Genomic DNA, 72,089 nt, shown 5'->3' with positions numbered 1-72,089 from the left:
AAAGGGATTAATGAAAAAAAAAATACAAAGTATGCTGGCTTAGTAGCATCAAACCCAAAAGTATATTATAAAGCAGCTATGATCAAAACCATTTGGTATTGGCTAAGAAATAGAGTGGTGGATCAGTGGAATAATTTAGCTACATACAACACAGTAATCAAGACCTATAACAATCTAGTATTTGATAAATTCCCAAACTCAGCTTCTGGAATAAAAACTCACTATTTGACAAAAATTGCTGGAAAACTAGAAAATAATATGTCAGAAACTTGGCAAAGACCTATATCTCATGCCAAACCAAAATAATTTCAAAATGGTTATATGATCTGTGTATAAAATTGATACCATAAGCAAATTAAGAGAGTGAGGGATAAATTATATATATCAGATCTTTGGAGAAGGAAGATATTTAAGATTAAAGAACTAGAGAACATTATGAAAGGCAAAATGGACAACTTCGATTACACTAAATTAAAAAGATTTTGCACAAACAAACCAACAGAAACATCATTAAAAGGGAAGTACCAAGCTGGGTAAACATTTTATAACCAGTGTTTCTCATAAAGATCTAATTCCAAAAATATATAAAGAACTGTTTCAAATTTATAAAAATACAAGTCATTCCCCAATTGATAAATGATCAAAGGATATGAATAAACAACTTTCAAATGATGAAATTAACTAATTAATTTAAAAAATGCTAGAAATTAAAGTCATGGATAGTCATTTGAAAAATGTTGCAGATCACTATTGATTAGAGAAATGCAAATTAATTTTGAGATACCACCTCACACCTCTTAGATTGGCTAAAATAACAGGAAAAGAAAATGATAAATGTTGGAGGGGATATGTAAAAATTGGGACACTAATGTATTGTTAGTGGAGTTATGAAATGATCCACCCATTCTGGAGAACAATTTGGAACTATGCCAAAAGGGCTATCAAACTGCGCATATTCTCTGACCCAGAAGAACCACTTCTGTGTCTTTATCCCAAGGAAATTGGAAAGGAGGGAAAAGGATGACATGTTCAAAAATATTTGTTGCTGTTCTTTTGGTGCAAAGAATTAGAAAATGAGTAGATGCCCATGAATTGGAGAATGGCTGAACAAGATATGGTATATGAAGGTAATGGAATATTATTGTTCTATAAAAAAATGATGAACAAGCTGATTTTAGAAAGGCTTGGAAAGATTTAGATGAACTGGTGCTGACCAAAACAAGCAGAACCAGCAATAAATTGTACACAATAACAGCAAGAATATGTTATAATCAAGGAGGAAAGACTTGCTTTTTCTCAATGGTTCAGTAAAAGGCAATCCCAACAAACTTTGGAGAGATAATTCTATCTGAATTCAGCAAAAGAAGTATGGAGACTGAATTTAAATCAACACCTGCTATGTTCACTTCTTTTTTCTGTTTTTTTCCCCCCTCTCCTATGGTTTTTCCCCTTTGTTCTAATTTTTTTTCTCTGAATATGATTCATAAAGCAATAAGCATTAATTAATTAATTTAAAAAAAACATAATACAGAGATTCTCAAATATCTGTTGCCTACTGTTTGCTATACTTTTCCTGTACCTTACTAGCCTATTTTAGAACTATGTTGGCATTTTCATTGACTTCAATTCAATTCAAGGTGTCTTTAATTATAAAATGTTTTGCTGGATTAGAAATATCAGAATGAAACAGCAACAAAAACAAACTAGAATAAATTAGAATTTAACAAGATAGAGTTTCTGAACAGAAGAAACTTATTGCCTAATTAGGAAATGTTGTATGGAGACCCATTATTATGATTCAAAGTAGAATTTGACAATGCAAAGGGAGATAGCTTTGAGCTCTGACAACTGGGAAAAGTTTCATGGAGCTTACACTTTAACTGGGCCTTAAAGGGAGATAAGAATCTTAAACTTTAGAGAGATGAATGGTGTGCATTATAAGACACATTATAACACATAAGATTATGATTTTGATGATCTTTAGCAAAAACATCCTCCTGGAGATAACTGCACAGCTTTCAGGTAACAATGGTGTCTTTTATAAAAGAGGTAGAATATTTGTCACATGATATTGATTATATCTGGACAGGAAATAATGGATTTCTAATGATAAATTTATTCCCAAATCAGTTATACATGTGTGATTACAGCATTTAGTAACAAACAAACAAAGAAAAACAAGCCAAAATAAATGTCAGCTGGGGTATGAGGGATAATAGATTTTGAGAAGACAATACTGATGAAAAGAAAACAATTACAACAATTCAGATTCAACAAGCTCTTAATTTTGAAAAACTAAGACCTCTTCAAAGTAACATTGATTTTGATGAATTCTCAAGGAAGTGCATATATGTCAAAGAATCCTGATAATGAGAATTGATAAGCCACAGAAACTTCCTTAGCATACAAGTACTTAATCTCATTGTCACATGGTGAAGTAAGAAAATACAATTTTATAAGACAAAATTATTTTTAACAATTATAGAGAAAGATAGAAAGAAATGGTTAATAACGCCAATTTATAAATCTTGAAAAAAGAATGATTACAAATCTTGATTTGAGAGCAATCAAAGTTTGATCTTCGTAAAATGTTTTATAGCTAAATTAGAAGGACATGGAGATACTAGATGGAGCAGATTTGCAAGCATTTCCACAGCTATCTTTCCTTAACATTGATAACAACTGGAAATATTATATGTGAACCCCAATATCTTAGGTTCTAATATGATAAGAGAGTAAGGAAAACACCTTAAATTCAAGTTCGTTGCTATTATGGACTTAAGTTCATTTACAGAAAAGGTGCTATCAGTTTTTAGTAAATGCAAAGGTCTTAGAATTATGGATATATGTCTCCAAGACAGAAATCTGAGTTGAGTTCAAGAAATACTTCTGATACATACTGGTTGACTTGCCTAGAGTCAGATATAATGGCTGTATGACCCTGAAAGTCAGTTATCTTCTCAATACTTTAGTCAATTTTAATGTTATACCTTACAAAGGCATTGCTGATCTACATTAGTAGAGAAGTTTCCTCATTTGGGTGTTCTCCATATCAAGAAAATCACAGTTCCTATGCCTATGTTTTAATTTCTAAGTCTTGCATTTCATGTAACATGTGGGTAGTTGACATTTTTACTTTTTCATAATTCTCTTCAAAGGTTAAGACATACTTGAATAATTATTTAATATTAATGGAAACAAATAATTGAGTAATTTCCTAAATGTTTAACTTATGTACATTAGTGTTATGATTCTTAGAAGGTACTAAGACAGTGGAATTGATAGAGACAATAATTATCTAATTTAGCAGGGTTCGCTATGATTGATCTGATCCTACAAGGAGATGTTATGGGCCAGAACTTGAAACAAGGTACTAAGTGGAATTGAAGAGATAATGGTTAAATCTAATTTAGCATTTATTTAATCCTACAACAGGATTTTTTGGTTTCCTAGTGATGTAATGATTGGAGTATACTCAGTGCACAGAATATAAACAAGAAGCTCTCAGGGCCAGACACAGAAGCCCGCAAGCCCACTATCAGAGGCAGAGTCAGATTCAATTCCATATTCCACCTTTGTGCTGGCTGGAGATTCAAAGGGAGATAGAGGCTGAAGCTGGCAGAGGCAAAGGACTAGCAGCAAGAACCAAGGAGAGAGATAGACCTCTAAGAAAGCTAAACTGGCCCAAGGAAGGAGACAAGACTTAAAAGGAAAAAAAAATAAAGGATTTGGGCTTTAACTCCTGGCTGAATTTGAGGTGATTATTATACTGAACTGACACTAAGGCTGCTTCCAGAAGCCCCCTAAGAAGCACCCAGAGAACATTATATTTTAGAGAAGAACATTACATTTTGATGCCCAAATGTGGGACAGACACAATCCTGATTTCAGTGGAAAAGCCTCTGATCCTGATTTCAGTGGAAAAATCTCCTCGACCCAGAAATTAGGGTGAGTACAAAAATAAACAAGGAAACTTTGTTAAAGGGCTAAAATAGTATTTCAGCTAAAATGGGACAGATGTTTAGAAGACAGTCTTCTTTTCCAGTTCAAGGAAAATGTTTAGAGAGCATTGTCAAACTTATGAAAACCCAAGGTTTGATTACAGTTTGGGAAGAGATCATTGAACTTTTAGAAACTGTACAGTATACATCTCCTTAGTTCTGTAAGGGAAAAAAATTGAATCCAGATGAGTGGAAAGTAGTAGGAGAGCAACTAGGTGAATACTATAATTCCAATCCAAACTCAATTTCCAAAAATACTCTTTATACATACAATTTAATACAACTGGCTTTAAGAAATTATATGTGTTAGAATAAGGAAAAAGAAGAAAGAGCAGAAGGGGGAGGTGCTAAATAAAATAGGTGAAAAGGATGAAGAATCAGATAAGAATGGAGTTAAGTACAATTCTGATTGTGGCACTTCACAACAGGATCATTTCCCATCCCCTGACTTACTTCCCTCAATTAACCCTTCATGGATGGAGGAAGAAAGAGGAAGGGAAGGAGCAGTGACACAGTCAACGTCACCTATGAAGCAGCCTATGACAAGATTACAAAAGGCATTTGTTAAGGCAAAAAAATGAAGGACAGGATATATCTGATTTAAAACCCTATGATTGAAGAGCTTGGCTCTTTGGATCAAAAAAGGAGAAGATACACTCCTTTTGATTTGGAAAAAATTAAGAATCTGAAAAAAAAGGTTGCACTCTTTATGGGGCTATATCATCTTATGTTAAGATGTTACTAGATAGTATGGCTTATGAAAACCTAACCCCCAGTGATTGGAAATGCATAGCAAGGACATGTTTAGAACTTGGACAAAACTTGTTGTGGCTTTCAGAGTATCATGAATCATGTAGGATTCAAGCCCAATGAAATAACAAACTGGAATTAACATACAAATCACTTTTGACCAACTAGCAGGTGAAGGTCAGTATGGAGAGAATTCAGCACAGATTAATTATCCCATAACAGTGTATGAGCAAATTTCTAAGGCTGCAATAAAAGCTTGGGGTTCTCTCCCAGAAAAAGATGAAGGTAAAGAAAGCCTTCACAAAAATAGAGTAAGGTCCCAATGAACCCTTTGCAGATTTTGTGGGATGTTTGCAAACAGCTGTCACAAGAACCATTGGAGAAAATGCAGCTACAGAAATAATGACCAGATATCAGGCTAAGGAAAATGCTAATGAGATTTGCAGAAGAATTGGGGGCTATACAAAGATGCTCCTTTAGAGGATGATCATAAGACGCTGTGCCATAGTGGCCACAAATGCTTATTATACCCAGACTGTGATGAATATGGGAAGACAGGGTTCCTCTTGGCAAGGGACTTTTAGAGAAAATTGTCAATGTTTTCAGTGTGGAAAACTAGGACATATGAGAGTCCAGTATAGATATAGAGATAGAGTGAGAGGACAGGCTGAGAGGACCTAAAACCCCATGTCCAAAATGCCACAAGGGCTTCCACTGGACCTTAGAATGTAAGTTGATTCAGAAAAAAATAAGAGGCAGGGCCCAACTCCAAGATATGATACAAAATACAGGTGGGGCATGATGGCAGCTGAGTTTACATCCAGAGAGTCTTTAGAAGGTCAGGATTCTGATGTGATCTATCAGCCAAAAAGCATTCACATGGCAGAAAGAGATTACATGATCAGTCATCTAAAAAACAATCACATAGCAGAAAGGGATTATAACTTGGGAGAATACAGGCTTTTTAAACCAACAGGGCAGTGTGCAGTGCAAACAGCTCCAATGTAACTGCCAGGTGATGAAGAGAGATTTAGAAAGTGGTAAATAGAAGGGACTAGATAGTTAACTGCTTGGGAGGAAGGGTTTGCTTATATTCCTACAGTTGAAGAAGGAAACAGATGGGTGGCAAGGAGCATCTGGAGAAAGACAGAAAAAAGAGAAAAATCTGGAAACAAAGGAGAAAGAATCATTGGATTCCCTAACACAAAATAAGACTATTGCAGGACTTAAAAACCATCAGGAATCATTGGATTCCCTAACATAGGATGAGACTATTGCAGGACTTCAAAACTTGCAGGAATTATTGGATTCCTGGCACATGAACTAATGGACTTTTGGACTTTTGGATTATTTCTAGGACTTATGGACATGTATAATTCCTCATTTTGATTCATGTTATTTGTTACATCACTACTAACCTGTATGTAATTATGTATAATACCTCCCATATTGAGGGATTTATGTATACCTGTTTCGAGTGAGCCCCTTTAGAAACCCACTAATCTGATTTGATTTTCCATTTCGTTTTGTGTTTTCATCTCCCTTCCTGAGATGTCAGGGAGGGTATGATCAACTCCTTTTTATGGTGTGTTCACTCCTTTTTTGAGCAGTGAAGGAAGGTGTGATCTTCTTTTGGGGAGTTCTCACCTCCTTGAGAAGTCAGGGAGGTCATGACCACCTATGTTCTAAATCAAAAGAAAGCAGGAGATGTTATGATTCTTACAACGTACTAAGACAGTGGAATTTATATAATTTAGCATGGTTCAATAATGATTCCAAGGAATCATACTGAACCAAGGAAGGAGACAAGACTTAAAAGGAAACAATAAAGGATTTGGACTCTAAATCCTGGCTGAATTTGAGGCGATTATTACACTGAACTGAAACTAAGGCTGCTTCTAGAAGCCCCCTGAGAAACACACAGAGAACATATTTTAGAGAAGAACATTACACATTAGCAATCACATGTTACTGTGTGTTAAAGATCTCTACCTGAAATTTTTTCTGAAAATAAAACAAGCTAAGGGGCAGTCATTTTCTGAATTGATTAAAAAAAATCATTTAGTCATTCTATAACTGTAGAAAGTGTTTATTTAGGAGCTTCTTTAAAAATAGGATTGACAAATTCTTAGAAATATTGATGCTAGTAATATTAAATAAATTACTAAGGAGAAGGAGAAATCAAAATTAGACTCATGACTTTTTATAAGGTAAATTTTTGAGCATTCATGAGATATATGTGTTATTCAAGTATATAGATATCTAGGGAAACAATATTTCTTAAAAGCAAAGTAGCCTGAAAAATGCTTAATTATCACGGAAATTATGCTCAGAACATGACAGCAGAGAAAGTGGGTTGAGACAGCCTATTTTAAATTTTATTGATAATATAATCACAGGTGCATTTTTAATCATCCTTCTTATATTGCTTTCCCCATTGACTGTCACTAGTAATTTCATATGACAACCATGTTACCCTTATGACATTACAAATACAATCTGGAGTTATTTAAAATGCTCCTTGACATATAAGTACCCCTATATTTTCTAAGTATATAACTAAAGACGTCAATGAGCCTAGTAAACCATATGCCAATCATTGGACTGATTTGGAGCCTGTTAAAGGCATGGATAACATAATCCAGGACCATAGAAGTTTTCAGACTTAGGAGAACTGCTATTCCCACCAGTATTAATCAAGATTTAAAAGGTGAATTTAGACTTGACTTGGTCAAGGAAAATATCTTGATTTTATGGGAGCATCATACCTTATGAACTTTGCTATAAAGGAAAAGCCACTTCACCTTTTTGAGCTTGATTTTCCCCATCTGTAAAAATAGTAATAATTATAATTGCACTACTGATCATATTGGATTCTTTTTGGGGCAGTAGTACTTTGCAATATTTAAGGTTCTGCCTGAATGCCAATCATCATTTCTTTAATCATGCCTTATACAAAAGTTTGTAAATCTCAGAAATCCAGTGGGGAAGGGAGGGGATGTGTGTGTGTATGTGTGTGTGTGTGTGTGTGTGTGTGTGTGTGTGTGTGTAGTGACTAGATGTATTTATTTTTAGCTTCTGAAACTTAAGTTTTTGAAGGTAAATCTATACTGGAAAGAGTTTGAGTAGATTTCCAGCTTTCTAAGGAAAGTTAAATATCAATTGATTTATCATTAGGCTAATTATTTGATGATAGATTTTTCTGGATATAAAGAATTAATAGCATCTACATTATAATTATCATTATTAAACACCTATACTCTTAGTTGAATCTGTCAGAGGACATATATTAGATATGTGTAAATGTAACCTTTTCCCCTTTTCAATTCACCAAATATTGGGTCTATTTATTTATTGCCTAGTTACTATGGGAATTACAAAGATAAATAAGTTACCATTCCTCTGCCTTCAGACAATTTAGTATGTGTTTTGGATATATAGAATAAAGGAGAAAACCACAAATTCACAAATAAGTTAAAGATTAACTATGTTAGAAATCCTTGAAAAGGTACACTACGTAACAGTACAGAGGTAGAAGAGACTACATCCATGAAGATTCCAGGAAAGGCTCCAAATTAAAGTCAATAAAATATATATCACTAAAAGATAAATAGCTTTCCAATAGGTAGAGCTAGATGTAGAAAGGATTAAATAAAGAAGGAAACCATAAAGCATAGGTTCACAAATACAGTTAGAAGTAATGTATCATGAAACCCATCTTTCCAAGGACTTTATGATAAACCTCTATGAACAACCCATTTTCCTCCTCTTTCTCCAATAAAGCTTCAGAACAACTAATTTATTTGATATCGGTGGTTAATTATAAGAATACAAAGTTCAGAGAAAATAAGTTCTTTATAACAGGACTTTAAAAAATGAATTATAGACTCCTTCAGATATCTCAGGAAGCCTATAGAATCTTTCTCATAATATTTTAAAAAATTATATCTGGAGGAAATATAAGATTTAAATTAGAGATTAGTATTAATTAAAAAATAAAAATATAATTTTTTCCAACCAATATTAATGACCCCATTAAATCTAGTTATATATTTCTAGTTAAGATAAAATAAGTTGGAATGTTATGAACAGAAACATCATTTAACTAAAAATGACAAAAATGTAGTACAGAGACAAAAAAACAAGCTGTTAGTCATCAAAGTAATAGAAAATGAAAGCAAAAATATTAAAGTTACTGTGCTTTAAATGTTTTTCTGTTTATGAATCATATGTATGGATATATAATGCTTTCAAGTGTGAGAATCTTCTTATTCCTTAAAGTGCATTTCACATTCCTTAAAGTGCATTTTCACATAAGCCTTTTACACTTTGAAGATTTTAGAAGATCAAGAGATGTCAAAATGTGTCAAACATTGATCATTTCTGGACTTTCTTGCTTCCACACACACACAGAGCACCTCGAGTCAATGTGATACACTACATAATCAAAACATTTTTGAAGCTACTGAAAACAAATATTGTAAGCAAAACATAAACAGTGTACTATCCATAATCTTATCCTTAAATCTCAAAGCAAGATCAATTAGATGTTAAATGATGCCATGCGACACCCAGAGCACCAAATATAAACAAACACATGCCGTTACACATTCATTTTTAAGCATCAGAAAAGCTTATTTGAAGAGAATCAACAATGTTGAGATATCCTCATGACTGCTGATTGAGCGATTATGGAATTATCATCCATGAGTTTATTTCTACTTTTCTTCAGCATATTCAAACATTTAATGCATACTAACTCTTAAAGTAATAAGTTCCCTTAGGGTATTATAATTGGTGGACTGGGCTACTAATTGGGGATGGAGGGGATCTTAGAGAAAGGACATAAGAATTTGACTATTTAATTGGTTGCCAAGTAGATAGTGAGTTGGATCAGAAAGAACTGGAATAGAACTGCAATTTTTCAATGTTCTACTATATTCTGTCTTTAAAATAGGAGCCTTTCAATGGTAGTCATATAACCTCATTGTTAAAGCCTCTTAATGGAAAGAAATATAAAATTTAGGAGGTTAGAGTAAATATGCATAAGTTGTCCTGAGTATGTTGACAATTCTGGAATAAAATTTTACTAAGATTTACAAGTTCTAAAATAAATGAATATCCTAAAAATTAAACAAGGTTATTTTGTATTTTGCAAGCCATAATATGTTATGCCTCCTTCAACATATTGCAATTCTCTTTTACAGAGTAAATCATAATACTCACATGTAAGTCTGTGTGTGTGTATATATGAATATGTATATATTTCAAATACACACATATTTTGGTGCAATCTGGAAGAGAATATAGATTTAGAAAGTAGAGGCAATAGAAGTGGATTCAATCCCTTTGGGTTAGGCTTTTTTCTAATTTTTTGGTAGGGAAATAGAGGAAAATCACTGCTCTAATATTTTTGCCTAATTTGTAATTTGACTAAATTCCATTTTTTTTTTGTTCCAAAATCATTCAGTACAGCATAAAGGTAGTATTTTCCTAATCTTTTCTTTCTTTCAGGGGGCACTTTCCCAGCCATGTCTGTCAGTGATTGTGGCTGTGCACTAGCTCTATCTTCTTTATATGAGAGTATTATGCATGCTCATAGTTTATGCCTCTTTTTATTCATTAAAGATAAATATTGAAAAATGAAAAGTAGTTTTGTTATTCTGTGCAAGTCTCTTAAACTTTATAAGCTTCCATTTCCTAATATTTTGTCATTATAAGTTAGACAATATGCTTTCTTATTCCAGTTTTTCTTCCCTATGTTGATGTCTTAGCTGATTATGTGACTATTGTTCTCAATAACTGAAGAACAGCAGATGAAGAGCAGAAGAATTTCACTGGTATCAATATATTACAAGAAAAAAAGTTTAAAAAAGGAAGCCTGCAATGTATATGGAGAATTTATGGAATTATATTGGCAAATATTGGTGAAAGAGTATGGAGGCTCTGAGACCCACACTGGTAGAAGGAATATATACACGTATACACATACATATATATGGTTTATGCCTCTTTTTATTTATTAAAGTTAAGTACTGAAAAATAAAAAGTAGTTGTGTTATTCTGTGCAAGTCTCTTAAATTTTATTGGCTTCTGTTTCCCGATATCTTGTCATTATAAGCTAGATAATATGACTTCTTATTCCAGTTTTTCTTCCCTTTGTGGATGTCTTAGGTGATTATATATATTCCTTCTACCAGTGTTGGTAAAAAATATAAATTACATATTATATATACTATATAAATATATATACATTAGATTATAATTTTTTGAAATACTTATGAATTATATTTGCAGCATAGCAACAATAAGAATTTTGCTAATATCAACTAAGATAAGGTTTAGACTTTTGTAAATGATAGAACATAATACAAATATTAGTCATTATTAATGCTAGCTTAAAAGGAAATCAATTTTTATGAATAATAATTGGTTATCATTGATTAAAAATTTCCCTAAGAATAATAATTTTATAATTTGAATCTAAATAAGCAATAAGGAGCCATTGCTAATTGCAAGTTAGCATGACTGAATTTAATGAGATCTGTCAAACTACACTGCTATTTAAATCAAAAGACCCTAAATTTCACAAGACTCTTGAAACTCTTAAAATAAAAGCATATGACCATAAAAAGATTCAGTGTAAATAGCTACATTTTCACTGTTTAAAAGAGGTAATTTCCTGTTCTAATATTGGTTTTTTGCTTGATATAGTCTGCTATATTCCTTTCATTATTTTCTTATGTCATTGCATCATTGAACATTTCTACTCTTCCAAAAGGAAACATTTTTTCCCTTCATCTGAACATGAACGTTTTCTATCCTCATCCAATATTTTAGTTGCTTGTTTCTGGATCTTTCCAAGTTCTACAGCTATTTTGTATCCTGATCATTTTATGCAGTATTTGGGGTATTTATCATAGACATGTTTACAATAAAAGGTTATTTTAAGTTTTGATTCTTGAACCTTTCCTGATAATACCTGATAATACTCTTAAATAACAGTAACATAAGGTGCTGATCTCATCATGGATCAATTTATGATGAATTTATTCATGATCCAAAAAATATAATTCAGACTTTTATCGAACTTGAACCTGTTGTTGAACAACAACAAATATAATGACCTGGCTTCAAATTTAGTTCTGGTTGACTGTGTGTTGATTTGTAACTAAATCTTCTGTATAGAACATAAATTGTAATAGAAACATGGAATTACTACCTTGTGGATGTATATAAAATGCATTATCTATATGTGATGGCCTCAGAACTCTGCCTACCAAATCACATAGGCTTAGACATCTTCTGCAGTATACCCCTATCAACTTTTTATTTCACTGCTCAGAAGAGTTTACTGTCATTTGCAAGCTTGGAGATTGAATTGTAAAATCCCTCACCTAGATCATTTCTAAAAAAACAAAGTGCCAACTATTGCTTTAGATTAATGGACCTTTTTGGTTCCCTCCTTCTCCTCATTATATCTATCTGCACACTTTTCGTTTTATTGTTGTTGTTGAGTCATTTAAATAGAATCCAACTCTTTGTGACCCCATTTGGAACTTTCTTGGCAAAGATACTGGAGTGTTTTGTCATTTCCTTCACCAGCTCATTTTACAGAGGAGGAATCTGAGGAAAAAAAGGTTAAATTACTTGTCCAAGGTCACAAAACTAGTAAATGAGATTGGATTAAGATGAATCTTCCTGATTCTAAATCCAGAGCTTTATCCAATGTACTACCTAGCTACCCCTCTTTTTAAATTCTGTCTTCTCTAAGTTAATTTCCCCTTTGTTTTCATTTTTTAAAGTATATTTTGGTATATGGATATTTTAACATTTGATGTGTTTATTTTAATATCATTTTTATAATAAATACTCTTTGAAATCAGGTATTATATTGGAGCAAAGGATTCAAAGCCAGAAGTTATCTTTAAAATGATTTAATCCAATCCCCCATTTTACATATGAAGATACAGCTCCAGAAAGTTGAAGGGCCTTGTCCACTAACCCATACCACTGGTAAGATTTACAAAAAACTCTTTAAAGGAGTAGTTTAATTTTCCTTGTTCATCATGAAAATTAGGCTTAGCAATAAAAATAGTAAGTAAATAGCTCTTTTAATGCTATCATTTTAGGACTTTCATTTAAACATGAATGTAGACTCTGCAATGATAGGTCTATCAAATGAGAATTGATTGTTTAAGATTGCTTGCAAGATTGCATAATGCAGAGGCTAAATATGAATGTTGAAATAAATGATTTATTGTATAAGTTCTAGATTCCCAGATATAGTTATGATTTTTAAAGATCAGGAGAGATAATTGAATCAGTGGTAATATACTTGGGCTTCACCTGGGGTTTCGTGTAGGTTTGATAAATTATAATATTTCAACTCAGGGAATCTTCTCCAGAATCTTTCATTCTTACTTTCTTGACATTTCAGTAAATGATATTTAAGAAGTGAAATGAAATTCTCTTCCATGGGCTATTGATGGCATGTAGTTGTGTAGAAAGCTTTCAAATACCATATAGCAAATGAGTAGAAATATAGCTAAAGTGATCACATTTGAACTCTATTTTTGTTTGGGAATTTTTAATATTTTAGTTAGTTTTCATTCAGAAACATTAAAGAAGGATGCTTTTGCAAATATCATAATGTACAATGCCATACACTAAATTATGGTGATTGATCTCAAGCTGACAGCTTAATTTTTCAGAACATGAGGATATGCCTAACCTGAATAAGACACCTTGAAAAGTAAATTCAGAAATAACAATTATAAGAACCTATGGATTTTTTTTCCTAAGCTCTATCTTTATCTCTGTAATTCATTTATTCTCATTTTGTCATTGTGAGCTAAAAAGAGGTAAATGTCATTTGATAGATAATGGGGAAGATAACCAATTGATTTCTCCAAAACTACCTATTATAAGAGTTCGTTGCCTAGAGTACATGAACTTTTGGATTCTTCAAAGATGTTTTGATGACTTTTCCAATATAATTAGTCACTGTTGTTACCCTACATAATTTTTAGCCCATTTAAAATATTAATTTGAAGAATCTATAAGCACCAGACTCCCAAAGGAGTGCCTGACACACAAAAAAACATTAAAAGCTTCTGACCTAATGAATCAGTTGCAGTAGGAAGATTAGAATTCCAATCTTTGAATATCTGATATAGCCATAGCACTTACTTTATGTGCTATTAGAGGGAAAATAATTTCTGAATGAAGCTGATTTTCCCTAAATGGAAATCCATGCAAATTTTAAGAATTCAGACTTAAAAGGATTTTACATTTTTTTCAAAGACCTATCTGTTTTGGATACAAAAGAAAACCCATTCATCCTTAAATACCTGATAATGGGTACATCATCATTCATTGTCTGAATTAACATACTATAACAAAAAAATTGAGTAATTTTAAAGATACTAACCTATGTATCTTTTCTCTTTGCCTATCCCACAGAGTCTATCCTGAAGAATACATTCAATTTGGCATATAGTCCATACCTAGTAAATGCTATCTGACAAATTTTGTGTGTTGTGTATTGATGTTAAAAGAAGTTTCAGAATAATCCCAAAGTTCCCTGGTAGTATTAATCCACTGTAGGGTACAAAACTCTCACAATCAAAAACAATATATAATATGCTTCTTATATCTGACATGGGTTTGTAAATAAAAGATAAGAGGGTAATGAATTACAGTTTGTAAACATTAGAGCCAAATAATAACTACTGATTACTAATAAACTGCAATGAAAACAAATATATACAAACCACAAGTGATCCTGTAGCAATAAATATCTTTCAGGGGACTGTATATTAATAACAATTCTTATGCCATCCTTTGAATACCAATTCATGTTTGCATAGTTCTTGGCCAGGATGAAATAGAACAGTTTTTTAACATGTAGAAACAAATAAGCCTGTCAACACTTCACTTTTTTTCCATTTCTCATTTGCACAGCTTTCTTGATTAACTGTGATAAAAACATGCCCCTTTTCCTAGGGTTCTTTTCAAAGGGGGAAGGGAGTAAAAAATCAGAAGAGGACTGAACAGAATTGGTAGCCATTTTAAATTACAAATCAATCATGCTCCTGGTGTTTATTATTTTTGAAGGTTATTTCTTATTTTAAGCTAAGTATTTCAGAGATATTGGCATTAAATATGGCATAGACTGGCACAATATCTTGGCAGCTTTATAAAGTAGACCCTGTATATCGAATCCCATTATCTGAGCTGTTGAAGCAAGCTTCACACACACTACATAATTACCACAGATGATCCAACTTCTATAGTAATTATAGTATTAGAATAAATGGGAACATAGTAGCATGTGGCCTGAGAATCTTCTGGCAATGCAAAGATAAGTATGAGGATTGTATAGCTTTGTCTAAGCTTTTTAGGCCTTCTTGAAGACTCTGCTAAATAGCTGCACATTTTGGGGGATTTGGATTTTTGTTGGTGGTGATTGTTGATTATTATTACTGCTGTTCCATATAGTTTGAGATCTATTTTCATATCTATTATTAACATTTTGATATGCAGATCCTTCTATTGAAATGTTATATTTTAATATAAATAAGAATTGATAATATTGCATAGGCCATCTTCCTATAGGCAACACACCCCTCTTCCTGAAACTATGAGATATGACTCAAAAATCAGCAGATGACCCAAAATCTACTCACAAAAACCACAACATCCTTACTTCATCATTATATTGCCACCTCTCCCTCCATATGAATTTGCTTATTATCTTGGAGAGCAGGGAATGAAAGGAGAGAAGGAGAAAAAAATTGGAACACAAAATCTTCCAAAAATGAATGTTAAAAACCATTTTTAGTTATATTTGGAAAAAAATAATATACCACTAAAATTGTAGATGCCACTGAAGTAGGACAAGGCTACCAAATGGTAAAACTTATGACATAGTTAAACAAAATTCTTTCTTCATAGTTTAGCTTTTGCCATCAATAAAAGGAAAAGCCCTAACATGACATATATTTTTTTGAAAAGAGAAAATATTTTCTTTTAATTTTGCTCAACTGCATGAAAAATAATTTTAAAATTGTTTTTTGTTTATTTTTTGAATCCTAAACTCCTTTCTCCTCTTCCCCCTACCCCCTTGAGGAGGAACACATGAGAAGATATGTAATACATAGTTTCATATTAACCATATTGCAAAAGGACATGAAAAAAATAAGAAAAGAAAAGAAAAGAAAGAAAACTAGGGGAAAAAAACAAGAAAAACAAAAAGTAAAAAAAAAATGTTTAAATATTGTTTTAATTGGCATTCAGATGTAATCCATTATTTCATTGGAGTGGATAGCATTTTTCATTATAAGGTCTTTGGAATTATCTTGCATCATTGCATTGCTGAGAATAGCTAAATCATTCACAATGGATCATCATACAATATTGCTGTCTCTGTGTAAAAGGATCTAGTGATTGCTCATTTACTTTGCATCAGTTCTTATAAATCTTTCCAGGATTTCTGAAACAGTCTTATATATATATTATATCTTATGAAACAATAGAATTCCATCACAATCACATGCTTGTTCAACTATTCTCCAATTGGTGGGCATCCTTTTAAATTCTTTGCCATCACAGGAGGAGCTGCTATAAATATTTTTATACATATAGACCATTCCTTTTTCTTTCAATTCTTTGGGATACAACCCTAGTGGTAATCCTGGGTCAAAGGATATGCACAATTTTACAACTCTGTAGACAGAGTTCCAAGCTGCTCATCAAAATAGTTAGATCTATTCACAACTTCACCAACAATGCTCTAGTGTTCCAATTTTTCCACATCTCCTTCAATATTTTGTCATTTTCCTTTTCTGTCATATTAACTTTTCTAATAGGTGAGGTCCCACATAGAATGATCTAAGGGGAGCTGTGGTCACTAATTTCCTGGCCTATGCTCTGGTCTGCAAGTCTCTATAAGCACTACTCTATGCTGCAGAAATTTGACTAGGACTGTTGAATTCCTGTAGCTGCAATTATCTTGTACTTAACTGGTCTTTGAAACTTCTCTTTCTCCTGAACTTGAGACAAATAAAAAAGAATGAAATTCATTTCAAAAAATGTCTATTAGATACCAATTATCTGTTAGATAGAAAAGTCTTCCAAAATAATTTAGAGTATCTCTAAACTGGGAGAGAGAATTCACAGTAAGATGTGAACAACAGTCTCTGAGACAATTCCATATCTATTCCTGTCTTATAATTCCTCTCATTCTCTGATTTGCCATCAAGTTTTTTTTTTTTTTTTTACTTTAAAAAAATTGGAAATTTTAGCTAAATAGTGACTATGATGAGAAAATACCTGAATAGGATCATGAGATTAGGGTAACATCTGGACTATGATTTTAAATACTTCCTTTTCTCTTCTATTATCTTTCCTTGTCAATCTCATTGTTGCTTGGAAAGAAGTTGCCTGAGCCTGTGCTTTCAGAAGGTGCTGAGGTCAGAAATAATTTGAAAAAAAGAACTTTATTAAATTCTGTCCCTGGTTCCAACCTCTTATAGTAAACTAAGTCAGGGAGAACTGAATTTTTGGAAATAATAGAGACAGAGTAATAGGGGTCAGATAAGTCTAGACTTTTGTTGATGGGAAAACTATTAATCATGAGAACCAAGGAATAAAAATAAACTAAAGCTTTAAAAATATCAGCATTAAAGGATCTTTAGTGGAAAGAAGAATCAAAATGATGGCAAAGACTTTCCAAGAGCCATGACCTCTTAAGCTTTTCTTTCTTTTGAACACAACATCAGAATAGAGAAATGAGGCCACCACAGGGAGAACTCAAGTATGTTAAGGGACAGGTCAATTCTCCGAAAGCCTCCACAGCTGTGGATCATAACTTCTGAAGCAGTTGCAAGGCAACCTCTGCTGACAAAAGTGTTGCATATTGGGAATGAGATAAATTGGAAGCAGAAGGGAAAGGAGAGAGGTCAGACAACTCAATGGCCTCTCAATCAAAGAGGTCAGAGAACAGCAACTGCCTCTCAGTCATCTTGTATCATTTTCTCATTAAGAGGAGGTCCATTTTGGGTTGGATCTCCAGCAGCCACAGTTAGGTGGCTCCTGTGTATTCCAACAGCTCTTCCATGTATTTCAACACAAGTGAATCTTTAAAGAAATAAAGCTGGTAAGGAAAGTAATCCTCTCCTTCCCTCCCTTTTACTTGCATTGTAAACTTTCTGATGAGTCCTCAAAAGGTTTAAAGATATAAGATTATTTGCAAATCTACTTGAAGCACATAAATGCTTTCTAGTCTTTTTAGCACTGAATAATATGCAATAATTGATAACTATAACTACATTTATCTGTAGGAATATGCATATAATGCAATATATAATATTTGCATATACCTAATATACAAATTCATATAAATATGTGTATGAAATATATGTTCATGTGTGGATTTATATTTATAATTGCTATACATTAATATCTATATATTTATATTCATGTATGTATGTCTCTAGTTTAACATCAATTTAATATATACAAATATATGCATACTCAATTTATGTATGCATGTTATGTATATATATATATATTGAATATATATATATCCATATGAATACATGAATATATATATATATATATATATATATATATATATATAAGTTGTATTCCTATATACAAATATGTGATTATAGGAAATGAGTATACATTCATAAACTATGCATTTCTAATATATTTGTGTAAATGTATATGTGTAAATATAAATGTAAATGTGTGTAATGTAAATGTAAAACGTTATAAACATGTATACTCGGATTTCTAAATAATTATTTAAATATTTCCTGGATGATTTGAATATTAAACAAGTATAATCTAAAAAAATTTAGTTAAAATTTCAGCATAAAGGTCTTTGTTGACATTGTGTCTTCTTATCAAGGAGAACATCATACCCTTGAGCAAATCTTAAAAATAATTGATGGAAAAAAAAAAAACTTCTTTTACTTTTTGTTAACATATATTATACCTAATGTTTCTAATAGCTTATTACCATTTAACAGCATATTCCTTTAAAATTCACTTGAATTTTTTTTTAATTTTAGAATAAAGTATTAGCAAATTAAGCAATTGCTTAACTTATGCATTTACATAAACTTAGCAGGGGAGGGCATGTGATGGTGGTTGTGGTGCATCATATATTTCTGAATTCATATGTGTCCATAAAGAGTTTAAATCTTAAAAGAAGTGATTGATAATTTGTTATTTACATGTTTTATCATAAAATAGCATAGAAAAGGAATTCAGAAGATAATTGACTAAAAGAAAACAGGTTAAAGCTGTTTTAACTTTAAAATATTTTTTATTTAACATTCACTTGATAAAATGTGATCCACTTTTTGATCAAGAAACAGAAATTGCAGCTTATTTTGATCTTTTTGTGAGACATTTTAATCAAGACACAATAAGTTAGATTTTTAAATTTCTTGGATCTACATTTTTGTAGTTTTCAAATTATTTTATTTATATTAATTTTTTAACATTAGAAAATATCCATGAATAAAAATAAAATGCTTTACAGCTATTCTATAGTGTCAGATTCTAAAAGCAAAATTGCCATATTTTCCTCTGATGATTTTATCAATAGATTTTAAGTAGTCTGTTTCTACCCATCCATAAGCATTTTTCTCTTCATTTGATCTCACAATACCTCATATTACCCCATGCATTTCTATCTTAATATATATATATATATATATATATATATATATATGACATCTTATCTTCCTTTTCTATAATATAAACTTATTAAAGACAGGGATCATGATTGATTTATGCTTTCATCATTCACAGGACATAACCGTGACAGGCTGTATACTATAGGCATTTAATAAATGTTTTTGTATAATATCTGTTTAGGTATTATCAGGACTCCTTGATGAATTTCCTCACTTTAAAAAGAAAAATACTTATCTAATATTCAATTTTTGTAAGTCTGCATATGGACCCTAAAAAGTTCAAGCACTTCTTTCAATTGGCAAAAAAATCTATAAACAAGAAAATGAAGTTTTCCTCACTGATTGTTTTTTTTTTGTTTGTTTGTTTTTTGTTTTTAATTTTTCCCTTTTATTTTCCTAATTAAAGATGGAAGCCAACAGAGAAACATCTCCAGGGAATTACTGTGGAGAGCAGCATTCATGCCAATATTAATAAAGCAGAGCAAAATGTTCATCCTAAACAGGTTTCAGAATAATAGAGTCCATGCACAAAGGCCACAACAAATATTGTTCAAAAGATGAAAGTATGCATATATGTATTTTGAAATAGCTGCTTGTTTTGCTTCCTCTCCAATTCCAATGGGTTTTTATCAGATTACAATAATATTGCATATCTTGAAAAAAAATTCTCATAACTGAATAATAAAAGGGAATATTTTGTAAATAATCCCTCATCATGTATTGCTTTGAATGCTTGTATGGCTAATATGACCAACCTTGCCAAATTGCTGGTGTGCAATTTTAAATAGTCTGGTAGCAGAGACCCCATACAGCTGTTGGCTGAGAGCACCCATCTAATGCCAAAGCAAATGGATCTAGGCCAAATGTTTTAGGCTGCCAAATCCCAAGATCATTTGATAGCCATGAAAAATGAATGTCTAAAATGATGGACAATTATACTCCTTAGAGTTTACATACTAGAAAAAAAATGGGGTTTTAATTTTTTTTTTAAACATTCAGATGAAAGCCTTTCCTGTAGTCTAGTAAATATGAAAAACGAGTCTCATGGAGCAAGATAATAATTACAGACTAGAAAAAATTAGGTATATATCCCATATAATTTTGAATCTTTACCTATATTTAATTGAAGCTGTAAAAACTATTTATACTTTTCATATAGCCATACTTGTTGATTTATAAAATCCCGTCTGATCCCAAGGAATCATACAGAAGTTTATATTGCCACTTATACAATATGTATAAATATCCTTATTGTCATTCAACCAAGACAGATGAGGACAATATTTTGAAAAGACTGAAGGGATTCTTCTAATACATTGATGGAGAAAATTATTGCTAATATTCTACTTCAGGCTTTTGGATACTCCTTGACAACAGGAAATTTCTATTTTTTAGGGCTCTGCATATTTGTTGTTGTTATTTTTCCAGAGCTGGGCTTACTTTGCTATAGGAAATTTCTGGTGAAAAAAGTCCCTCTCACCAATGGATATCAGCAACTCTTCTGTAACTAATAATCAGAGAGTTGTTTTGGGAACTATGTGGTAAAATAACCAGAACAGGTTCAGTGATATGACATTGAAAATAAGGATTCTAGACTCTGAGGTCCTTTTGTTTCTGCCTTGAATATATTATATAATTAACAAATGTTGATTGAATTTGATTTTGTGCCATTCTCACCATGTAGACTATATACTCCATGTTTCATAGAATGTTTATAGATTACCAGCAAAGCTGATCTCTTTAAGATGCCCATCTAGAATAGCAGGTCATGGAAAGTCTATGAAGGACATTTTATTTTTCTCGTATTGAGCCAGATGCTTGTATTTCCTCCTATCGCACCTCACTAGAAGTTTAATAACAGAAATAACTGAAGCCTTATTGAACTCATGAACTCTCATTCAAATAGACCCAACAATGTCTAGGAAAGACATAATTACATGATTAGCTATTGAAAACATTAAAAAAAATCTCTTCAATTAGTATGCAACAGAATAAATGCAGAAATCAAAGTTAACTAAACAGATGATTATTTCTATTTTTCTGGTTACATGGAAGGGAGTGAAAAGAGTTCCTTTTTAAAGAGAAAAGAAAAACAACTCTAGTTGAGACATGAATTTCTATGATATTGAAGGGGGGAAAAAGGAGACTATTGCCTAGAAGCCTCAGTAACATATCCTTAATTCAATCAGTTACTTCCTGTCAGGACACAGGTATTTCTCTTAGTAACAAAGAATACTAAACCACTTTTTATGACTAAAATGCAATTTTTACATTCCAATTAAAAAATTAATAAGCCATTTGTCAACTCATTAAACTTCTTTGACTGAAAAATATATATATATATATAATATATATATACACATATATATGTATACACACACATAACACAATAAAAATATAAAGAACTATATTTTATACTTATATTCATAGGGGCTATTAGAAGATCATAAATTAAAAGTTAAAAGGTTAGTCTGTTAGTTAACAAGCATTTATTAAGTGTGTATGATGAGCTAAGAACTGTAGCAAGTGCTGAAAATACCAAGATAAATTAAAAAGAGATCTTACTTTCAAGAAGAGAAAGTATGAAAATTACTAAGTATATTTAAGCCACACATACATAGGTATGTAAATATGACTGTATGCTTATGTGCATTTATAAATATTTTGGTATGTGTCTAGGTGGAACAGAGATAAAGTGACCTCAAGTCTTAATGAAATTTTAAGCTTTATTGACTTCACAATCATAAATGCTGCAAACTTAAAAAACATTTAAAGGTCAATTAATTAAAAAATTTAAAATGTTTTTATCTTATTATAATTCAACATAAACTGCTTTGTGTTTTATACATCAACTGTTATTCACTGACTGAAAATACTGCATTTCCAGGAATGAAGATTTGATGCATACATAATAGCTTGACATGGATCCATAAGAAAAAAAAAAATCTAGTGAAGATCAGATTATTGAAGTGACCAAGCAAGAGCAACTGCTCTATCAGTTCAACTTTCCAAGAAAGCATCATTCAGAAATTTTCATATAAACACAAAATGCAATAATAGTGTGTCCTGTTTCATTGGGAAAAATGTATGCAGATATATGCAGATAGATATCCTTCAAATTTCACAAAAAATAATCATTGTAATATTTTAAATAACTATTTTAAAATGTTTAAAACGCTCATAATTTCTAATGTTATTAAAGTTAAAACCGCACTAAATTTTTTGGGACGTTCAGTATATATACACATAGATATGTTGTAGATGGAAAGCTATTTCAAAGGGAAAGGCACTAACATTTGGGAGAATGAGGAAAGACTTCTGCAAAAGAGGGGATTTTAGCTGTCTTAAAAAGACTTAGGGATTCTAAAATTATTACTTTTGCTCTAATGTTTTACTTTGCTGTAAAGGACCTCTCATGTTATTGGAGTAATCAGAAATATATTAATGCAAAGAGAAACAAAACAAAGAATCATTAAAACTGAAATAACAAATGAAAATAAGGAAGGAAAGCATTTTAGGCATATGAAACAGGCAGTAGAAAACAGAGACAAAGATTGATCATCATGTATAAATAAGTCCAGTTTAATTGATTTGTATAGTTCTTGGGGGGGAATAAAGTATCAGAGAATTGTAAGAAGACTATGGTTAGCTTGTGGAGCACTTTAAAAGCCAGAGGATATCTTTATATTTGATCTTGGAAATAACAGGGATTCTCTGGAATTTGAGCAAGATAATAATATTGTAGCACTTGTACTTTTGAAAAATTAGTTTGGCTGCTGAGTTAAGTAGGAATCAAAAGGGGGAAATAGTTCAGGCAGGGAGAACAAGAAGGTTATTGAAATAGCAAAGGCAAAAAGTGATGGTAGCTTGAATTAGGGTATATAAGTGGAGAGAAAGGATACATATAAAAGATACTGTAAAGTTGGAACTGAGATTTGGCAACAGCTTAGATATGTGGAACCACAGTAAGGTGATAAGAATAAAAGTGAAATTGTGAATCTGACTGAATAAAAACATGGTGATGTCCTTGACAGCAAGGAGGAAAGTAAAGAAGAAGGGACATTTTTTAGGGCAAAAATGTTTTTACTCTAATATACTGAGGTTGAGATATCCATTTCAAGATGTCCAAAAAGCAGTGGGTGATGTGGGGCTGGATGTGGGGCTGTAGTTTTAAAGAGAAAGACCAAAGAACCAAAGTTTGTGTGTGTGTGTGTGTGTGTGTGTGTGTGTGTGTGTGTGTGTATCTGGGAATCATCTCAATAAAAATGATAATTGAAATCATAGAACCTGATTAAATTTTCCAGTGAGATAATTCAGAAGCCTAAAAAGTAGAGGGTGCAAGACAAAGTTTTGGGAGATATACATAGAAGGCATGACATGGATTAAGACCCAGAAAAAGATAGAAACAAGCAGATAGGTTGGCCAAGAACCAGGAAAGATCAGTGCCATGCAGTCTTAAATCATCTTTTTTTTCCTCCCCATTTTAGAAATAAGTTAATGATGGCCTAAGAGGTTCATTATGTACTACTTTCTTTTAACTCTCCATATCTTCAAAGATTAGGCAATGTTATATTTGAAAATATGAGCAACTTAACTGACTCATTCAATAACACTAAATTGAGGCTCCGAACCCGGTCAGTCACCAGTTCCTCAGTTTGAAATGCTCTAACCACAATGCACTACCAAATCTCTTGCCTTTTAATGTAGGAAACATTTGGTTTAGTGAAATGAATTATTTCTATTACAGTGGAATCTTTTTATTAGTGATAAGAATTATTTGAGGTTTTCATTCAGGTTATACATTTCTTCAATGACAATAGCAATTCAAGTAAGAAATAGGTTGGCATTGTTAAAAAGAAAATTCTCTTGCTGATTAAGATTTGTTATAGCCTTATATATCTCCTGGTGACCTCCAATTAGCAATCTCATAAATTATAGGAGATGAGTTAACCCTAAAACACACTAAAATAACTATATACTATGTATCTGATTTATTTCCTATTAAACAATAACAATGATGAACAAAGCCTTTTCAAGATATATAGCAAGATATAAAATCTAACCAGGACTTCAAAACACGATAAAGCAAAGTGGGTGACATGTGCAGATAAAAAAAAAAAAGTATTGGAGTACCTTATAGAGTGTGACAAAATGAATGTTCATGTGCCAGTGCTAATGTGTTCACATCTCTTTTCCTTATCAACTCATAAACTAGAAGAGACTGTTTTCCTGTATTCTCCATTACTATATTGACAATATGTAGAAAATGTATTTTTGTTACCCCAAAATGCATGTCTAGAAAAAGAAATTATAATAACAAAAATAAGATATTGCTAAACATTTTCTCTTTTAAAAAAAGTATACATTTCTAACAATTACTAAAATTCTTATTTATATTTTCAAGAAAAATTCCATAGCATTTTCTCATTGTTTTAAGTTTGAGGGTTTTTTTTTATTATTCTAATTTTTAATTCTAATTAATTTTTTTTTTAATTCTAATCCTTTTGTCCTAGCCCAGGATTCAAAGATGCTGGTTTTCCAAGATGATAAACAAGGCAACGATGATAAAGAGAGCAAAATAATAAATAGATTTTCAAAGATAATTTTATATTACCATAAAGGCAAATGGGGACTTAAGTATACTCTCTACCATTAAGGTAGGATTCTTTGCTTAACTTACTCATAATCTCTTTAAAAAACCATTAGGAAAACCAGGTAGGCTGAAAACAGAGAAAGAAAATTATAGACCAATCTCCCTAATGAATATTGATGCTAAAATCTTAAATAAGATATTAGCAAAAAGACTACAGAAAATCATCTCCAAGATAATACACTATGATCAAGTAGGATTTATACCAGGAATGCAGGGCTGGTTCAATATTAGGAAAACTATCAATATAATTGGCCATGTCAATAACCAAATTAACAAAAACCATATGATCATCTCAATAGATGCAGAAAAAGCATTTGATAAAATCCAACATCCATTCCTATTAAAAACACTTGAGAGTATAGGAATAAATGGACTTTTCCTTAAAATAATCAGCAGCATCTATTTAAAACCATCAGTAAGCATCATATGTAATGGAGACAAACTGCAACCATTCCCAATAAGATCTGAGTGAAACAAGGTTGCCCACTATCACCGTTACTATTTAATATTGTATTAGAAACGCTAGCTATAGCAATAAGAGCTGAGAAAGAGATTAAAGGAATAAGAATAGGCAATGAGGAAGCCAAATTATCACTCTTTGCCGATGACATGATGGTATACTTAGAGAACCCCAGAGATTCTGCTAAAAGTTATTAGAAATAATCCACAACTTTAGCAAAGTTGCTAGGTTATAAAATAAACCCACATAAGTCATCGGCATTCTTATATATCACTAACAAAATCCAACAGTCAGAGTTACAAAGAGAAATTCCATTTAAAGTAACTACTGATAATATAAAATATTTAGGAATCTATCTGCCAAGGGAAAATCAGAAACTTTATGAGCAAAATTACAGACCACTTTTCACACAAATTAAGTCTGATCTAACCAATTGAAAAAATATTAAATGCTCTTGGATAGGGCGAGCAAATATAATAAAGATGACAATATTACCTAAACTAATCTATTTATTTAGCGCTATACCAATCAGACTCCCAAAAACTATTTTAATGACCTAGAAAAATAACAACAAAGTTCATATGGAAAACAAAAGGTCAAGAATTTCAAGGGAATTAATAAAAAAAATCAAATGATGGTGGGCTTAGCTGTACCAGATCTAAAACTATACTATAGAGCAGCAGTTACCAAAACTATTTGGTATTGGCTAAGGAATAGATTAGTTGATCAGTGGAATAGATTAGGTTCAAGAGATAAAACAGTCAACAAATATAGCAACCTAGTCTTTGACAAACCCAAAGATCCCAGCTTTGGGATAAGAACTTACTGTTTGATAAAATTGCTGGAAAATTGGAAACTAATATGGCAGAAACTAGGCATTGATCCATACTTAACGCCGTACACCAAGATAAGGTCAAAATGGGTTCATGACCTAGGCATAAAGAATGAAATTATTAATAAATTAGAGGAACATAGGATAGTTTACCTCTCAGACCTGTGGAAGGGGAAGGTTTTATGACCAAAGCAGAACTAGAGATCATTACTGATCACAAAATAGAAAATTTCGATTATACCAAACTGAAAAGTTTTTGTACAAACAAAACTAATGCAGACAAGATTAGAAGGGAAGCAATAAACTGGGAAAATATTTTTACAGTCAAAGGTTCTGATAAAGGCCTCATTTCCAAAATATATAGAGAATTAACTCTAATTTATAAAAAATCAAGCCATTCTCCAATTGAAAAATGGTCAAAGGATATGAACAGACAATTCTCAGATGAAGAAATTGAAACTATTTCTAGTCATATGAAAAGATGCTCCAAGTCATTATTAATCAGAGAAATGCAAATTAAGACAACTCTAAGATACTCACTACACACCTGTCAGATTGGCTAAGATGACAGGAAAAAATAATGATGATTGTTGGAGGGGATGTGGGAAAACTGGGACATTGATGCATTGTTGGTGGAGTTGTGAACAAATCCAACCATTTTGGAGAGTAGTTTGGAACTATGCTCAAAAGGTTATCAAACTGTGCATACCCTTTGATCCAGCAGTGTTACTACTGGGATTATATCCCAAAGAGATTATAAAGAAGGGAAAGGGACCTGTATGTGCACGAATGTTTGTGGCAGCCCTTTTTGTAGTGGCTAGAAACTGGAAACTGAATGGATGTCCATCAGTTGGAGAATGGCTGAATAAATTGTGGTATATGAAAATTATGGAATATTACTGTTCTGTAAGAAATGACCAACAGGATGATTTCAGAAAGGCCTGGAGAGACTTACACGAACTGATGCTAAGTGAAATGAGCAGGACCAGGAGATCATTATATACTTCAACAACAATACTAGATGATGACCAGTCCTGATGGATCAGGCCATCCTCAGCAACGAGATCAACCAAATCATTTCTAATGGAGCAGTAATGAACTGAACTAACTATACTCAGAAAAAGAACTCTGGGAGATGACTAAAAACCATTACATTGAATTCCCAGTCCCTATATTTATGCACACCTGCATCTTTGATTTCCTTCACAAGCTAATTGTACAATGGTTCAGAGTCTGATTCTTTTTGTACAGCAAAGTAACGTTTTGGTCATGTATACTTATTGTGTATCTAGGTTGTATTTTGGTATATTTAACATCTGCTGGTCATCCTGCCATTTGGGGGAGGGGGTGGGGGGGGTAAGAGGTGAAAAATTGGAACAAGAGGTTTGGCAATTGTTAATGCTGTAAAGTTACCCATGTATATATCCTGTAAATTAAAGGCTATTAAATAAAAAAAAAAAAAAAACCATTAGGAAAGGAAAATAATGAACATTAGTACCTAGAGAAAAGGATTTTCTGTTAGCAACATATTGATATAGATTAGAAGAAAACAAATTGACTTGGAACTGTGACTAGACTTTAGGGGCCAGTGTGTATGAAGAAAGTTCATTTCCTGATAAGCACAAGTGAACAAAAGCAATTTGACTTTCTGAAAAAAAATTCTCTGTATATGAGACTTAATAAGACAATGCTGATGTATTGTTGTTGTTTTGACATCTATGCCCTATCATGACTTTGCTAAGAGTTTTTCCCTTTCTATTCTAATTCTCTCTGGTGCTCTTGGTAACAGTAAGAACTGATATTTAGAATAATCGCTATCCATTCATTATATTTGGTTATTTTGTGTCTATCACACAAACCACACTTCCTTTTTCATCATTTAACTTATTTTTTTCTAATAGTAATTATAATTCTTAATGATAGGAGCTGAATGGGCCAAACCATTCCTATTTCTGCTCTAGACAATGATAAAGCATAGTTTAATCATGAAGCCAAAGGAAGGTGAGTCAATTAATGGTTCTCATTATTAAAGAATTAATTTAGTTTAGTACAAAGAATATTAGCCTCATAATGGAATCGTCTGATTTTAACTGCTGTGTTAGCCATTCTCTAGTTCTCTGTTAGTCTGGTTAATGGTTTTCATATTGGGATTTGAACTGGGGAAATTACTAATTGCAAGAACAAGAAAATCAGATTAGGTTGTTAATTAAGCCATTGATTTATTTTAAATTTATTAGACAAGAACAATTTTGGCATTCACCAAAGTAACTGCTTGAGCCTACATTTTTCTACATATTTACTTAGATCACCACAAATAAATATCCAAAAACCAAGGGATAGATTCTAATTTAGAGTTCACATTGAATGCTCTAAGATGTACCTACTGAAATGGCTTGGTGATTAGAGTACTGTATCTGGAATCAGAAAGTACTGAGTTTAAATATGATTTTAACTATTTACTTAATCTCTCTGTGACTCAGTTCTCACTTTTGAAAGTGTGTACAAATAGGTGGAATAGTGGATAGAATTCCAGCCTCAAATCAAGAAAACTCATCTTCTTAAGTTCAGATCTGTCCTCAGATACTTAGTAGCTGTGTAACTCTGGTCAAGTCACTTAATCATATTTACCTCAGTTTCCTCATCTGTAAGAAGAGCTAGACAAGGATGATAAAACATCCCAGTAGTCTTTGCCAAGAAAACCTCCATATGGGTCATAAAGAATCAGACATAATTGAAAAATAACTGCATTTTTCATAAATTCAAGTGATTCCCTTTTACTCCGGAATCAAATATAAAATCCTCTATCTGTTTGGTTTTTTAAATTCTATACAACCTGGCCCCTTCTTTCTACTGAATTCTTATACATTATTTCCAAATCCCCACCTGATATCTACAATCAGATGCTAGCTCTTCTTGCTATTCCTCACAAATGATATTCCATATTTTAGCTCTGAAACCTTTTCATTAGCTGTTCTCCATGCTTGGAATGCCCTCCCTGTTCACCTTCTCCTGTCTTTGCTGCTTTCCTTTACATTATTCTATATTACACAGATTATAGAAATCCTGTATGTACATAGTTGTTGGAATATTGTCTTCACCCATAGAATGTGAGTTCCTTGGAGGCAGGTGCTAGGGTGTTATTACTTAGTTTTGTTCTCCCCCTTTCTCTTTTCATCTTTTTGAATTTTCAGAACTTAACTGATATGTGTGTGTGTATAAAATATAAATATCAGTGCTTAATAAATATCTTTTGATGAACCATTATATATGATAGATTCATTATATACTCAAATAAAATAAAATACTTTATAAAAAAAATTGTCATTCAAATCTACTAATCTACTAATAGAAATTATTAGTAAAGTGCCATTCCAACATATTTTCCCAATAGTGGTTACAGCTTGATATGTATTTGAGAGGAGATCTGGAAGCATCCATTTGATAAATACATAGTGAAGTCCAGGTTATCTGGTAAACCAAGGATTGTGTCTTGGCAGAAACATGGGGCTAACAAGGAAAAATTTCATGGAGAGTCAATTCTGCTGTAGTAAATCTTTATCTCAAGGCAATTATTGAGATTTTCATCATTATTTTAAATATTCTATTCTTTATTATCATTACCATCATACATTTATATAGGGATTAATATTTGAAAAGCACATTACATATAGCCTCATTAAATCCTAAAAGCTAAATAGAAGTGGGGTAAGAAGGAACTAGATGGTACAGTGAATATAGCACTGATCCTGGAGTCAGGAGCACCAAAGTTCTAACACATCCTCAGACATAGATACTAGCTGTCTGATGCTAGTCAAATTACTTAACTTGAATTGCCTCTAAAAAAATCTGAACTAAAAGCTGAACAGGGAAAGAGCAGAATTCCCACCTGAAAAAAATTATTTTCATTTATTTTTAATTTTGAGAACAAAATGTTTTCATTTTTCTTAGTCTTCTGTTATGTATATCGGTCTATCTATATATTACATATATATTGAACAATAGAAATAAGTCACTTTTCAAGTGACCAAGAAATCATTTTATGAATTCCTTCACTAATACTATAAAATATGTAATATATGAATAATTATTATATTTTTATACACAGATACTGAGGCTCCAAAAGTTAAAATAACACCTGTCCATACTCCTGTAGCACATGAATGTCAAATACAGAATTTAAACCCAGAATTCTTACCTGATATTTAGTAAATATCTTCACTACCACATACTTCAATTTTAAAAGAAGAAAATGTTTCAGTCTGTTACCATATCCTTCAAGTGAAATACACATTAAAAATGATATTTATGATAAATGGTCAAAGGATATGAACAGACAATTTTCAGATGATGAAATTGAAACTATTTCCATTCATATGAAAGAGTGTTCCAAAAAAGCTCATTTTTATAGATGAGGCAACTAGGGTTAAGTGACTTGCCCAGGGTCATACAGTTCAAAAGTATTTGAGGCTGGTTTTGAATTTAGGAGGAGGAGTCTTCCTGACTCTAAGCCTAAAACTATAGAAATGCAAATTATGATTCCTCTATCATTGAAATCACACCAAACTCAGGAACTAATATGTTAGCTACTTTGCAATCATCCAGAGTCATCTTCAAACCTTACTTCTACTAGGAAGCCTTACTTATTTTTTTTTTCACAACAGGGTTTTGTGTAGAATTCAGAGTGCTGAGAAAGAAAGAATTTTTCTCTACCTTATCCTTGACTATATATGCAATTTTATCTATTTGTGTGAAACATAATATTAGGTTTATATAGACTTGCTACCTATTCTACTGTTTGAAAGTCTAAAGTTCCATTACGCCTATCCATACAACTTTAATGCAACACCCTAAACTTATGGACAACTAATGAATGATTTAAAATAATTATTAGTCCCCTCTGGTAGGGAAAAACAAAGAAATAGATATTTATATTCTTGTGTCAACTGTGTGTCTGCTTATCTTTCTATAGGACTGATTAAAATGCATTGTATGTTGAGGGTGGATTACTTAAATACCTAATACTTCCTGGAATGAGAAAGTTTACTTCCATTTATCTGGGAGGATGGAGATGGAAGCAGATTTTTACTCAACACTATACAAAATATCTGACACTGGAGAATAGAAGAATATGGTGACCATTTACAAGTATTCAAGTGTCACAGGGTAATTTAGTAATTTGGTCTTCTTTGTGAGATAATTTGAATAGGACAGAACCTCTAATTTTGAAAAATTGAAATCAATTTTTTTTAACTTAACATCTAAGGTAACATTCACACCCTTGTGTACACCCCCAGAAGGAAGATAGACACTGCAATACATGCAAATAGACATACATAGGTAAAAAATTAACTTGCATGTATACTTATTTAGGCAGAAAGGGCTTATGATAATTTGCCCATGAATATAGTTCTGCTTTTGTCCTTTGGTGAAAGCATGATCCATAACTCTCAAAAGAGAGATCGTTAGTTATGAAGGTCATTCCCATATGTAATACTGATCAAGAACTGATAGAGCCAAACTGCATACTAATGAGAACACCTGAGTTAAAAAAAGATTTCTTAAAAGTCTCTAATGGGAACAACCTTATATCATTCATACAATCATAAAATATTACAAGAACTATTTTTTACCCTGCTAAATGAAATTAACTTAATCCATTTAATGTACACTAATAAATAGGCATGAATGTATAAACAAAATTAAAAAGCAGCACAGTAACTTATCACCCCATCAGTTGACAAGATTTGTAAGGGGAAAAATAAAAAGACTAAAGGATGTAAATGTAATTAATGCGTACTAGTGGGAGAAATGAATTTCAAGGAAATTGACACCATGCTTAATGAACAGAAATTCATTTGATCAAAGTAGTTTCAAAGATCAAAGAAGCCTAGTTGAATAAAGAGATACAGACTTTATCAGCATCACTCATAAAGTGGGCAAGGTTCCTAGCCAAAGAAGCAGAATTGACTATGGAGTTAAACAATGACAGAAAATACAATAACAAATAGTTAGCTAAAGAAATAGAGAGTTGTGTTCAAATTTAATTTTAAAATATTTGAAATTCAATTATTCGTTGAATAATTGTAATACTTCTGAAAAAATGGAACATGTACTTTACTCATTTTGGAACAAGAAAACAGTGGAATAATCAAAATACATCAGTTTCATTAGCTACAAACATATAGGAAGAATTTCAAAATCTAAAAATTTCTCACCAAATAGCCTTTCAATAAATCATATTTAATATATATGTATCAATGAACAAACATATATGAAGTATAGTAGACAGAGCACTGGGCCTGGAGTCAGGAACATCTGAGTCATATCTGGTCTTAGATGCTTGTTGTGTGACCCTGAGAACTTAAGTCCTTTGCCTCAGTTTCTTCATCTGTAAAATGGTGATAATAGTAGCAACTATCTCTGGCTGATGTAAGGATCAAATGAAGTAATAATTGTAAAGTGCTTAACAAACTCAGAAAGTAAGCACTGTACAAAAATTAGCTATCACCATCATCATCATTTGCAATATTGTTGCAAGGGTTAAATGAGATAACATTCATAAAACAGCATAGTGACTGGCATATAATAGGCACTTAATAAATACTTGCAAACTCTTGACTCTTTCTCATTATTCTCTTACTACATATCTTGGGTTTGAATTTCCTTTTAGCTACTTGTGTTCTTTCCTTTCTAGTCCAAAATAGCCTGTGCCAGCAATCTCTTTGGCAGACAAAACAAGCTGAATAACAGCTCAGCACCTATGTTTTCTCTCACTTGCTGGTTCAGATGTATACTGAAAAGTAATCATATCTTCCTCTTTCTCCTAATACAGCTTCCTGTTTTTTAAAAAGTATACATAATATTCTTATCAATTTCAAGGTGTTTTGTCATTGCTCTGAATTTTAACAATTCTAATCCTACTTTTTATTTTGTCTTTACTATCATCTTCTTTACTCATTTAAAATTCTAAGTTGCTCAGTCTGTTTCCTCTATATTTACATTGGCTCTTTAGAAGGCTAACTATTGTGATTATTTAATTTTCTCTTTGTTTTCTAAGTTTCATTTCTGAGATGTTCTCATTTCTCTTTCATCAACTTTTCCTTTATATTTTTTTGTTCATGATGTCTTAGTTATGCTTTCTTTGAACCATCTAGGATTCAAGTCAGACTGCCTTCAATGTTTTTCTCCACTTCACAGAAGTGCTCAGTTGCAATAATCACTGTGTCTCATGACTATTATCATTTTTATACTAGTTCTTCCTGGTTGTTAAGAATCAGGTCTCCAAAAGCAGTTGTTCCTATGGTTTTTTCCTGACCTTTTAAATGATGACTTTTAAAAATTAATGCTAAGTTTGAACTGATATAAAAACCAAATATGCTTATAAAAATTCTTGTAAAAGTTGAAAATTATTATCCTTTACTCATGGTACATTGTAGGACACTGTAGAGAACATACCAATGGAATTTGAAGTTTATTCCCTCTGTATCTCACAACACACTTTATGTCAGGCAAATACACTTATGTATTACTGTCTACTATAGTTCTCTTTTTGTGTATTATGCCATTTATGAAATTCAAAAATAATTGAACACATACAACAACTAGGTTATATATGACTATGAAGTTTCAATTGGTAATGAAACTTTCTAGAAGAAAATAGAAATGTTAAGATAGTTACACAATTTGATGCATACTATTTGTTCATTTATCACCTAGTTACTGAGTAACAAAATTTTGAAGGTGTTCAATTATTTTTGAATCACCTTATTTATGAGGACAAGGATTCTGTTTTATTTGGTCCTTGTGTTGCCCTACCACTTTGAACACAATAACTAGAGACTGATAAAGGAGAAATAACACCAGGTACAAGCAAGTCAAGTATTTTCTCTGCCTTTCTGCTACTAATATATTAAAACCCATAAGCTTGATCTATAATGTTTCCTCTTCCTCTTTTTGAATAACCTGAATTTGTTTTTAACAAGTTGAATTCTTAGACCTTTGAATGCAGTCCAATGCTCTCATTTTTAGGTGAGAAATAGGTCCATGAAAATTAGATGACTTAAACAAGATCCCACAGGAAGAAAAAAAGCTTCATATTCAATATATCTACTTTCCTGAGACAACTTGATCACTAAGTTCTGATTACTCTTATTCTCAATTGTAAAATGCTAAGATAGCACTATCAAAACAGCTCTGATCTCAAATCCTTTTTGTTAGAAAGCCTTAGGACAAAGATAGCTTGTGGGAAGCTGATTTGTCACATTCATTTTCCATCTTTTACAAATCTGCATCTGAACTCTTCTTTATGACACAACTTCAAAGAGGAAACAGGCCATTCTCTTCTCTGTTGTCCTGTTCCTAAAATTACAATTTTTTTTCCTTGAGAATTTAAAAAACATGACAGAGAAACCAAAAGAAGATAAAAGAAGAAAGAGTAGAGTCACAAATGTTAATGAGGTCTTATTATTTAATACTGGTCTTGTATATTTATACTAGGCATTGTTCTTTTAAAAAAAAAATTCTTCTCTTCATTTAACTAGCTCATTCAGACACTCCCTCTCCCCAACAAACACACACTTATTTTACATCTTATCATTCAAATCAATATAATTCTACTCCATGTGACCATATGTTCACAAAAAAACACATTTTCTAGCTGATGGATGTTGTTATCTAAGACAGGTATTCTAGTGTGTCTACTAATCAATCAATCAACATTCATTTATTTAGAGCCTACTATATAAAGAATCAGGCATTCTGGAATACTGGCATAAATACAAAAGCAAAGTAGGCCCTACATTTAAGACCTTATTCCTATTGTAACATCTATTTTCCTAAATCCCTGGGGCTTCAGTTGTTGTTTATTCTTTGTTCTTGAAGAGGACTATGATAATCAGGAAGGTGATACCATGTCATGCAAGTGAATTGGATTTAAGGCTTTCAGAAGTTACTACCTTTACATCCCTCTTTCCCCTTGGCCAAAGTGAATCTTTTATATCCTATAAAGAAGGTAGAATCATTTCCTTTATTTCAGTCCTAGAATCTGCAAATGGATTTAAGCAGGGATTTTTGGATTTCAATGGAAAGAAAACTACATTTCTCTCCCAACTTCACTCCTATATACATTAAACTCTAGTTGAACTTTATCAAGCCACAAATTTTATTCTGAGAAGGAACTATAGATTTTGTAAGCTTGCAAAAGAATCCATGACAAAATGAATGATTGAAAAATGGATTTTTGATTTTCTAGACATAGACATAGAGGTCCCACCTTTACTCCCAGACTCCTAGACCCTGTTATATAGCTTTTAGCACTTTCTTTCCCTTAACTTCACCTTTGCAGCATTGTCCTTGGAAATATATTGGTATGTGTTGAATAGGATTGATTGAAGTTTTCTCAATTTGAGACTGTCACATGATCCCTATTCCCAGAGCCAGAAGGTCTTGGACCTTGGCTTGTGGGGAGTATCATGGTCTCTAAAGGTCAGACCCCCAGTAAGTTACAGGAAGTGATGTGACCCATAAGAAGCAGACAACATCAGTCAAGGATGGTTGTGTCCTTTTAGTCTATCCAATGAAAAGGCTTGGATGTTTTCCTATTTAACCCAGTGTTCTACTTCCTGCTAGTCAAGTCAAGCACATTGTGAGAGCTGGGATGCCTCCTGGATGTGCTGGGCCTCTTCTTTCAGGGACTAAATAAATGCTTTCTCTTTGTACCTGAAGATGACTCTGATTAGCTAATTTGGGAAAGGGGGTCCAGCACCCATCCCACACAGCGTGATGGCTACTTTTCCCCTCATAGTTGTCCAAGTGAAATCAACCAGTTTTGTTTTTTTAATTCCTCACCCCCCATAACCAACCTCTTTGAAGATATGTTGTAACTACTGGTAGTGGCTATCTGAGATTTTTGAGTGCTTTCTTTCACCAAGTGTTTTCCATTCCCTTCATCTCTCTCTCTTCCCTTTGTCCCAAGTCTTCAGTTGCTCTTAGTATTAATCTTTTCAGCATTTCTGCCTTTGTTTCCTGGGTGATTTACTAGGAACCAATTATCTAGTTAGATCATAAAACAATATGAAAATCTAATCAAGAAAACCTATTACTCCTTTAGGCACAACATATCTACTATAAATGCAATTAGTGAGACACTGAGGTGGTGCATTAGATTTCTGGAATTGTAGTCGAAAAGACTTGAGTTAAATTCTACCTCAAACAATTTCAAGTGGTGTGACTCTGGGAAAGTCATTTAATCTTTATCAGGTTTTTTTTGTTTTTTTTTTTTAAATAAAATAGAGATAATATAGTATGTACTTACCAGGCTTCTAAGAATCAAGCAAAATAAAATATGTAAAGTGCTTTGCAAACAATAAAGCCTTGTATAAATGCTAGTTATTACTGTGCTACTGTTAGTATTAGTGTTAACTGGAAACTTTCCTGTAACTCCACTCTGACTAATAATATCATATGTCTCATAATAGAAATAGTGTTGAAATTTGAATAATGAATGCTACACTTATTAGTTATGAATCTCTGAACTATGTTTTTTGGGGGTTTTTTTGAGCCCTGAGTTCTAGATAATTTTTTTAAAAATGGGATGAATAATTTCACTATCTATATCTCACAGTATTGTTGCAAAAAAAAAAAGTATTCTGTAAATGCTAAAGTTCTATAGAAATGGAACTTTGTTATTTTTCTTGAAAGCATGTTTAGCTAGTTTCTAGGAAGTATAATTTTCATCTTTGAAAATTTATGTAGCAGGGACTTTTTATTATGAAGAAAAAAATTAAGTTTAAACATTAAACTTAGTTTAAAGCTTTAAATAATTTAATCACAACAATAAATAAATCACAGTGATAATACACATATTTTTGAAAATACTTTTATCATCATTACAAACAGCATACTTATGAGGTGAATTAGATATCTATTGCACATATAAGAAAATGGGAATTAGTTTGCTGTTGTTGTTTTAATAGCACAAAGGCATTAGTATTCACATTGAGAAAATCTCCAAGTCTTAGATGTTGTGACCAACAAAGTGTTATATGGCATTCTAATGAATGTACTATCATCCAAAATATACTATCAACAAATTCAGTTTATAGAATCATAATATTGTAGAGGTGGCATTTAATTTGGAGATTAACAACTATAATCTTTCATAATATGGATTGAGGAAACAAAGGCACACAAAAGTAAAGTGATTTTTGCTAAGGATCACATGGCTAATTATTGGCAAGTCAGAAGTAAAGGCCATTAGTGCTTACTCACAATCCAATTTTTTCCATATTAATTCAAAATTTTTTAAATAAATCTCATTATTAAATTGTGTTTTTTCCATCACCTGTACTTCTGAAAAAATTTTGTCTCCCATTTTCAGCAAACAATCTCACAATAAAGAATAAAAAGGATTGGAAAAATAGCCAGCATACTAAAAGCTTGTCATTCATTAGCTATTTATTGTCTACTGCATAACCAAAATCCTGAGAGATTTTTTTTTTAATAGAACATGTAGTTTTGTATAGTATATTTAAGGAAAAAATGAAATGTTTATTTAAGAAGATGACTTAGAAATAGTTCAAGGAAAGAATTTATCCTTTTGGTTAAATATAAAAAGTGAATGCTCTTTCCTGCAGAAATTAGAGTCAATTTAAATAATTAATTTAATTAGTTGAACCTATGCCAAGTGATTTTTGAATCAGATAGACTTTCTCATTTTGCTGGACTACCAAATATGACCAATATAAATTCTGGTAAAAAAAAAAAGAAATTAAGTACTTGAGTATAATTTTTTTTTCATTTTTAAAATTTAATTTTCATATTTTAAAATGTTTCTAAGATGATCACATTCAATATAAGATAAATTATGTTTTCTAAATTCATAAAATTAGCATCCATAAATAATGGATTTGAAATATATACATATATAAAGACATAAAGCATAAGATCATGTATCATTTCTCCAATTTGCTCTAGCACAGGACAAAGAACATTGAATTATATCTAAGAGATAATTCTCTAACAATATGTGGGAGACAAATTTCAAGTTAACATATAGCTGAAATGAATCATATTGCTATTGTATGTACTTGAGTGAAAGCAGAGGGACTGTTTTCTGTCTGGACTCGCCTGTCCAGAATTTTAATAGCAAGCACATTTGTTTAGCTGTGCCCCAATGAGGAATCTTCTTCAAATTTTGCGGATGTATCTTGTAGAAGAATCATAGCAAAAAGGTACTGAATTTATTTATTTATTTTTATTATAGCTTTTTATTTACAAGTTATATGCATGGGTAATTTTACAGCATTGACAATTGCCAAACCTTTTGTTCCAATTTTTCCCCTCCTTCCTGCCCCCCCCACCTCCCTAAGATGGCAGGTAGACCAATACATGTTAAATATGTTAAAGTATGAATTAAATACAAAATAAGTAACTCTTTATTATTGCTCTAATTTAATCTTCATTGGTGGAAAGTTTTCCCTTTTCATTTTTAAAACTGCTAATTTGATTTTCCTCTCTTCTTTTTCTAATCAGATTTACCAAAGGCTTATCTATTTTATTGGTTTTTTCATAAAACCAAATCTTAGTTTTATTTATTAGTTCAATAGTTTTTTTTAACTTTCAATATTATTAATTTCTCCTTTTAATTTTAGAATTTCAAGATTAGTATTTGATTGGGGGGTTTTAATTTGGTCTTTTTCTAGCTTTTTAAGTTGTAAGCCCAATTCATTGATCTTCTCTTTATTTTATTCAAGTAAGCCTCCCACAATATAAAATTTCCCCTTATTACCACTTTGGCTGCATCCCACAAATTTTGGTATGATGTCTCATCGTTGTCATTATCTTGAGTGAAATGATTAATTGTGTCTATAATTTGCTGTTTCACCCAATTATTCTTTAAGATGAGATTATTTATTTTCCAATTATTTTTTAGTCTATTTATCCCTAACTTTTTGTTGAATGTAGTTTTTATTGCATTGTGATCTGAAAAGAAAGCATTTACTATTTCTGCCTTTCTGCATTTAATTTTGAGTTCTTTATGTCCTAATATATGGTCAGTTTTTGTATAGGTTCCATGAACTGCGGAGAAGAAAGTATATTCCTTTCTGTCTCCATTCAGTTTTCTCCAAAGATCTATCATACCTAATTTTTCTAATATTCTATTTACCTCTTTAATTTCTTTCTTATTTGTTTTATGTTTTGATTTATCTAATTCTGAGAGTGCAATGTTGAGAGCTCCCACTATCACAGTTTTGCTGTGTATTTCTTCTTGCAACTCTCTTAACTTGTCTTTTAGGAAGTTAGATACTATACCACTTGGTGCATATATGTTTAGTATTAACATTGCTTCATTATCTATGCTACTCTTTAGCAAGATATAGTTTCATTCCTTATCTCTTTTAATTAGATCAATTTTTGCTTTTGTTCTGATATCTGAGATAAGGATGGCTACCCCTGTTATTTTTACTTCACTTGTGGCATAATAGATTATGCTCCAGTCTTTTACCTTTACTCTGTATGTATCCCCCTGCTTTAAATTTTTTTCCTGTAAATAATATATTGTAGGGTTCTGGCTTTTGATCCAGTCTATCTGCCTTTGCTTAATGGGAGAGTTCATCCATTTACATTTGCGGTTAAAATTACTAATTCTGTATTTCCTGTCATCTTATTATCCCCAGATTATGCTTTTCTTTTTCTTGCCCCCCCCAACCCTCTTTCCCAGTTTTAAACTTATAGGCTCCACTTGTATCATGCTGCTCACCCTCTTTAGCATTCTTCCCTTCCCTTTTGAATCTCTTCCCCTTTTCTTGTATCCTTCCCTTATTTCTCTTTTCCTTTTTCCCTTTTCATCTCCCCCTTTTTAATGAAGTGAAAGAAGATTCTCTGTAAAACAAGTATGTCAATTATTTTCTCTTTGAGCCAACTCTGATGAGAGTAAGAGTCACACAATGGTCCTCTCCCTCTCTAAATTCCCTCAGATATGATAGGTTTCCTTTGTCTCTTCATGGGATGTAGTTTCCCTCTTTTTATCCCCCCTTTCCCCCTTTTCTGACACTATCCCCTTTCCATTTCTACTTCCCTTTTTTATTTTATATCAGTAAAATCAAATTATACATCTAGTCTTTTTGTATATCCACAACAGAAATACAGTTCTCAAGAGTTCCTTTTACCTTTTTCTGCTTCTCTTGAGTCCTATGGTTGGAGATCAAATTTTTTGTTTAGTTCTGGTTTTTTCCTTAGAAACAAATGGAATTCATCTGTTTCATTAAATGTCCATCTTCTTCCTTGGAAGAAAATGCTCAACTTGGTTGGGTAGTTTATTCTTAGCTGCATTCCAAGTTCTTGTTCCTTTCAGAATATCAGATTCCAGGCCCTTTGATCATTTAATGTGGAGGCAGCCAGATCTTGGGTGATCCTTATTTTGGCACCTTGGTATTTGAATTGTTTTTTTTTTTTTTTTTTTTTTTTCTGGCTGCTTGTAATATTTTTTCCTTAATCTGATAGTTCTGAAATTTGGCCACAATATTCCTTGGAGTTTTTATTTTAGGGTCTTTTTCAGAAGGTGTTCAATGAATTCTTTCAATGCCTATTTTACCTTCTGATTCTATTACATTTGGACAGTTCTCTTTGATGATTTCCTGTAAAATAGTATCTAGGCTCTTTTTTTCATCATAATTTTCAGAAAGTCCAATAATCCTCAGATTATCTCTTCTAGATCTATTTTCCAGGTCTGTCATTTTTCCAAGTAGATTTTTAATGCTTTTTTCCCCTAATCTTTCATTTTTTTAGTCTTGCTTAACTGATTCTTGATGTCTCAATGAATCATTGATTTCTATTTGTTCAGTTCTGATTTTTAATGAGTTATTTTCTTCATTAGCTTTTTTTTTCACTTCTTTTTGTATATGTCCAATTGAGTTTTTAAATGAGTTGTTTTGCTCTATGGAATTTTTTTTCCATTTCACTATTTTTTTTTTTTTTTTTTTAGTGAATGGCTTTGATTTCTCTTCTGATCTGCTGTTTTGCAAGCAGAGCAGAGCAATCAATCTATGCCAGTGTTGTCTCTGTAATTTTTCTAACCACAGAGAGCACCCCCACTCGATCTGCACAATATGATAGCCTCTAGTTCTATCCCTGCTTGCACTGATCTGCTCCAGTCCCTCAGGACAAACCTTTTCTGATGAAATTCTAGATTATCTTCAGCTGGTAAGTTGTTGTACTTCTAATCTTTGTGGGTTTTACCAGTCAAGCATTATTTTTGAGGCTGGATTTAATTATTGGTCGTGAGAGTATTTGAGAGCTTAGAAAGTTGTGTGTGCCTTCTCCACCATCTGCCCTCAAAAAGCAACTAAATTTAGAAAGAAATTCATCAAGCCCAAAGGGCTATCAAATCATGTATACCCTTTGATCCAGCACTGAATCTACTGAGACTATATTCCAAAGGGAGTATAAAAAAGGGAAAGGATCTACATGTGCAAAACTGTTTGTAGTAGCCCTTTTGGAGTAAGAAGGAACTGGAAACTGATTGGATGCCCATCATTTGGAGAATGGCTGAATAAGTTATGGTATATGAATGTTATAGAATATTATTGTCCTTAGGGGATCAGCAGGATGATTTCAGAGAGGCCTAGAGAGACTTACATGAACTGATGCTAAGTGAATGAGTAGAACCAAGGTAACATTGTCCACATCAACAACAAGATTATGTGTTGATCAATTCTCATGTATCTGGCTCTTTCCAACAATGAGGTGATTCAGGGCTTTTCCAATAGACATGATGGAGAGAGATGTCTGCATTCAGAGGGAGGACTGTGGGGACTGAATGTGGATCACAACATAGTATTTTCACCTTTTTTGTTGTTGTTTGCTTGATTTTTTTATTTTATTCTCATTTTCTTTCCTTTTTGATCAGATTTTTCTTGGGCAGCATGATATTTGTGGCAATATGTATAGAAAAATTGGATATGTTTAACATATATTCGATTACTTGGTGTCTAAGTGGGGATGGGGAAAAGGGAGGGAGAAAAAATTTGGAACACAAGGTTTTGCAAGGGTGAATGTTGAAAACTAACTATGCATACATAAATTTTGAAAATAAAAAAATATATTTATCAATATGAGGGCTATGTCCTATAAATAGACAATGTCTGCATTCATTTATTTTTAGTTTTCACATTCATTTTATGTTATCTAACAAGGTTTTATCTAATGGCTTCTTGTTATTTTTCTTACATTAAGTTCCACTAGTAGCAAGGAATAGACAACCATGGAAAGGGAAATAAGATGTTTGCTTTATTAAATAACTGTTTTAAGACACATCATTATAGAATTCATAGCGGCTAAAGCAAGTACTGTTCTACTATTCTACTATTTTTCAGAAGGTGAATAATGAATGGAAGTAGGTAGGAGGGCCATGAAATTTTAGGTGATAAAATGACTTTCACCTAATTTTTATATAGAAGTATAATCAGACTTTCTTTACAGATGTTTTTCAACTGTTTTTTAACTTAACAAAAAAATCTCACATTATACTGCAGATTCTGTTAACACAATGCGTTAATTATGTAATAAACTTCTCTAACTTACATGAGAGAATAAGAAGATTGCTTCTTTTGAGATCACAGCTTTTTAGAGCTAGAAAGGAATAGAATATCTAATGCTAAGCCCCCATTTTATAGATAAGAAAGTGAGGTGCAGCAAAATCAATACATTTCAAATGTCACATAGGTACTCTATTGAAGAGCTGAGTTTCCAACAGAGATTTTCTGAGTTAAAATTCAATGCTCCTTTTTTTCTTTTTTTTTTTTTTTTTTTTACTATCATACATGGCACAGACTTCCTTCTGGCCTCAGTATCTGTTACATCTATACATGTGACCTGCCAAAGTCCACTTTTGGATACTAACTATTCTTTGACTTAGCAAGATAGAAAGAAAGATCATAGATTATGTCCGTTTTTCTGCTGTTGAGCCTCTTTTACTCTTGTTCTTTCTCCATTCCACTATTTCAGTTTTCCTTTCTTCCTTACTATCACTCATTTCAATTATCCTTCTTTCTTTACTATTCTCTTCTCAGCAAACTAATAAGGCTAAAGAGCTGAATAAATTTAAATAGATTCAAATGATCAATAATCAGCATAAATGTTATCCTTTAAAAACAAAAAACAATAGATTCCATTAGGCAGAAATCTCTGAGTCATTCATATCAAGATTAATCAATATTTGGTCTTTAATTATAATCGATTGTTAGATAGATAGATGAAAAATACAAAGATAGGGTGGATGTGGGTGTGGGTATAAATGTACACATATTTACTATATTTATTTAGGTTTTTATATAGTTCTTTGACAATTTCCTGAAGGAAGGAATATGGATGCAAAAATCTTTAAAAACAAAATATTAAAAAATAAACTGGAGTAGACAAGAAATAGCTTATATTTAACCAGAGTAAAATTTACTGTGACTAAGGATTCCCATACTAGAAAACATTTATCCAGATAAAGGGAGAAAAACAAAACAAGAAATTAGGTACAGTATGTTCAGCTGCCCTAAGTGCATGGGAAAATGCTACTTATTGTGTTGCCAAGCAACCCCTGTTAGATATTGAATCTCATTATCAAAAAAATAATAAATTCAGCATAGTAAGTATCTTTAAAAACAAAAGAAAGTAGATTTCATATTTTCTGAGGAAACATCAAGATGTGTGAGCTGTTTTGAGTTGGTACATCATGTCCAGAATCACATGGGATAAATCTATTAGGAGAAAAAATTGTAAATGAATCCAAATCACTGTCTAGTAAAGACTTTGTCAATAAAACAACTTGAGACTCAAGACTCTTTAGTTTGGGGAGACAAATAAATAGAATGAGCAACAACCATGCCTTTTATCACCTCTTTCTGCCACACTTTCCTGACGTCACAATGCAAAAGCTTTGACTCAGAAACCAAATATGTCAGTTTCTTCCCATCCATATACCAGAAAAATAGGAAATATATAGGAACTTGAGATATTTCACCATGAATTAGTTTCATTATTAACACATTGCTATCAAAGTAAGCAGTGAACCCCAGACTTATTTACTGTTTTAAAAATAAATATAAAAATAAAAATAAATATTTACTGTTTCTAAAAAATAAATCTTATTCTATAATACATATTTTCATGTTCAGGTTATAAATTTCACCTTCAATTCTTCTTCTAAAACAAGTTCCAAATTTATTTAAATAAGCATAATAATTATAGTAATCTAAAAAATATTTAAAAAAAATAAAAAGGCTTGTTGAAAGACTAGAGAAATAGTGGTATTATTGTCAAAAAAGAGTTAGCAAAAGTTGTTGTTGTTTTTCTTGCAGAGTAAGTTTGCCAAAATAAAAAGAAATAATTAGCTTTGTTATCATTATTATTATTTAAATCACTTAATGCTGTGTGGTATACTTTTGATTAAAGAGAAATAATACTGACTTTAGAATCAAGGAATCTTGTTCAGGTCCTGGCTTTATGCATACTAACCATGTGACCTTGTGCAGATAATTTAATTTCTCCAGATCTTAATTTCTTGACATACAAAAGGAGGATAATATAAATTCCTCTACCTATCTCAAAAGTTTTCAGTAAGGATCACATGAGATAAAGCACACTTTGAGTAAATATATTTCATTCTTTCTTGGCCGACCTTAGAAAAAATTTGAAGTATGTATGTATAATGTTATTGCTGCCATAATGCAAGTTGGACCATAGTGTTCCCCCCAAGTTTATGAATGTACCTCTCTTCCTATTGAAGAAAAGGGCATGTGCAGAAAAGATAGAGGACAGTTTCCGATTGGCTAATAAGGGACAGTTTGCCACAACACTTGTTTTGACTCAGGAAGATAGATTTTTGTTAAGGAAACCACTTTGTTGTGACATTTTTTTAAATATCTTGATATTAAACTCTTTTTAGACAAAAGGAGTTAATTAATCCTTCAAAACATCAAGGAATTGAAGTAGAATGGGCCTCCAAATTCCAACTTTGAACTGTTTTTATTAGGAAGGAGTAAAACAATTGGCATATTAGGGAAAGACAATTCTTATTAGTAGATCGTTCAATTTCCTCATGAATTTCTCCCAGCAAGTAGATAGCACCATAATGCATGGAGTACTGGGCTTGGAATCAAGAAAACTGATTTTTTGTATTCAGAGCTATCCTCATACCCTTACTACTTGTATCACCCTGGCTAAATCACTTAACCCTACTTACCCCATTTTTTTATAGGTATTTCATCTGAGCTGGATAAAAAAAAAAAAAAAAAAAAAAAAAAAATGGCAAAACACTTCAATAGCTTTGCTAAGAAAACCCCAAATGGGATCATTCAAGAGTGGGACCACATAGTGAAACAACTGAACAACAACAGCAAAGAGGCCAAATTAATTCTTTTTGTGTTCTTAATTCCATCCAGATCTTTAAGAGAGTGGATAAATGCTAGCCTCACCTTTCTAGGGAAGGTCAAAGAGAATAGGGTATGTATGTAGGAAAAAAAAAAAAAAAAAACAACTACTTATTAAAAAGACAAAGATGATTCAAAGGGCACTTTTTAGAATCCTGTGAACTTCAAAAGAAGGATGGTCAAGAAAGTTTATTAAGTGCAACCCTATTCTTCTAAGGGCTTTTTGAGTTGCCAAAAGCCTCATTGATAAGTACTGAATATTTATTTATTTGCTGTAGCAAATGGTCATATAGTTAGGAAGTGTTAAGTTTCTGAGGTCACATTTGAATTCAGGTCTTCCTGTCTTCAGGGCTGGTGCTCTATCCACTGAGTCAGCTAGCTGTCTCTTGAATCATCCTTTTTACACACACACACACACACACACACACATATACGCACACACACATATATGCACACACATATACGCACACACACATATACGCACACACACATATATGCACACACACATATACGCACTCACACACATGCATACATATATATGTGTATATCATATATACATGTAGATATGTTTCATACAAATATATATTTCATTTCCTCCCAATTATATGTTAAAACAAATTTATTTTTTTTTTTAGTTCCAAATTCAATCCCTCCATTCCTTACCTCCTTTTCCCTCCCTGAGATGGTAAGTAATAAGTTATACATGTGTAATGATGTAAAAAATTTCCATATTAATCATGCTATACAAAAAGACTCAAATAAAAGAAGAAAAAATAAAGTGGACAGTGAAAGATAGCATGTTTCAGTTTTTGTTCACAGAGTTGCAGTTCTTTTTCTGTAGATGGATAATAATATGCTTCATCCTTAGTCCTTTGGGATTGTCTTGGGTTATTATATTGGATCATTAATAGCTAAGTCATTCACAATTATTCATAGAACAATGTTACTATTATTGTATACAATGTTCTCCTGGTTCTGTTCACTTCATGTTGTACCACTTTATTAAGTCTTTCTAGCTTTTTCTGAAATCATCCTCATGGTGTTCTTGGTCCTTGGTATCTGGGTAGGACTTAGGGAGAGGGACATTAACAGGAAAAGGCTTGAATTACTATAAACAATTAGGGAACCAAGTTATTCCCAGAAGAAAGGAGGGAGAAGCACTGAGAAGATTATCTCATTCCTCAAGTGGCCCTTTGTTGCAATAAGCCCTTGTTGAATTCCTATCATTGATAACATTTTCATGTCCTCTCAGTTTTGGTATCCAACCAACAGGCCAAGTTATGATGTAAATGCCTCTAGGTTATTTCCCCCTATTAAAAACAAAACAACAACAACAAAAAAACTACTTTTACCCCACTTCTTTGTTAATTCCTTTTAGGAACTAACCTACTTACTAAACATCACAATGATTAGTCGATTATTTGTCTGTATTATGGCAATTTCCTCTTGTTAAAATCTGTTAGGGTACTTGGCCATGTCTTTCCCCTTGTTAATGCTAAAATTCTCTTTTGGAAATTAGCCTCACTGCCAGCAGCATAATAATTTCTTTATTTCTTGATTTGGAAATAGTCTAAGCCTACAAATTCTTTTGAGACACCTTAAAATACTAGCCCCAAAATCCAATATATTTTTTGGATTCAAATACCCCACTCCCTAGCAATCCTACTTATCATTTGTTATAGCACGATGATATTCTATTATACCTAATTTATATCACTACTTGTTTAACCATTCATTTCTCAATTGATATTTCAAATTCTTAGTCCCAGCAAAATAGCTGCTATAAATATTTTTGTACAAATAGATCCTAGAATATTTTAAGAATAGAGCATTGTCAGTCTAAAATTTTCACGAACATTTTTCTAAGAGTCTAAAACCTTTCCTTTCTCAGTAAAATCACTCCCTTTTCAAATCTTTTACTTTAGTCCATACCAATCATGTAAACTAACTTCACTTTACATTCATGATTCCTCATTTCTTTTTACTTTCATTGTCTTCTTCAACCTATCTCATCTTATTTCTCAATCATATTCTGTTGTGTCATAGTTCTCTTTTAATGTCCTGACCCAGCTTCCCTAATTGTCCTATTTAATTACTCTGCCTCAGGTTATAACCATTCCCTCTTAATGTATGATAGGATAAAGGTCTTGTATCTTAGACCTTATGCTATACTTATTCCCTCTTAATATTTGATGGGATAAAGGTCTTTATCCATTTTAGGCATCATTAGAATATCAGGAGCCTCTCCATTACCTCCCATTATGTCATCCTAGGTGCCTCCCCCCATTAGGTCATCCCCCTCCAGATACCTCCCCCATTATGCCATTGTTCTTGTTACCCTGTAAAAGAATCTTATATCTGACATTCACTACTGGATTCTTTGAGAGGATAGTCTCATTCATCCCTAGGACCAAACCATGGATCCATTGGGTTCCAGTAAATCTCTCCATTAAATAAATTATTAAATTGTTCTCTAATTTCTATCTTGCTCAGTTTCTACGGCATTACAATTCTAGTCTAATGTTCCACTGAATCTCTCCTATACACAGTTTCTTATATAATGCCACTTTTTATTTCTAGAGTGGCACAGCCTATTTCAATTTAACTGGTTTAGTTACTACTTTACTTAATTAAATTTAGTTAAATCTTTTTGAACTGGCTCCAGTTCTGCTTATTTTCTAGTAGTTCAAAATAACTTAAGTATCCCTATGATCCTCCAAGAAGAGGAGAAAGATGATTTATGTTTAACATGTAAATCTCTAAAATCCATTAAGGTGTTTTAGAAGTCAGCATAATTTGGAATTTTATGATAAAGATATAACATTTCAGTTGCAAATTTTAGTTTCTATAATGTTAAAATTTTCTGTAGACTAGTAAAAAGGTCCTTTTTCTTCTTATCTGAATCTATTGTCTTCTTCCTCAGCTTGGCCAGAATTTCCTTTGATTGATTAGGTCATAGGAAAAGTCAATTTGGATTATATTTACCTAGAAACCAAAACACAGAGTGCTAACATCATACTTGATATTGCACAGATAAAAGGCTTAATATTTCAAGTTCTAGACCTACATTTCAATAGCCAAATTTGCTTCCAAATACTAATTCCATCCAAAATGAACTCTCCTCTGTGTGTGTATGTGTGTTTATGTATTTAAGATTTTTGCTTGAATTGTCATGTTTCCCTTAGCCCCAATTTTTAACAGCCTAAGTAGAAGTTAGTACAAAGTTTACTCTGTGCTGATTACATATTGATGATAGTATTCTCTTCCTTGTGGCAACATAGTGTATCTTGTATTAAGCAAGATTATCTAGACTATTTTTGCTGCTTTTTCTTTTCAGTGCATTCCAATTCTTTTCTGTATGCACAAATGAGAAAGAATCAGATAAATACCACAGCCAGCATTTAGACTTTTATCTGGTCATGAGTTGGAGTGGACTGTTTCAGTAATTAGTCAACCAGGAAATGGTTGGCAAAGTAAACTTCTCAGATTCAGAAAGGATACAGAGAAATTAGTCTCAAACTCAAAACTGATTAAAGGAAACCTTGGGTTGTACCACAGTTCTCTTTTATTGTCCTGACTCAGTTTCCCCAATTGTCCTGACTCAGTTTCCCTAAATTGCCCAAATGTTCTGCTCAATACTGCAACAACACCCCCTCTCTTAATTATCAGAATGTTTGATAAGGATAAAAGATCTTATATTTTAGAATATCAGACTTCCTCTCCCCATCCCAATCTATGAGAATATCAGATACTGTTTTATCAAGATGCCTCTCCCCATCTCCGGTGCCTCCCCCCATTATGTCATCCCCATCTCCAGTGCTTCCCCCCAGCTGTCAGAGTCCCCTTCCCACTCTTAGCATTCTGACTCTGCCCCTGCCTCAGTCTACCCCCTGTATCTGAGCCAGGTGTGTATGTGTGTGTGTGTGTATATATATATATATATCATTAAGAACTCACATTACTTGCTGGATTCTTGGAGACGATAGTCTCATTCAGATCCAAACCATGGATCCATTTGGTCCCAGTAAATCTCTCCCTTTCTTTTTCTTTTTTTTTATTTAATAGCTTTTTATTTACAGGTTATATGTATGGGTAACTTTACAGCATTGACAATTGCCAAACCTCTTGTTCCAATTTTTCCCCAAATCTCTCCCTTTCAAATAAAATATTAAATATTCTCTAATTTCTATCTTGCCTCAGTTTCTCTAGCATTACAGGGTCAGGCATTGCCCTGGTTAATGAAAAGCAAACTAGGAAATAAGACAAAGAGAGTTTATTAGTACCCATGGCATTAAGCAGTTGTAGTGAAGACACTCCCTGACACTATTTTTGAAATGTAATTTATAATATCTAAAAATGTTAAAATGTAAACATATTACTTATTTGGAAGGGATTCTTTATTTTATTTTATTTTATTATAGCTTTTTATATACAAACCATATGCATGGGTAATTTTTCAATATTGACCCTTGCAAAAACTTCTGTTTCAACTTTTCCCCTCCTTCCCTCCATCCCCTCTCCTAAATGGCAGGTAGTTGGAAAGGATTCTTGATCTATTATCTGTATAGAGACTTCCCAAGGTGGAAACATCCTCCACTAATGATGTCAAGATTAAAATTTGTTAATAAATAATTTCCTATCAATGTTTCATTATTAGGTAATTCAGGCTTGAAAAAATGATAGATGGTTCTCAGAACTGTGTAACAAAAGTTGTCATATAATTGGATATGGCTTTAATGTCATGATAAATTAATAAAGATGTGTTGGTAGCTTCTTTCTCTCTTTGAGAAGGACTAGTGTTTGAATCCTATTGCTAAAAAGGGATTTAATGAAATACTTAGAGCATACCACAATCTTTTCATATAATACTTTCAAATGGGCTTAAATGAATAATTACTCAATATTATGAGGATAATTACTATGATCACTCACACCTATGTCTTCCGTCTATATATTCCCCTTCTAATAACCATAACAATGAGAAGGTTCTAATGAGTTGCAAGCATATCTTTCTATATGGAAATGTAAACATATAAATCTTGTTAAGTTCCTTATGATTTCCCTTTCCTGGTTATTTCCTTATGATTTCAATGAGTCCTGTATTTCAGAATCAAATTTTCTATTCAGCTCTAATCTTTTCATCATGAATGCTTGAAAATCCTCTATTTCATTGAATATCCACCTTTCCCCCTGATGCATTATCCTCAGTTTTGCCCAGTAGGTGATTCTTGGTTATAATCCTGGCTCTGTTGTTCTATATAATATCATATTCCAAGCCCTCTGATCCTTTCATTTAAAAATTGCCAAATTTTGTATTGTCATGGTTGTGATTTCACTATACTTGAATTGTTTCTTTCTGGATGCTTGTAATATTTTTTCCTTGATGTGGGAATTCCAGAATTTGACTGTAACATTCCTGGAAGTATGCATCTTTTGATCTCTTTCAGGAGGTTATCAGTGGCTTCTTTCAATTTCTATTTTATTCTCTGATTTTAGAATATCAGAACAGGTTTTCTTGATATTTTCTTGAAAGATGTTGTCTGAGCTCTTTTTTTGATTATGACTTTCAGGTAGTCCAGTAATTTTTAAATTATCTTTTCTGTATCTATTTTCCAGGTCATTTGTTTTTCCAATGAGATATCTGCCCCCTTCCCCTATTTTTCTTTCTTTCTTTCTTTCTTTTTTTTTTTTTTTTTTTGGATTTATTTTATCTTGATTTCTTATAAAGTCACTAGCTTCCATTTGCTCAATTCTAATTTTTAAGGAATTATTTTCCTCAGTATTTGTGTACCTTCTTTCCTATTTGTCCAGTTTTGCTTTTTAAGACATTCTTCGCCTTATTAATTTTTTTTTTTCCTGAGGCAAATGGGGTTAAATGACTTGCCCAGGGTCACACAGCTAGGAAGTGTTGAGTATCTGAGATCAGATTTGAACTCAGGTCCTCCTGACTTCACTGTGCCACCTAGCTGCCCCCTCCTCATTAACTTTTTATCTTTCCTTTTGCATCATCTCACTTCTCACAAATTTTTCTCTACCTTTCTTACTTGATTTTAAAAATGCCTTTGGAAATTCTTCCATAGCCTGAGCACAATTCTTATTTTTTCTTTTGATGTAGCAGCTTTGACTTTGTTATCATATAAGTAGATATTTTGATTTTCCTTGTCACAGTAGTAATTTCTCTGATCAGAATCAATTTTTGTTTACTCATTTCCCCAGCCTATTACTTGGCTTTTAACTCTTTGCTAAAGTAAAGCTTTGTTTCCAAGATAAAGGGTGCAATGTCTCAAGCTTTAGGGGTTTTGTAAAATTGTTTTCAGAGATATTTCCAGGTGCCTTTACTGTGAGCCAGCACTGCTACCTGCATCTGAGTATGGGAAAAGCAACAGAGTCCTGCCACTATGCCAGAAAAGAGGTGCCTGCAATAACCCTCTAACCAGTTGTCTGACATCCTCCTCTATCTTCTCACTTGTGGGCTGCCACTATTTCTGTCACTGTGGTCACTGCTTCTACCATGATGCTGTTGATTTGGTGGCTCTCAAAGCCTGATTTTGGGTGGGGCTCCTTTATACCCTTATACATCAAACTTTCCTTGATGAGTTTTCCTTGGCCTCTGTGGGCTTAGAGGTTTGGTTTCTTGGGACCTGAACTATTCAGGCAAGGCCGGCACACACCCTGATGCAACAAACCCTTTCCTGCTGTCTTTCCAACTCACCTTTGCTTGGAAAATTGTTCCACTCCATTTTTTAATAGGTTCCTATGCCCTACAATTTTTTAAGAGTCATTATTTAAAGGTATTTGGAGGGGTTTGGGGGAGAACTCAAGCAAGTCCCTACCTTCACTCACTTTTTTTATCTAAAAATTAGGGTTCTTGGACTAGGTGATCCATTCTGGCCTAAAATATTTAATCACATTTGTCTTTTCTTAAATTAACAAAGGAATTATGGAGGAACATAAACATTATAGAGGGAAATGAATACATTTGCTCTAATCACAATGTTGTCACTAACAAAATGCAAAGATTTATTATAGCCTCCAAATACTTGGGGTTTATTTAGAGTTAAGTAATCCAAAAATAAAGTGATAAATATCTTAGAAAGAAGAATATGAATAAGAGAAATCAACAAATGACGATAAATAGAGCTTCTGATAAAAGGCATTAAATGAATAATATCCTTTGAGTTTGGTGTTCTGTGGGTAGACTGGTTAATGAAAGAATGCATTGTGATAGATATGGATATGTGTATGTATATTTATGTGTATATAATACTCTATGCAAATATATATATATATACATAATATATATATAGTATGTACATATACAGACAGACCTACACATACATTTAAACAATTGTTATTGTTGTTCACAGAAGTTAAACAAAGGTACCTTAGAATAGTGATTAGAAAGACAGTCTCAAAATCATAAGAAATCTTATCTCACACTGACACTATGTGAACCTAATCAAGTCATTTACTTTATGTCAGTTTCTAGAGAACTCTCTAAGCATATAAGTTAGAAAGACAATGCCCACATATAGGTAGGACAAACTTCCTATATTATGTAAATCAAGGTAAAGTTCCTATTACCATCCCGTGTTTACACATACTAAGTAAATATATGATAGATTCATATGTTTTAACAATGTAAATAACATATTTACACATTTGATGAGTGCCTGGTATTTGTAAAGATGTCCAACATAGAATAGATGATATTATCTTCTAGAATCTTTTGTTTACTGACATCGGACTAAACAAAACTAGATCTCAATACTATGAAATCTCCTAAATAATATCCACAACCATTAAAAAGATTTTTGCCAAATAACATATACATGAAAAAAGCAAATGTATTCAAATTCAGTTTGCAATTGAATGAGCAGTTCATTGATCTGGTTCATCAGTATATATATTTTGAATAGACACTGTAGGTTAACAATATACAAGAGATCCAGAATTGAGCAGAAACAGAAGGATCCACATAATATTTTAGTAAACTGTACATCATTTTCAACAACTGAAGCTGCTTCCTAAAACAAAACAGAAAAATCTATTGTTTTAGTGCCAGTTAATATATTACTCTGAAGAAGAGTATCATAATCTTTGAAAAATTGAAATGTCATCTAATATAAATAATAACAGAACTATAACTGAAGAAATGGTGATTTTTTTTATATATTACTAACCAATTATTTAGTAGACATCCAGGCTTTTCTTTTTCTATTTCTTCATTCATGGATCAGCCTCTGTAGACCAGTCAGATTTTGAGGGATGTTAATGATAGATGAGATTGATTCAAATCCTTTGATTATGCTCTGCAATTTTTTGGGGTAGACTTGAACCAACTACAAGACCTTATTTCTGTCCAGAATATAAACAGAATCTAACATAAGTGAATTCTAACCCTCAAACATTAACTTTATGCCCTTCCATCTCTCCATTAGAGTTTAGGGTGATCAAACTCATGAAAGAGAAAATCAACCACAGTGGTCTGGATAAAGATTGATTCATTTGTTAGATTGTGGAAGATGTGAGTTTCATTGTCAAACCATGTTCTCAGCAGGAGTCAAATGTTTCAACCTACCCCCTCATTTAAAAATCTACCCCATCATTAATTGTTTAGCAATATGAGTTGATTATCACTTATCAGGAAAGGCTTTTTTTCCAAAGGTATTTAAAAATATTTAGTGTTTGCAAGGTTGTGTTTTTGATTGCACAAATCAGTTACCATCAATTTATTGATTATCACCTAGACTAATTAGTAAATCAATTATTAATCACCCAGAAACTCTCTCTTGGATTTTTCATTCATCTTAATATGGAGAGAATTAAAAGGGTGATCCATATTATGCATGGTGACATGGACACAAAGATTGGCATAAAACATAGACTGAGATCTGTATAATTATTAGCAAAAGGTTAAGATTATGAACAGATAAATGAGTGCTACAAAGGCATGTAGGACATATTAGAAGGCATAAAGTTATGTTATGTCAGTAATGTATTGGTTGAACAATCTATAGATGATTTAGAATTATAGAACTACAGACTCTGAAATGAAACACAAATTGTGTTTCAAATCCTTTGTTTTAAACATTTATTTTAAAAGAATCACAATGTATAAGATAAATATTCATAATACAAGAGTCACTATTTACATTAGTGACATTACAGATATATCTGAGTTACAAAGACGTCCTAATTGATACTGTAGGAGAGCAAAGAAGTAGGAAAAACAGTTTCTGTCCTCCACAAACTTGAAATTTGGATGAATAAAAAAAATGTGAAATTAAATAGGTTAATAATAAAACAATTCAGTTTCCATACAAAATCTCTCCATCTTCTTGGATGAATGGCCTATTGTCTATCACCCATTATAGAAACTCCTTGCTTATGCTATTTTAATATCTACCTAATTGGTCTAACCTTGCTTTCAATAAATCATATGCAAATCCTAACCTATTATTCTAGCATGACTCAACCAACACCTCATCATGGAGTCTGTCTTTATCCTGCAGGCAGAGGAGCTCTTTCACTAAGCTTTCAAAGCACTATGTAATTTTCCTATGTACTCATCATATTCATGCATAATCTATCATATTTGTAATGAAAACAATTTGTAAGAAATGAAGTAAAATAAAGTGTAAAAAGTATTATACATATTGGTATTTAAAATAATTTGTAAATTTGAACTGTGTATTCTAATAACCTATATATATAAAGGATGAAGATAGCCTTTTACTGAGTCACTCTACCCCAAATCATGCAGTAATGCTGAGATTTGAGGGAAAATTTAAAAACAAACAAACAAAAAATAGTCTAACTAGTCATAGAGAGAAGAAACAAAAGGACAAGTCACTTGAAGATTGTGAACTCGTATTCTTCCTTCTCTCCTTACCTGGGAATGCAAATATCAGTTTTCCCCCTTGCTTGCTGAATTTTAGTACAAAGCTTTTGTTAAGTCCTTGAACAGCTGGAAGCACAGTTGTACCAAATGCTCTTGGGACAACCATGTCTAAGTGCCTTATAGAATGAGGAGAGGGGCAAAGGGAGATTTTATAACTCTCTGTAGCTCTGAGGTTATACTGCTGTGCCCCATGGAGCTAGGAAGGAAGACAACAGTAGATTACATGGCTCATATCTTTCTCAGGCATGTAGAATGTGAAACCTGTAACAGATGGTTGATTGGTGATTCATCTCAAATGAGCCTTTCATCCCTCCCTTGCTCCTAATATATGGAAGGACAGATGAACCCCCTTGAAGTTATCATAGGGGAAAGGATTATAAACATGTTGCCCATTTTGTATGTGCAAATAGAAAGAATGACAGATATACACACTTATTAATTAACACATACAATTACATTTTGAAAAACATGTGTATACATATATACATCATATATATGTTAAAAAATACAAATGAATAATAATATAGTAATCATTTAATAAAACTATTAAAATATTCATTTTCTTGGGAATCTTAGGTTTCCTCAAGTTTAAGAATGGGAAAAGAAATAAACACTTATATAATAACTACTTTGTGTCAGGCATTATGCTAATACCTTAAAAATATTATGAGATGATATGTTTCAAGTTTAAGAAGACTGTATACTTTATTTTGGATTCTAGTAATCAACTATATAGTTCACTAATGCCTAGTAGAGTCTATAAACAAGGTTCACAGGCAGTTAATAGTAAGCATTTATTAAGAACTTTCTATATAGTAGGCATTGTGCTAAATACTGGGGACAAAAATTCAAATATAAAGGAATAGCTGCTGTCCTCAAGGAGATTATATTATAATAGGAGAAGACAAAACATAAAATGAATTGGGAGAATTATAATAAAGAAAGTGCCATAAAAATGCTAGCCATCATCATCATCATATTCCACACATTATTTATTCAAATAATCTCTTTAAATATTCAAATGAATCAAAGGACAAATTACATAAAAGCAAAATCTATAGAAAGATTACAATATGAAAATCCAAAAGAAAGAGCCATGGCACCATTCCTTAGCACTCCTGAGGAGAAAGTTTGGTCTGAGCTCCTTCTTTAAATGGAGACTCTTGGAGGAGCCATCCAATTATGCCAATGTGGTAGAAGCTGTAGGAATAAAGTGTGTTTCCAATGAAGGAATTTGAGAGGTAGAATACAATTCTAGGATAAAAAGCTTTCTGGGATATCGTAGAAAAATAATATTGTATTCTGGAGAGGATGCAGTGACTTGAGGAACAGTAGTTTGGATGGATGTTTGAAGCAGTCCTTAAAGATTCATAAGAAAGGAAAATATTTGATTTGTCATTCATGCACACATCATACATTAGCACGATTATACAGCTGACATATAGGCTATTGATCCTTGAATTCTTTTTCAAAAGGCATAAAAACACATTTATTTCATTTACTTCACACTGATTTTAGTTTGGTTTTTTTTTTTGTTTGTTTTGTTTTGTTTTTACTATATTTTATTTTTCTATTCTTTTTGGAATGTGTTGATTGACTTTCATTTTATTCTGCCACATCTCTTTCTAGTGTGCATTTTCACAATGAAGACTTTCTATAGATTTTGCTGTGTTGTATAACCTGTCCTTTGACTCATTTGAATGTTTGACATTATTCTTTGGATGAATAAATAATGTGTGGAATATGATGCTGCCAGTAATGATAGTTATTTTTATAGCATTTTAAATTTTGCACAACACTTTATAAATATTATCTCATTTGATTCTTATAACAATCTTGCAGCTTTGGTGTCATTATCCCCATTTTACTGAAGAGGGAATCAAGGCAGTAAGATAGTAAGTGATTTTCTTAAGGTTACATGGCTAGAAAGTGTCTAAAACTAGATTTGGCCTCTGGTCTGACTAAATTCAGATCTAACTTTCTATCCATTGCATCACCTAGCTACAATAGATAAATAAATTAAAAAGAAAGATAGACAGATAAAAAGATAGACAGAAAGAAATAGATATAGGTTGATAAATACATATTATAAATAAGAGATATTTTATATATGCATACATATACAACAGCATAAATATAGCACCTATAGTAAGAGATATATCCCATATTTTTAATTAAGCCAAATTTGGTATGATGTACATGTCTAATTCAATTTCCCTTCTTCAACTATGTGCTTACAAGCTCACTATAATATTTATTGCACTATTTGGTTCCTGGCATTTTTACCCAATCAAAATGCATTTTTATTAGTCCTATATTCTGTGAAAATACCTTGATGTTACTCAGTTTGGCTTCATAATATTTGGGTCAGATTTCAGATGGGGAAGCAGTTGAAGAAATAGATTCCAAGTAATGCCTTTCATTTTCAAATTTGTTGTATAATTAGAGCAAATTATTCATTATTTGTTATCCCATCTCAATTGTGTCTCTGATAAATTTGTATAGATTAAAATGTAAGTCATGTTAAAGAGTATTCCTTTAAAACTTCTAAATTTCATTATACTTTTTCATTGTAATAAATTAATTTGTAGAAAATTAGCTAAGTAAATGGAGTTAGACATAATAATTTACAAATTAAACTAAATTTCTAAAAACTTTGAATATAGTGTTAACTATGGTCAAAAGTAAAAATAGAATTTAAAAAATACTCTCGTAAACTTTGAAATTTTTAATATATTTTGTTGCTCTGACTAATAGTTTTACATAGTAATTAGAGTATTTCATTCCCACTCTTTACAAAATACAAAAGAAAATGCCTTTGGTTTTTGCTACATTGAAATTCTTTAGAATAACATTGAAGGTTAAGGCATAGTTGTTAGTAAAATGATACCATGATCTTTATTAAACAAAATGGGGTCCCTAAAATTAATGGAAATAGCAAATTGGTTCATTTTAGAGCATACAACTTCACATTTGAAACATAGACTTTAATGTAGTATCAGCAGTCCCCAGAACATATAAAACCTAATTGGAAGGTACATTTCTAGGAGAAATTAAATCGTGATATTTATTGATCAAAAAGATCATGGATTAAACAAAATTTTCCAGTTTTGCACTCAATGTAAATATTTGTTCATTTATATTTAGTCCGTTAGAAACAGTACTTGGCACAGCCCAAAGCTCCACTTATGATTTTATTCCTAGAATACATTTTTCAAGGCAAGAGATTTAGAAACTAGCATGTAACTAAACTAGAATCTTCAGTTTCAATGCTAAATGATACTTTCCTCATTTTTTAGGGAATAGTTGTCATTCAGGGCATTAATCATGAGCTATTTTCCTTTTCTTTGTCTTTTATGTTTCTCCCCTTTCTATCCAATTCCTTCTGGAGTCTTCCATTAAAAAAAATTAATATGTATTCTCAATACTGATAGTAAATAGGAATCGCAAGAGGTTTGGAATCTTGCCAAAATGTTTGTTTGCAAGGTCTGCTTTTTGCACTTTTGCAGCTGGTTTAAACCATTTTAAATTGCATATTAATCAGAGAAATATATAGCCATTCAACTTATTTAACTTTGAAGTAGAAGTTGAATGTTCCTGAGGTTGCAAGTTAAGGTAAATGAGATTTTTAAAAGGGCAAAGATGTTCAGTTTTATCTATTGTTCTTAACAGTACACATTGCAGGGGAAAGAAGACATAAATTAGTACAGGGTTCAAGTCTCTGAATAGTTTACGCTTTTCTGTTTGAATTCTATTTCATTATTTCAAATTAGTATAAACAACTAATATGTAGTGATTAAAGCTCAGTTGCCACTGCTGTGTGTCTGATGTACCATCCCAGGAGGGGGGCATCTAAATTGCAATATAAGTACATTTGAAACAGATTTATTTTTAATAAGCAACAAACATAGTAAGTGTATTTTCCCTCAAACCCCCCACAAATATAGACTGTTATGCTCTCTTTAACTGTATGCTTATTACCTCTATTACAGCTTAATGCTTAGAAGCATGCTGAGTAGCAAAGTGATGCCCTATTAAGAAAGCTTGAAAGTATTCTCTAACCAAAGTAGTGACATACAAAAACTTCAATGTACATTATGATGCAAAGATTCAATTTAAGAACAATAGAATTGTTAAAGGGGGAATAAAGAGGAAGTAAATAAGCATGTGGTCAAAATAATTTTTTCTTCTTTAGTCACTGGTTTCTTTACTAGAGGATATTCCTTTCATTGCTTATATGTCATTTTCTATTTTTCCTCTTCTTTCCCTTCCCTCCCCTCTGTCCATATAGGGTTATCATATCCTTACCTATGAATATTCTGCTCAAAGTAATATAAATTTTGATCACTGAAAACTTGAAGGATATTTGCTAGCTAGGACCATAATTTTTACTCAAATCATTCTGGTTTTCCTTGACTGACAACAGTAGGTTCCAGAGAAAGCCGCCTCATTTCATAATTATTAGGGCCCTAATGGGTTCAGAGCGAATGTAAATAGCAACTGTTTCTGTTTTGGCCAGAAACCCAACGGTTTTTCCCCTTCCTAACAGATTATTTTTGACTTGATAAAAGAGGCCATTCTCTGCCTCATTTCTTACCTAGCTATAACCACTGAGTGAGTGCTGCCTTAGTCAAATTAAGACCTGGGAAAAACCTTAGTTTAAAAAGACATCTGGGGCCATTTCTAGTCCTCCTGATGTATATCTTGCCATTGGATCCAATGACTTTGGAGGAGAGAATAAGACTGATAACATTGCACAGACTTCACTCACTTAAATTCTATTCACTTGCATGCCACATCATTACCTCTATGATGTCATGGTACTCTTTGAGAATAAAAAATAAACAACAATCATTTTTTATTTATTCAAATGCCATGAAGACACATATCCCTTCCCAAAGGAAAGTAATGCACTAGTATATTGATATGAATGCTCATATTACTTAGTAATTTAACTCATCAGGAAAGAATATACTACTTAATTAAGAAATGTTTCACTTAATTCTTTTCCTATATATGTCCAGTATACAAAAATAACCATACATTTTTCATATAGTAACATAGTTATGGTGGGGTTCTTTTTGAAAGCATCCATATTTATGATTTATACTCTTTCAGCAACGTAAAAACAAATGAGCTTAGTACTTAGTAAGAATAATTAAACTAAGATAATATAAATGATCGGCAGTCTCTTGTATCCCAGGACATAACTGAAACCCTCTTCCCAAACAATGTCTTATATCTTGGTGCTCCTCAACAGAACCGCACATCTCTGTTTATCCTATGTTGATTTGAGATCGTTTCTCATCCTGTTTGCCTAGACTGTCAAAATTACTAGTTAGGGCACTGTTCATTATCTCTTGTAGCTCCTCAGACCCTTCATGATATCACTCTATATCCACAGAAAAAGACTCAGTATTTGTAAAGTCCTACAGTAGCAACTTCATCCTGCCTGGGAAAAAAATGAATTTAAAAAACATCAAGGAAATGAAGAAATAATCCATTTAAGTGAGTCTTTTGTCTACTTAAACCCATGTACATCATTGATATGCTCAATTGCATTGAAAATCAACAAAATATGGCGTTATCTTGTTCTGTGTATAAGTTTAAAAAAACACTAAAGAATTCTAGGCAAGATGATCAAACCCACCAGTCTGGACAGAACAATGTATCAGCACCTTCTTCCTTGTCCAGCAGCCAGAAGGATTTTGAATTTAAGTTGTGCCTTCGTCATTCTGGCATTCTATTTTAGTCTACCTTGACATCAGGAGGCTGCCAGGGCTCAGCACTGATAACAGAGCACTATCGCTTTTCAAAGTGACAGAGCACAGTGACATATCAACACTGGGACTTAAACGAAAAGCCCCTTCTAATTTAACTGCGAATCTGCTGAAGCTACATTCAACCTGGCACTCTTGTTTTCAATTAAAACTTTCTTGTACCAAGAGAAAAGTTTCTCATGTTCCTTCCCCTTTAGAGATAGCTATGGAACTGGTGGGAGAGAAGGGGAAAGTAGAATTATAGAATTCCTTCTAGACACAAATCATTTTCTATTTGTCTATAAATCCTATGATTTAAAAAAAAATCACATGAAGACTTGCACTCTTTATTCATCCAATAAATATTTATTAAAAATATGTACTAGACATTATGCTAAGCACTAAAAATAAAAAGATAAAACTGAAATCTTTCTGACCTCAAAGGGTCTGAATTCTATTGTAATGGTGAGTATCAGAACTACATGTATACAAGAATAATGAATCCAAAATATACAAAACAATTTTGGGAGGAGGGTGTTTGCCATTGATGGAAGGAAGATCTTAGGTAGGAAGGAGTACATAAGTCAGAATATTATAGGAAGTCTAGGAATTCTATAAGCTGGAAAGAAGGATTCCAGATATTAATGACAACCCATTTATAGGCACAGAGAGAAGAGATGTAATATTATCTAGCCAGAATAGAAAACAGACATCTTTGGGTGGGAAAAAAAGTCCATGATTGGGGAAAATAGCAAATAAATCTCAAAAAATAGGCTGGATTCAAATGTGATACTCTTTTTTTTTTTTTTTTAAATTTAATAGCCTTTTATTTACAGGATATATACATGGGTAACTTTACAGGATTAACAATTGCCAAACCTCTTGTTCCAATTTTTCACTTCTTACCCCCCCCACCCCCTCCCCTAGATGGCAGGATGACCAGTAGATGTTAAATATATTAAAATATAACTTAGATACACAATAAGTATACATGACCAAAACATTATTTTGCTGTACAAAAAGAATCAGACTCTGAATTATTGTACAATTAGCTTGTGAAGGAAATCAAAAATGCATGTGTGCATAAATATAGGGATTGGGAATTCAACGTAATTGTTTTTAGTCATCTCCCAGAGTTCTTTTTCTGGGCATAGCTAGTTCAGTTCATTACTGCTCCATTAGAAATGATTTGGTTGATCTCGATGCTGAGGATGGCCTGATCCATCAGAACTGGTCATCATCTAGTATTGTTGTTGAAGTATATAATGATCTCCTGGTCCTGCTCATTTCACTCAGCATCAGTTCGTGTAAGTCTCTCCAGGCCTTTCTGAAATCATCCTGTTGGTCATTTCTTACAGAACAGTAATATTCCATAATTTTCATATACCACAATTTATTCAGCCATTCTCCAACTGATGGACATCCATTCAGTTTCCAGTTTCTAGCCATTACAAAAAGGGCTGCCACAAACATTCGTGCATATACAGGTCCCTTTCCCTTCTTTATAATCTCTTTGGGATATAATCCCAGTAGTAACACTGCTGGATCAAAGGGTATGCACAGTTTGATAACTTTTTGAGCATAGTTCCAAACTACTCTCCAAAAATGGTTGGATTCGTTCACAACTCCACCAACAATGCATCAATGTCCCAGTTTTCCCGCATCCCCTCCAACAATCATCATTATTTTTTCCTGTCATCTTAGCCAATCTGACAGGTGTGTAGTGGTATCTTAGAGTTGTCTTAATTTGCATTTCTCTGATTAATAATGACTTGGAGCATCTTTTCATATGACTAGAAATAGTTTCAATTTCTTCATCTGAGAATTGTCTGTTCATATCCTTTGACCATTTTTCAATTGGAGAATGGCTTGATTTTTTATAAATTAGAGTTAATTCTCTATATATTTTGGAAATGAGGCCTTTATCAGAACCTTTGACTGTAAAAATATTTTCCCAGTTTATTGCTTCCCTTCTAATCTTGTCTGCATTAGTTTTGTTTGTGCAAAAACTTTTCAGTTTGGTATAATCGAAATTTTCTATTTTGTGATCAGTAATGATCTCTAGTTCTGCTTTGGTCATAAAGACCTTCCCCTTCCACAGGTCTGAGAGGTAAACTATCCTATGTTCCTCTAATTTATTAATAATTTCATTCTTTATGCCTAGGTCATGAATCCATTTTGACCTTATCTTGGTGTACGGCGTTAAGTATGGATCAATGCCTAGTTTCTGCCATATTAGTTTCCAATTTTCCCAGCAATTTTTATCAAACAGTAAGTTCTTATCCCAAAAGCTGGGATCTTTGGGTTTGTCAAAGACTAGGTTGCTATATTTGTTGACTGTTTTATCCCTTGAACCTAATCTATTCCACTGATCAACTAATCTATTCCTTAGCCAATACCAAATAGTTTTGGTAACTGCTGCTCTATAATATAATTAAATGTGATACTCTTAACATTAAAAATATTCTCTGTTTGGATTTTGATCAAAAGCAATAAAGAGAAAGTAGCACTGCTTACGTAGAGAAAGCAGTGGTTTTAAAGTTAAAATAAAATGGGTATAGCTGATAGTAGAAGTTGAGCCCTTTTAAAAAAAAAGAAATGTCAAACATTTTGACAGATGTTTGAAGGATGAAGGGGAGATGGGAGAGACTGATGTCAGGGAGATCTTGTAGGAGGCTATCAAAATAGTTTTGATAAAAGATGCATCAATGTATTGGCCATATGAGTTGAAAGAAGAAAATAGATAGATGGTATATTGTAAAAGTAGAATGAAAAAAAAAAAAAGAAACTGATTCAATTTGGGGATTGAGAATAAAGAAAAAGTCAAGGATAATTCTCAAAGTACAAACCTAAGTGTAACTTGAAAAATGTCAGTATCCTTAACAAAAATGGGGGACTTTAAATAAAAGGAGAATTTTGGGAGAAAATGATGAGTTTTGTTTTTGTGTATCATGAGTTTGTGATTTCTATGGAAAATTCAATTGAAGATGTCTAGCAAATAGATGACAATGTAGAATTGAAGTTCAGGAGATAGACAAAGAGTTGATAAATGTGTATAAAATCTGAGCATCATATGCATAAGGCAGAGCTGATCTAAAAATTGATGAGAAAAGGAAATAGAGAAAGAAGAGAGAAAAGAAGGGAAGAAGTAAGACAGTAAGAAGAAAAGAGAAGGAAAGGGGATGAACTACAATAAGACATTTTGGATACACCTATGTATGGAGAAAAGTTATGGGTGAAGATCTAGAGAATGATACTGGAATGAGTAACAATATTGATGGAAGAGCTAGGATATGTCAGCATCATGAAAACACAGTGAGGAGGAAATAAATAGAAGAAGGGGTGGTCAACAAATGCAAAAGAGATATCAGAGATATATTCACAATGAGGACCAGGAAAAGGTCATTGAAATGGACAATTAGGAAATCACTGGTGATTTTGGAGACAATTTCTAGTGGTGTTGGAAGCAAAATTTATAAGAGGCTGAATAATTAAATAAGATAGGAAAGTGGAGCCAAGATTTTAAACACTTTTTCCCCCATAAGAGTTTGAAAGTGAAAGTATGGAGAAATAGAGAATAATAGCATGAAGAACCAATAAAATCATATAATGATTTAAGGATGGGGAGGCTTAGGCCTTTTTCTAGGCAGCAGGGATGGAGATTGTAAAACAGGGGTGAGGAACCTTTTTTTTTTTTTTTCTTTGAAGGGCCATTTAGATATTTATAGCATCATTCCAGAACCATACAAAATTATCATATGACTTAAGTACTGGGAGTTTGACATACCTAGTTTTCAGCTCATCATTGCCTGTGATTCAGGCTTCTTGGGCCTGACATTCCCAACTCCTTTCTTAAGGAGAGAGTAAAATTAAGGGAGAGAAAGGATTGACTAAAAGAAGACAAGTTCTTAGAGAACATGAAAGAGGAGTAGTTCAAGATCAAAATTAGAAAGGGTGGCATTGACAGTGCAAAGTTATCTTTTCCATGACTGAAGCAAAGAAGGATAGGAATGAGAATGAGATGAAATGAAACATCCAAAAGGAGAAAAGAGGAAGCTGATGTCAGATATCCTCAATTTCTTAGTGAGGTGATGTGAAAGTCTCCTACTGAAGAGGAGAAGCAGATGGTGGCAATAGTTTAAGAAGAGAAGAGATTTGGAATAGATGCTATGGGAGCATGGGATTGAGACTCTCTTCCTCTCCTTTTTGACATCATTTTATCACATCTTGTCATAATTTTTTAAAAAGATTATTTTTTAAAATTCAATTATCATCTAAGTCATACTTTGGTTTAACCAAAGAACATGGGAAATTATGCAAAAAACATAGATGTTTTTATGAATGTTTACTTTCTATGACGAAGTCCTCTAAATTGTACTTTTTGAAAAAAAAATGAACTAGGAGCAAATTATCAAACATCAAGATATTGTAATATATTCCTATCTGATTTTTCTCACCTCTTCAAACTTTCTTCTGCCAAATTCACCTTCCTGAGGCATAAATATATCTATATAATTCCTTTGTTCAAAAATCTACATTTTTCTTCTATTATATATTGATAATCACATTATCCCCTTAAGAGGCACTTAAAATTCACTCTCCTATGTTCCTAGGACATTACATCAAACTATTCTTTCAGACTTAGTTCACAGTAACATAATCCTCTACAAATGGTGTTCTAGTCAAACTGGATAGCTGGTTATTCCTGGGACATTTTCATCTATCTTTAAGAATGCTCCTCTTTCTTTAAAGCTAAACTCAGTTGCCACATCCTTTAGAAAATCTTGCCTGATTCCCCCAATCTTCCTTATCTGTATACATATCACATTTTCCAATCAATAGACTATAAGCATCTTGAAGTCAAGGATTTTACCATTCTTTTAATGTTCATAGTCTAGCAAAATGTTTTTTTGGGGGTAGGCACTTAATCAGCATTTCTTTTTGAATGAGTAATTCAGAGAAATTTTCCTTCAGCAGTTAAAAGATAGAATTTAGCATATCTCCTAACACTGACATGTTAGACATGTTAACATATTAGAATATCTTTAAAGCAATTCTTTATATTTTTGTTAGGGCCTCAAATCACTAAACTGCCACATTCAGTTTTTAGATTGCTATTTGTGCACTTCAAATGATAAAAGCCTTTACTGTTTTTATAAAGAACATTTCAAGTCATACACAAATTTTAGGTGTTTTTCTCTTTAGGAAGACAGGAAGTTTTCTGGCAATTTACCTCTGAGACAACTGTTAAGTACAGTAAGTGATTTTTTTCCTCCTTTTCTCAGAATAGCTTGTGCTTCCTTTCCATGCTTTTTTCTTTGAAATAGTGTTCCAGTGGATTGGCTGCTCATCAAAATCCTGTCTTCTTTAAAATGGCATGAGTCAGTCTGCCATCTCTTGATTGATCAAAACTTGGACCAATAAAGAAGAGACATATGGCATACAACCCAATGATGCTATGTGGAAAATGGTAAATTCTGGAATGAACAGATGCCAAGAAAGTGAATACATAGTGATGTATGAATTGATGCAGGCAGACTGAAATAAAAATATTGATGCTTTTTAAAATTGATATTGATGCATGTATGTCAATGAGTACAGATTTATTTCACTCTCCAAACAAATCTTATTAAAGAGACAAAAAAAGAACCACATCTCCTACAGTGTCAAAAGTAGTAAAATATATCATCAAATCCATATTTTTTTTCTTTTTAATACATTCTAGTAATTGTTACTCCAAAAAATGTGATGAAGGAAAACAATATTCACAATGAATAAATAATTTCTAGTCATGTACCATAATGTACCAGAGTTCTTTAAAAATTTATATTCCCTACAAGCTGGTGAACAGGAATCTTTTCAAGCTCCTGGGGAATCTCATTCCTTTTTTGAAAAAGTGAAAGCTGCTATGCAAACATCTAACTAATCCCTTATATAAACAATGGTGACAAGAGATTTCCTAAATCAGATATCCTAGGATTTTCACCATAGTATCCTGAGAATAAATTAAATAATTTTTGTTACTGCATTAAATTCTTTTAGGCCACCGGGTTACCATTTAGCAAATTGTTACTTCATTTCACTAAATACAAAGAATATACACAGTGGCATAATTTAGCTTAATGTACAATCACTTCTATTTCATATATAGGTGGCTATACTAAGCAGATGATTTTTATGTTTATATTATTCAAAACATACAACTATATTAAGTAAGGCTCATTAAGCCAGTTTTCTCCTCTACTTCCCTACCTACATATACTTCAGCATATGCCAGTAAATTAAGCTCCTTAACTTTCCTATACATAGGCTATATTCAATCTTATTTTGGGTTCAAATGTTACCTGAAACACTTATTGGCCACAATACATTGGAAAAGTTTCTTTCACTCTCAGAGTCTCAGGGTTTTTTGTTTGTTTGTTTTGTTTTGTTTTGTTTTGTTTTACTTTGGTTTAATCTATTAAATTAAGCTAAGAACATTTGTAATCCCTAGTAAAAAAACAGAATTTTTGGACAGAATGTGTTTTGTATACTCTACAAAACACTGTATAAGCTTTTTAATTTTTTTTTAAAGTATCACAAATTAGAATAGAAGATATGTCTTTTTGATTCTAAAGTTGGATTTCTATCCATTATGGATACCTTCCACACTCTCTCAATTTATTATCATTGAGGTAGCAATGTATTATATTGTGCTTCAGCAATTGAAGGGTAATGTTACACTTAATTAAAACATGTTCACTCTTGAGGAATGAAAACCAACATATGCTGATATATTTAAATCATTTAAACTTATTAGATATTTGCTGAAGATAGGTTTAGATCTAGGAAGTACTTTTTAGAGATATCTAGTCCAATTTTTAAATTTTATCTCAAAAGAAAGTGAGGCAAAAAGAGATCAAGGGACTTGCTCAAATTCTCAAAGGTGCCAGAATCAAGGACTACCCCCTTCACTATTAGGTAATACTAGCTGCCAGAGATATGAAAATCTGAGACTTACATAATAATTCTGACCCAACTCATTTGAAAATGTAAATAATGTGTGAAAATAGCAATAAGTAGCAGAACTTACATTTGAGCCCAGTTCTGCTGATTTCCAAACCTCTCTCTAGATACCATGACTTGTTTTCTAATCTTTCACTTAGCACTTTAAAGGCAGACAATTACTTTAAGGTCAATTTTTGTCATGTAAAATTGTAATTTTTATTTCAGAGAAGTAAATTCTTCAATTTTATAAAATCTGATCTCAAATGTTATATGAGATTCTACTTATATTTCCTTGGCATACGATAAGACTGTCCTTTAAAATAATTTAAATGATGAATTGTCAACATCTAAAGCCCTAAGTAATGGAACCATTGTCATTTTCTTCTATATTTCTTTTTTACATGTATATTATCAATCTTGCCTGAAAATCATCACCTTGCATCAATCAGATGTGAAAAATGAGGATTACTAATAATTTTCCATATTAAAGTACATTTAATATTCTTATCATTCATTGAATTTTTAATATATTTTGGTTATATGCTCAATTCACTATTTTATATATTTTTAAAAATTATATCTTTTTATTGATAGAACATCTGCATGGGTAATTTTTATAACATTGTCCCTTGCACTCACTTCTGTTCCAACTTTTTCCTTCCCTCTCTCCAACCCCTCCCCTAGATGGCAGTCAGTCTTATACATGTTAAATATGTTAAAGTATATCTTAGATACAATATATGTGTGCAGATCCATACAGTACTCTTGTTGCACATGAAAAAATGGATTCTGAAGGTAAAAATAACCTGGGAAGAAAAACAAAAATGCAAGTAGTCCATATTCATTTCCCACTGTTCCTTCTTTGGGTGTAGCTGATTCTGTTCATCATTGAACAATTGGAAATCAATTGGATCTTCTCTTTGTCGAATATAGCCACTTCCATCAAAATATATCCTCATACAATATTGTTGTTGAAGTGTATAATGATCTCCTGATTCTGCTCATTTCACTTACCATCAGTTAGTGTACGTCTCTCCAAGTCTCTCCGTATTCTTCCTATTGGTCATTTCTCACAAAACAATAATATTCCATAAAATTAATATACCACAGTTTACCCAACCATTCTCCAATTGATGGTCATTCATTCAATTTCTAGTTTCTAGCCACTACAAAAAGAGCTGCCAGAAACATTTTGGTACATACAGGTCCCTTTCACTTATTTAATATCTCTTTAGGATGTAAGCCCAGTAGTTGTATTGCTGGATCAAAGGGTATACACAGTTTGATAACTTTTTGAGCATAATTCCAAATTGCTCTCCAGAATGGTTGGATCAATTCATAACTCCACCAACAATGTATCAATGTCCCAATTTTCCCACATACCCTCTAGCATTCATCATTATCTTTTCCTGTCATCTTAGCCAATTAGTTGTATCTTAGAGTTGTCTTAATTTGAATTTCTCTGATCAATAGTGATTTGGAATACCCTTTCATATGAGTAGAAAAAGTTTCAATTTCATCATCTGAAAATTATCTGTTTATATCCTTTGACCATTTATCAATTGGAGAATGGCTTGATTTTTTATGAATTAGAGTTAATTCTCTATATATTTTGGAAATGAGGCCTTTATTAGAACCTTTAATTGTAAAAATGTTTTCCCAGCTTATTGCTTCTCTTCTATTTTTTTAAAATTAGCTTTGTTTATACAAAAGCTTTTTTAATTTGATATAATCAAAATTTTCTGTTTTGTAATCAATAATGATCTCTAGTTCTTTTTTGGTCACAAATTCCTTCCTCCTCCACAAGTCTGAGAGATAAAACTATCCTATGTTCCTCTAATTTATTTATAATCTCATTCTTTATACTTAAATCATGAACCCATTTTGATCTTACCTTGGTGTACAGTGTTAAGTGTGGGTCCATGCCTAGTTTCTGCCATATTAATTTTCAGTTTTCCTAGCAGTTTTTGTCAAATAGTGAATTCTTATCCCGAAAGTTAGGACCTTCCCCTTCCACAGGTCTGAGAGGTAAACTATCCTGTGTTCCTCTAATTTATTAATAATTTCATTCTTTATGCCTAGGTCGTGAACCCATTTTGACCTTATCTTGGTGTACGGCGTTAAGTATGGATCAATGCCTAGTTTCTGCCATATTAGTTTCCAATTTTCCCAGCAATTTTTATCAAACAGTAAGTTCTTATCCCAAAAGCTGGGATCTTTGGGTTTGTCAAAGACTAGGTTGCTATATTTGTTGACTGTTTTATCCCTTGAACCTAATCTATTCCACTGATCAACTAATCTATTCCTTAGCCAATACCAAATAGTTTTGGTAACTGCTGCTATAATATAATTTTAGATCTGGTACAGCTAAGCCACCTTCATTTGATTTTTTTTTTCATTAATTCCCTTGAAATTCTTGACCTTTTGTTTTTCCATATGAACTTTGTTGTTATTTTTTTCTAGGTAAAAAACTTTTTTAAAGGCCAGGGAAAGATAGACTAGATAGAAACAATCCATAATTTCATTCAAGAAAATAACAATAATGAGATAATATGCCTAATCCTATGGCATTCAACCAAAGAAGTTCTCAGAGAAAATTTTATATTTCTAAATAACTATGTGAATGAAATAGAGAAAAAAGAGATCAATGAATTATGCATGCAAGTAAAAAAGCTAGAAAAAGAACAAATTAAAAAATCCTAATTAAATACCAAATGAGAAATTCTGAAACTTAAAGGAGAGATTAAATAAAATAGAAATTAAGAAAATTATTAAAATAACAAATAAAACTGAGAGTTGGTTTTATGAAAAAAACCAACAAAATAGATAAACCTTTCATTAATTTGTTTGGAAAAAGGAAAGAAAAAACCAAATCACTAGTATCAAAATTTACCACCAATAACAAAGAAGTTAAAGCAATAATTTGGAGCTATTGTGCACAGTTCTATGGCAGTAAGTCAGACAATCTAACCAAAATAGATAAAAATTTACAAATATATGAATTTCCCAGATTAACAGAAGAGGAAATAAATTATTTAAATAGTCCCATTTTAGAAAAAGAAATTGAACAAGTCATTCATGAACTCCCTAAGAAAAAATCTCCAGGGCCAGATGGAGTCACAAATGAATTCTATGAAACATTTGAAAAACAATTAATTCCAACACTATGTAAATTATTTGGAATAATAGGTAAAGAAGGAGTCTTGCTAAATTCCTTCTATGATGCAAATATGCCATTTATACCTAAACCAGGAAAAGTCAAAACAGAGAAAGAAAATTACAGACCAATTTCCCTACTGAATATTGATGCAAAAAAATTAAATAAAATATTAGCAAAGAGATTCCAGCAACATAGCAGCAGGGTAATGTACTATGATCACATGGGATTTATCCCAGGAATGCAGGGCTGCTTCAATATCAGGAAAAAATCTTACTGTAATTGGTCATATCAATAACAAAACCAACAGAAATAATATGATAATCTCAATAGATGTAGAAAAAACTTTTGACAAAATACAGCACACATTCCTATTAAAAACACTAGAGAGCATAGAGATAAAGGGAGCTTTCCTTAAAACAATAAGCAGTATCTATCTAAAACCTATAGT

Source organism: Sarcophilus harrisii, chromosome 1, assembly GCF_902635505.1.
Source record: "Sarcophilus harrisii chromosome 1, mSarHar1.11, whole genome shotgun sequence".
Classification (NCBI taxonomy): Eukaryota; Metazoa; Chordata; class Mammalia; order Dasyuromorphia; family Dasyuridae; genus Sarcophilus; species Sarcophilus harrisii.
Note: the sequence above shows the minus strand (reverse complement) of the source record.